General features: G+C 38.5%; 4 protein-coding genes across 4 annotated transcripts; 3 read left to right on the forward strand and 1 right to left on the reverse strand.

Moving 5' to 3' along the window:
• The first annotated feature begins 9,543 nt into the window (after positions 1–9,543).
• LOC104858193 (olfactory receptor 14K1) lies at positions 9,544–10,488 on the forward strand. The gene has a single exon (XM_019206660.1). The coding sequence runs from the start codon at positions 9,544–9,546 to the stop codon at positions 10,486–10,488; it is 945 nt and encodes a 314-aa protein (XP_019062205.1).
• Positions 10,489–29,587: 19,099 nt separating this feature from the next.
• On the forward strand, positions 29,588–30,502 carry LOC104858195 (putative olfactory receptor 14L1). The gene has a single exon (XM_010618286.1). It carries the CDS (start codon positions 29,588–29,590, stop codon positions 30,500–30,502), a length of 915 nt encoding a protein of 304 aa, XP_010616588.1.
• Positions 30,503–38,639: 8,137 nt separating this feature from the next.
• LOC104858196 (olfactory receptor 6B1) lies at positions 38,640–39,596 on the reverse strand. The gene has a single exon (XM_010618287.1). The coding sequence runs from the start codon at positions 39,594–39,596 to the stop codon at positions 38,640–38,642; it is 957 nt and encodes a 318-aa protein (XP_010616589.1).
• A 22,413-nt stretch (positions 39,597–62,009) lies between these two features.
• On the forward strand, positions 62,010–63,014 carry LOC104858198 (olfactory receptor 14C36). The gene has a single exon (XM_010618288.1). The coding sequence runs from the start codon at positions 62,010–62,012 to the stop codon at positions 63,012–63,014; it is 1,005 nt and encodes a 334-aa protein (XP_010616590.1).
• Positions 63,015–72,089: the final 9,075 nt, after the last annotated feature.

The following is a 72,089-nucleotide window of genomic DNA, read 5'->3' on the forward strand; positions in this document are numbered from 1 at the left end:
AGAGCCATGGTTGGACAGGCTTCCTTCCTAGCCCATCAAGTGCTGGACAGAGCTCCATCCATAGGACTCAGCAGCCCTGTCTGTGGTACTTACTACAAAGCCTCAGAGATGTGGAGTAAACACAGCCTTCACTTGGGGGTGTATAGAGGTTTTATTCAGCACTCTGAAAACTTACAGAAACTCCACAACCCCTCATTCGGTAAGGAGGAAGCACAGCTCAAATATATCAGAATATGACAGGGCACAATATTAATCCAGATAATAACACAGATTTTCCAAAGTGAAAAACCCCGCGAGTGATCGCGTATGCTGGATTCATGTGTTTTGGAACAATGGGGAATTATACAGACAGAGCACATATCACAGGCTGCTGGATTAGATTAAGGTAAGTTTGAGTACATGCAGCCCAAGACTCATATTTCCAAATTTTTATATTTATTTTGAATTTACAGAACATTTCAAAAGCTTAGAAAGTTCTGTATAACAAACATCTGATTACTTTAATTATAACATGTTACATTGGGATAATATATCTGTCACAATCTATGTACCATTTCTGATGTATTGTAATTAATTAAAAACTATACTTTTTTCAGATTTTTTTATTATTAACCAATTGTAATCATATGGTCATAACCTTATCTAATGTAAAACAGTACTATACATTACATTACACTAGATTTGTCAGTATTTCCTAATTTTTGATGGCCTTTGGAATAAGTGAATTTGGTCAGATATTTGTAATTCCTTTGGCTTGAACTTGTGAGATTCTTCCTCATGAATGTTAGTGGTATCCTGGGAAAGATGATCACAGGACAAGGTGCCAGTCCCCACCCCTTGCAAAACTGTAGGGGAGCAACAGTTTTCATCTGTGGATGATTGTGAGGTTCACCTGCCTAATCTCACACCTGTGCAGTCACATACCCCTCAAGAAAATCCACAAAATACTCCACAGAGCAAGGCCATTGTGCGTCCCTGGATGAGGCAGGGAGATAGTTTGTGTAACCCGACATAAGAAAGCGTTCAGTGCCCTGCATGAGAATCGCATCTCTTTCCCCTTGGCTCACTCATACGTGTACAAACACAGACCTTGGGTATATAGGTTACTCTTTGGCATACGATCCCACGTACTGTGTCTGTTTCCCTCCATTTTGTCTCTGTCCTTTGGGAATCCTTTCAGTTGCTTCTGTTAAAGTCAGTTCTATCACTGGGGCTTTGCCTTTCGGGATCTTGATCCTTGGATTGTGTTCTGACTCCGTTAGGGACTTAAAGTTAGGTCTGAGCCTGCAAGACCAACTGGTAGCTGCCCTGCCCTGGTTGGTGAATGAGGCAGTTTCCAGGGCCTCTGTCCTCCAGTGAAGAGGTAACAGGAGCCAGGAGCCAGGTGGTAGGCTGAGCTCAGCTGTGCTGTGTTGCTGATTTTAGGTCTTCTCAGCCAAAATAGCAAGAAATATTAAGAAATGGACAGATAAGGCCACTGCACCTGTGCGTGCGTTCACTGCATCTGAGTCAAGGTGCCTGCAGTTTACATCGAAGCCACCAGGGCTCCTTCGTCCCCACGCAGCTAAGCAGAGCCTGATCCGTGCTTACCCGTGACTCCGCTCTAAGAGCACCCGGGCTGGGCAACAGCGAGCACCTGCTCATTTCCCCATTCCAGTGCCCCTGGATGGGCCTCGCACTCCTCGCCCCAGGGTGGGGCGGGGCCACGTCATCCAGGGCACCTGGAGCTTCAGTGCTGTGTCTTCTCTCCTGATTCCAGAATCTGCTCCTTTCCAAACTGAGCTCCCGCAGCACCGTTTCCTCTTCCATTACTGAAACTCGTGCAGAGGTTTGCAGCGTGGAGGCTTTTGTGGTGTTCTGTGTTCTACCTCGAGCAAGAAGAATTCGTCCCAGATTGTGAAGAAGTTTTGAACTGTAGCATGGACGCTTTGGTGATGTTTTACTGATTCTGGCAAATTCCTGGTGTCCTGCAGTCGCCTTGACGGAATCACAGAGAAGGTTCCCGCCCTCACGCTCCCTGTGCCCCATATCCTTACCCGCCCTCCTGCTCCTGAATCTCTGAGCTCTTTATCTTCCCTGTTCTTCATCTTACATAGCATTGGGATTGGCAGAGGGTTCCGTGTATTTGTTTGAAATCTCAAACTTTCCACCCTCTAACTTTGCTTATCTGCTGGTGCTTGCTGTGTCGTATTACACATTCACCAGCTATTTTATTAACTGTAGCTCTTCGAATTACCTCTTTGGCTTCTCCAATGTCTGTGCCACACCTGAGCCTGCTATAGCATGCTTGCACTGCCTCTGCAGATTGGGTTTGTTTGTTTGTTGATCCACCAGTACATTTTTATTCATTCCTTCACATGTTACATTGGATCACAGAGCATGAGATCAGCACGCCCTTGGTGTGAAGACTGACGCTAACCTGCACAGCCATGTATCTGTGTTTGTTATTTGCAGTAACTACAAGTATTGGAGGCTTCTGATCCTGGGAATATTATTGTTTGTGTTTTCCCTCCTGGTGTCATGTCTCCTAGTGACTGACAGCTATGTCTATAGCTTGGGGACCAGAGCTCACTGTCTTTTCTTGCTGCCCTGCAGGGAAAGGAGTGTGGGAGATGATTCTCTTTCCACCCACTGCACTCTGTTGGCTGACCTGCCTGTCAGGAGTTCTCCAGGGAGTGGCCTCTTTCCCCTAGGTGGGCGAGCAATGCAACCAGAGCCTGGAGTGGGAGTGGACCTTTCCAGGTCTGATACCTCTTTGGTGGCCTTTTCCGAGAAGAGAAGTCTTGTGCTTGGGAGAAAATTCTGGGAAGAATTCATCATTCTTACCTTTCCAGTCTTCTCGTAAACCCAGGAGCATTCGTCCCTTGATCCTGGCACTGAGGATTTTAGCTGCTCTTTCCCGCAGTTCTGCCCATGACTGCTCTAGGGGCTACTCCTTCTCCAGCTCTCAGAGCGTCTCCTAATCCCTGCCCGGACTGCATGCAGAAATTCCTTAGATTTCACACCCTAGCAGTTAATTCTTTCAGTTATTTCTGCTCCTAGCCATCAGATTTTAGCTGTGACTTTCAATATTTAGTCATCAGTCCTCTTATTAAGAAGCTGAACAATAAAAGTCAATCCATCCATTTCCCCTGACTTAGAAATCATATTTGTAAGTAAAAGGAACATTTATGACAAATGTCTTCAGTAATGTACTCATTAGAACAACTTATTTAACTGAGAAAAGACATCTATAAAAACAAGCAAAATGAAATAAACTAACAAAACTAAAAGGAAAAAACCTGAAAAAAGTTAGATTGTAAAGCATGTCCTGCTTTTCATGCCCTGCAAATCCAAAAGCCGCTTCCTGTCCTGGCTACCTCCCCAGGATACTCTCTCCCTGTAGGTCCTTTCTAGCCTTCCTTGCTCCTCATTGTGAAAAGTGGTTCTTTCTCCTTACCATATATGATTGCAGATCTTATGGTCAGGGGAAGCTTCCTATTGCAAACTTCATTTTTGCTCTTCTGCAATAGGACCTCCTCTTCTCAAGGCCAGTGTCTTTTTATATAAGAACTCTGCTGACTAAAAGCAAAGATAACTATCAAAAATGTAAGAAGAAAGCCAAACTAGCCACATAATGCACCACAATCCTAGAGCTAGCATTATCCTTAATGTTGAAGACCAAAATGCTGTATGTTATAGATCTAAAGAAAAAGAAAATCTTGTCTTATCATCTCCTTTTAGCCATCATGTCTTAATTAAGGCAAGAAAGAAATAGTCATAAGGGACAAAGAAGTAAATTTTGAAGAAAACATATACATAAAATCTATTCATTTGTTTAAGCTGGTGGATATCAAACCTGGGGCCCTTGCATGTGAGACAAGCATTTTCCATTGATCTCTGCCCACTGGGGCCTTAAAAATTCTTAGAGATTTACAAAGTCTGAGAAACACCTATCAGAGCCATTATGTTAGTGTAAAATGCTACATGATAAAATATGTTCTTTATAGAATTGTCAAAGATAAAAGCAAATGAAAAGCAGAACTATATCATCCATACTATGTTCTGGGTTCAATCCATTCATGTCCTGAGGTTCAGAGCCCTGGTATGTTACGTGACTACACTGTGTTTGCAGCCAGTCCTGGTAAGAAGGTGAGTCCAGCGAGATGGTGTGGCTGTCAGGCAGGCTTACTGGTGCCCCATAAGACCAGGTGGTCCGGACAGGATGGAGAAGACTAGGGGATCACACACACACACACACACACACACACACACACACACAGAGGCCCACACGCAGATGACCTAGGTGGCAGCACGGGGTCAGCACAACCAAGCACTGAAGGCACAGGAGCCCTAACCCCACCAACACCCTGATGCTGATCATCTTGTTCCAGAATTGTGAGAAATGGCATTACTGTTGTGCAACCTGCCCAGTCTGTGATGTTTCATTCTGGGGTCTGGACAGATAAACAGTGCCTGCCTGGGCTCCAGGCTTTGGGATCCAAACAAGCTGAGTACACAGCTGCTGTGTAACCTCCTGGGAGAAACAGATTTGAATAAAAACTATGAAATATAAGGGCTGAGATTTGGCTCAGTGGTTCCATCATCTGCTTCACAAGCACAAGGGCCCAAGTTCAATCACCACTACCAAAAAAAAAAAAAAATAAAAAGACAAATAAAAACCCCTGTGAAATATTTAGCAATGAGTCTATAAAAAATAGGGAAACTATAAAACATTGCAGGAACAATTTCTTGAAGACTGAAAGCTGGGCAAATGTGCCATTTTCATTGCTGAACCGGTGCAAAATTGCTGCGGAAATGTCCTCCAACTTAACCTGGGTCCATCGCACTCAGATCCCTGCTGGTTTCTAGAAAACACATAAACTGGTGATGAGGTTCCTGTGATGACGGTGTGGGGCTATAACAAGGCCTGCAAGAAACACCAGGAGGACGCTAGGCAGAGAAGAGGAGGAAGGTGTAACTGAGCATCAGCTCCATGACAAATGTGGGGTTTCCACAGAAACAGGCACGGGGAGAGTGTGTGATCCATGGCATCTGGAGAGCAACAGCTTGAAGCAAAATCACGAGTGATGAGAGGGGTTTTGTGGGTCCCTTACTAGAACAGAAGAACGTTATAGGTGCAGGTTCAGGAAATAATCCCCACCTTATCCCACAGCTGAAGAAGCCCATGCTCAATGTCCTCTTGGTGTAGCCCCCACCCAAGTGAAGCTAGTATTGTTAGTGGGCTTTGTCCACACCCAAAAAGGAGCCATGGCAGCTGGGTCTGTGTTACACAGGGGAAGCCATGCACAGGCATCCGGGGCACCATTCAAACTTGAAGGGAAGCTGAGCCCACTGAGGCTGACTGAAAGCCAGGGGAGAATCAGTGTCCTAGGCGGGTGGGACGGCTCTAGAACTTCAACTAAACCCATTTGGAGACCACAAAGTCACAGCACTGTGTCTCTTAGGGTTTCTCGTAACTTAAACTGAGCTCAGATTGCTACACACAAGGTCATGCAGATGCAGCCTTTCAGGTCCTTCCTCTTTAGGAGCACATGGACTCCAGTCCCAGGCATGGGGTACAGGAGCGAGGGCTGCTAGAGCTTGATGCTAATGAGCCCCAGAGCTCTCCTGTGGGCCTCACTGGAGAAAAGGGCACAGGAGCAGAGCACAGCTCTGAGCGCCCGGCTGCTCTCCGGGCTCTGGGATCCAAGGAAGCTGAGTGCACAGCTTCTGTGCGGCCTCCTGGGAGAATCCTGAGCAAGGCCAGCTTGTGAATGCTTAAAGGACCGGCCCTTCCTGGACGAAGAGCAGCGTGAGATGCAGGACAGGAGCCGCTCTCCCCTTCACTGTCCCCCAAAGTCATTAATGTGCTCCCCAGAAAATCACGGGCATTGACAGGTCTGGTTTCTGTGAGGTCAGTGAAGAGTCTCCCTCCTGGACATGCTCTGTCCATTCTCACTCACTCTCCTGGGTGTCTCTACAGTGTCAGTTAAGTTAAAGTGTTCTGCTTATATTCTCTTCCGAATGAAAAAGTGTCTCTTTTCCTACCAAGTTTTTTCCCTTCTACAGTATTTTGCTTCCTCACAACGTCATTCTGTCAAACGAATGTGCGTCTCTCTCTCTATCTCCCTCTCTTCCCCCTTCTTTTCCCATCCTGTCTATTTCTCCCCACTCCCTCACCCTTCTCACACCTGCCATTCCCTTGGATTTATTAAAAGGTCAGCTCACCGCTGCAGGAACATTCTGGGCTGCTGTCAGCCCTACGTAACACTAGCGCTGTTTCTCCAGCTTTAGGGCAGCACAGGGAAAGAGCATCCTTAACGCTCAGTGCTCTTTGCTCTCATCTGACACAGCCGCTGACCCTGCCCTGTATTCAGTTTGTCCCCTGACAACTCACCATGTAGTGCAATAAAAGATAAGATTGCTTCAAGCCAAGAGCTGTAGCACACGATGCTGTGTCCCACTTCTTCTTATGTGAAACTCTCTATTTAAAAACCTCTATAATACAGGTGTCATATAATTTGTGATCTCATAATTCCTTCCATACCTCTCAACTTTTTAACCCTCCTTATTTCCTCTTCATATTACTAATATTTTCCTAAAGGCTTTGGTGGAACTTCTTCAGGAAAGCTGTGTATCATAAACATGTACTGCTTTGTGGGGAGTTTGAAGTGGAACTCATCCTCAGAAAACCAGACATTATGAAATTTTCTGCTCAAGTCCACTGTTGTTGGAATAACGAAGACTGTTTTTCCCCATGGTGACTAAAAAATAATAAGCCAGCCTCCAAGTACAAGTCTGGGAGCAGTATGGGGTGTTTTGTGTGTGTGCACTTGTGCCTGTGTGCACTTTTGTGTGTGTACACTTGTAGACTAACTGACTAAAGTCCCATATCTTCCAGGAACTTGTTCTCTTTCATCCACCAAAAGCCACTTCTAAAATTCATTTTCACTTCCCTGCAGTCTTCTCTGTTTTATGTTATTCTCCTCTACTTTCATTAAAAATAAATAAATATAAATGAAATGGTTTTTATTTTCATTTACATCCGTTCAATTTTGATTTTCTGTTATTAGTTTTTTACTTTTGAAAGCAAAAGTGAAATTAGAATATAAACATGAGTTTTAAAGTTTGAGTCATCTTGATAGAAGTTTTGTCTAAAGCACATGAGATTTTTAGTGATACTTTTTAAAATATTAAGTTATTTGAAACACACGCTTAATATAAAAATATGGGTATATTTCCATTAAGACAATATTGTGTAGTAGATGACATTAAATGGCTTTTTCTATATGATAAAAATAGAAAGCATTTTTTTTGAAATTTTATAAATGTTACCTCCTCCAAAACAAATCACAATGTCAAACTGTGAGGATTTGTGTAAAAAATACATTTTTATTTGTGAATGTAGTAGTAGTTGAGTTAGATGTTTACATAAATGTTTTTTTTATTACACAAATTACATGTTAGGGGTGAGACAGAAACTGCTCTGGTCAGATCTCATCTCCACAAACCAGCCCCACTCCTGGGAGCACAGTTCTGTGAGAGAGAACAGAGCTTGTCAGAAGTTGAGAAATCTGCACAGCGAGGGACAGACACATTCTCTGCAGGACACAAGGAAAGGCTGAGCCTGCTCACCAAGTAGGAGCAGAGGACCCTTCCGACCCCAGTGCTGTAGGCTGAACCATCAGGCTGGGCAGATTCTGCCTCCTATGAGGGCACAAAGCAATTAGACCTGGAAAACCAGGGAGTGAAGGTCCTCATCTCAAAGGGGCCCCAAACTCCTCAGGCAGATGCGGGTACCTAGGGAGGAGCATGAAGGCCCCAGTCTTTGGTCTTCATAGACTCTGCAGGGCAGTGGGACAAGGACCCGCAAGTCTTACAGTTCCTACTACACACTCAGCCCAGGGCATCACAGGATTCTGCAAGGCCTGGGCTGGACACACCTTTGGATGTTCACAGAAACTCCTCTTCCCTTGAGGAGGAGAAAGGCTGCTTAGAAAAGTAAAGCAAGGTCACTGCTGAGGGAAAGGACAGAGAGGCTGTAAGGACTGAGGACCTGAGGGAGAGACAAGGAATAGCTCCTCCTATGGGGGATCCCAGTTGAGCTCAGGCTCAGAGTCCTCCCAGAACATTGCCCAATTGTCTGCATTAGTATCATGTTTTTCTTGTTAATGCATAATGTATATCTAAAATTCAAATTGTGAAAATGGCTTAAGTAGGTTTCAGTGCTCTGTGCTAGGTTAAATAACTGCACTTGAGGTAATAAATGCTATGATAATATCTACACCAAGGAATTAAATATTCTAAGAAAATATTTGGAATGATCTTACTTTCTTGAGAAAGGGAAATTAGTAAATAATTGTGATATCACTTTGTAATGCGTTTCTGTTTTTATTGTGATTTTTGTTTTCTGCTTTTATATTTCATTCTGATGAATGGACTACAAAGTTTCCAAAGTCATGTCATTTCCTGTCACAGAGAGACATTTTTTAGGTTCCCCTTCAAACAGCTCAGCCAACCGATGGCCCAGTTAATGTCCAGGTTATGTATCCCACAGGGACCAGCAGACGATTCTGCCAGGACTTGTAATCCTCACACAAATTACACCACGCAGGAAAATACTGATACTTGGAAAGGTGCATCCTATACCCCATTTCAGTTATTATTGCACAACCAGTCCTGGCCATCTTAAAGTGCAAAAATACTCTAAAGCAATTTTACATTATTTTGGAGATATGTCGAATTTCTTTCATCTTTTAAAATTAATTGAAACTGAATCAAATTTGTGTTACATCTGCCAATGTTTTATACCTTATTTGAGTATGAAGATGAATACTGTGGTGTTCTTTAACTGTCATTCTAACCATGATGCTAACGCATGAACACATCAAGGATGGAGAGACACAGAACAGGTGACGTGCTCGGTGCACTCTAACATTCATGTGTCAGTACGTAATGACTGCGTTCACAGTGAGGAGTCGGTGTATGCACATAGCGCATCGCAGTTCTTTCTGTTATTTATTTGTTTTGGTACCTGGGATTGAACTCGGGACCCTGAGCTTGCAAGGCAGGCGGCCGAACGATTGAGTTAAGCCGAACGATTGAGTTAAATCCGTAGCCCAGGTCTCAGTTCTTTCTAGACCCCTCTCCTCCCCTCTCCCTCTGTCACTTGTCCCCTTCCCTTCTGCACAAAATCCCTGTTTCCCACTGTCTTTTTGATTGGATCTTAATTTATACTTTCAATTGCTCATGGCAGAGAAACTAAGTGATTTTTAAGCTTGTGCATCTGATTTACTTCAGTTAACATCATGGTCTCCAGCTGCACCCACTTTCCTGCCAAAGGCCTCGAGCTTGTCCTTCCTTGAGCATAGTGAAGCAGTGCTCCGTTGTGTCTAAGGGCCTCATTTTCTTTGTCCATTCATCTGTGGATGTCCACTCCCAAGACTGATCTGTCAAGAACTGTGGTGCCGCACACATGGGAGTGTTTGGATCCCTGTAATGCCATGTTTTTAACTCTCCCATTTTCTTTCAGGCTCAACAGACACCTCATGACACAACAATATGAAGAACCAGACCTTTCTGAGCGGGTTCTTGCTCCTGAGACTGACGGACAGCACGGTGCTGCTGGGGCTGCAGGCTGTGCTCTTCTCCCTGGTCTACCTGGTGTCCACACTGGAGAATCTGACCATCGTCCTCCTCACAGTTCTTGACCGACACCTCCACACCCCCATGTACTTCTTCCTCAGGCATTTGTCCTTCCTGGACCTCTGCCTCATTTCCACCACATTGCCCAAATCCATTCTCAACTCCATCACCCTCAGCAATGCCATCTCTTTCTTGGGCTGTGTGTGTCAGCTCTTCTTGATGGTCCTTTTGCTAACATCAGAGGTGGGAACCCTCACCGCCATGTCCTACGATCGCTATGTCGCCATCTGTCACCCTCTGCACTATGAGGGTGTCATGAGCAAAGGGTTCTGTTTCCGGTTAATGGCTGTGTCCTGGCTCAGTGGAGTGGTCTTTGGAATCTTGTACTCAGCTGGGACGTTCTCCCTGGAGTTCTGTGGGTCCAACAGGTTTCACCAGTTTTTCTGTGATGTCCCTGCCCTTCTTCAGCTCACTTGCTCTGAGCAGCATGCTGCTGTCAGTGTCAGTGTGGGCTGCGGTGCCCTGTATGGGTTTTCATGTTTGGTTTGCATCGTGATCTCCTATGTGTTTATTTTCTCTACTGTGCTGAAGATGCCATCCAGGGAGAGCCGGTCCAAATCCTTCTCCACCTGTGTGCCCCACCTGGTGGTTTTGGGCACCTTTCTCCTGATAGGTACTGCTGCTTATTTAAAGCCAACCTCCAAAGAAACTACTCTTCTAGACTTGGTGTGTTCTGTGTTCTATTCTGTGACATCCCCTGTCTTTAACCCCATTATCTACTCTCTGAGGAACAGGGACATTCAATCAGCTCTGAGTAGAGTTGTGAGTAAGGTGAGAAGGGGCCTCATAAAGAGATACTAAAGTTAAAGGAGACAGCAACATTCCTTCCAAGGTTCTTCCCCTAAGTAGCTGTTTGGGGTGATTTCTTATAGAGATCAGCGGATCCTGGGTCCTCCTTCGGTATCTCAGGTTGCCAGTTTTAGTAGCAAGCAAGTCATTTCCTAGACTTCTTCACTTTATAGCTTTTCTGTTACAGAAATTATGAAGGTTTTTATCTTGTGCCTTTATGAGTTTTGTTTTGTCCTGAGTTCCATTCTTGGAGAATCATACGAGGTTCTTATTCCACCTAAACATTCATCTTTCCTGGTTTTCTCTGTATTTTCCCAATGTTCTATTTTCTAAATTTTCGTTGTTCTCCCTAGGTTTGTTAATTAGAATGTATTATAACTTTCAATCATCACGCCTCAGTGAAAATTATTTTAATTTTAAATTATGATTTAAACATAATTCTGAATTTTTGCAAATATTCTTAATTTTATCACAGGTTTTACTTGTTGAATACTTGTTTGACTTATTCCATATAAGAAAACGTTTAATCTTTCACACCTTTTTTTTGAAATAAACTATGTTTCTGGATGCAGAAGTCTTCCTCCTTATTGAAAGCTGTTTGTCTCTCATGTGCGTTCCTGACATTTTCTAGTTATCCATTGAAATCTATGAACGCGGCATCACAAACAACTCTTTCAGCCTCTCGCTGTCTCCTGGCATTTCCTGTATCCCCAGTGTGCAAACTCCCGCCCGGCTGTGGCTGCAGAACCCACGTCTATCTCCCTGACCAGCCGCTCTCTGCCTCCTGAAGGAGACGGAATTCGTGTTTGTTGACCGCCATCTTGACAGCGCATATTCGCACTCCCACCAGTCCTCCCGCAGGCAGGGGGAGCTTCACGTGGACCAGGTGGGGTCCATGAGCCCAGGTGGGCGCTGTGTCGCCTTAGGTACTGAGCCAAAAAGAAGAAATGTAGAAAATGCTGTGGCCTCTGGCAAGGCCTTGAGACCCCCTGTACGCTCACGGACCACCTTTGCAGTTCCCTCCTGTTACCTGTCCATGGACTCTCCATGCCTGCAAATTCTGCTGCTTTGAAACTTCTAAGTGTAATTCCATTAGAATGTGACTCTGAAGAAGTATAAAGCATTTGGTTTCATCTTTTCCATCTCCAAACACTCACATGTGAAAGTCAGGGAGTGCAACATGAATGCGTCCACTAAAGTAATGTAAATGTCTATTTTACTAAGCAAGTCGATATCACACAAGAACTGAAATATGGAGGCCTGCGTGGAAAGGTGAAGTTGAGATCATGGATTTATTCCACAATGAAGTTCATAATTCCTTTTATTTGGTACTGGGGATCGAACTTAGGTCTTTGGCATTTACAAGGCAGGCCACTGAACCACTGAGCTAAATCCCTGGCCTTTGAAATTCATAATTCTGAGCATAAGTCACTGTATATATATACATATATACATATATATACATATATATATATGTATATATATGTATATATATATTTGTGTGTGTGTGTGTGTCTGTGTGTGTATGTACTGCACATATATTACATATATAGTACATATGTCTGGGTGAGTACACATAATTTTAAGGAGTAAAAATGTCAGTTATTATATTTGAAAGGAAATTTTCCATAAAATAGATTTAAAATACAAATAGATCTGGGAGTGGTGGCGTATGCCTGTAATTCAAGTACTCTGGAGGCTGAGGCAGGAGGATTGCTGTGAGTTTGAGACTAGTCTGGGCTACATAGTGAGTTCCAGGTAAGCCTCAACTATATAGTGAGACCCTGTTTCAAAAAATATATAAATAGATTAAAAATAAGGAAGAATCAGTGGTTACATCAATCCTGAAATAAAAATGAATTTGAAAATTAAATCATCAAAAATAAATCCTGAGAAAAAATTCTCCATAGATTTTATTCTCATTATTGAAACAGCTTTTTAGATGGCATTTATTAAAAGAAAACACTCAAAAATATTAACACAAATTTTAAAATGTATCAGACGTACAGCACATGTTGTAACTAGAACCATTCTGATGGCAGATTGCAGCCATCAGAACTGTAGCACTTGGTCCTTTGGACTCCTCTAAGGTCCCAACCTTAGCAATAGGAAACAGGGCCACACAGAAGAAGAAACATGGATAAGTCCAGCAAACCTAACACCAGCACTGGGCTTCTTCCTGCACTCGCTAGCTACAGATTCAATTTCCTTCATCATGTTGAAAGGTTGGTGCTTCAGCAGGGCTTCTGTTGTTTCCTCCAGTACTTGGGGAGAATAAGAGCACTAGCCATGTTCTAGGAAACCTAGTCGCCTCGTCATCCTCCACTCCAGAGTGAACTATCTTCCCTGGCCCAGGACAGTAGCAAAGGAAGTTTTGAGGACATGACAAGAGTCTCAGTGTTCCACTCTTGGGATAGCCACAGTTCAATTCCCTCCCAGCACTTATCACTGCATGACTTTGCCCAGCCTTGCAATGAGTAAGTACCAAGAGAGCAGTGTAACCAGTAGTGCTCTCTATCCTAAACTACTCAACATTCTCTTCCAGTTCAGTAGCACCTAGAATCCTGATGCTCTCTCAGTTGTACAGGCAAATCAAAAGATACTGAGATACAAGGCACAGCTTTCTTATGATGCCCTTCTTTGTGTTTAACTTGCAGCATTCAAACATTTTCCAAAACATTTTAGGAGTAAGGGCCAGTCTTGCATTTTCAAGAAGCAGGCATGAATTACACCACTATAGTTTTAAAGAAGTAAAGACAGATCTGCATCTCACACTCACATAAGTAGCCAATAAAAATATAGACCCCAAACACCAAGTAACCTCCAGGGGTCCATTCAAATTTAAAACTCATGCCCACCCAATATAACTTACAATTCTAGCAAATCATCTTATCATCAGGCATTTTTTATCAAGAGATTCCCTGCTCACAATTGAAAACAACGTTTGAACATATCTCCTATAGCAAAATTAATCTCTGTGTTCCGCAGACTGTAAATGATGGGGTTTATGAATGGGGGGACCATCGTATAGAACATGGCAGTTAGAAGATTTTTTAGAGAACCTTTATTTGCAATGGGATCTAGGGAAGCAACCAACCCAGAAATCAAAAATAGAAGAAGAATTGCCAACTGTGGGACACAGGTGGACATGGCTTTGTGACGGGCTTCTAACAAATGAATCTTAAGCACTGTAGAAAATATATTAACATATGTCATAAGCAAAAAGGCAAAACATACAATGATGACACAAACACTTAATACAAGGACCACAGATTCAGAAAATTGGACATCTGAAGATGAAATCCTCAGAATTTGAGACACTTCACAGAAATATTGATGGATCTCATTGGACTTGGTAAAGGGGAGCCTGAACATGGTCACTGTGTGGACAGCAGAGTAGGCCAGGCCACTGGCCCAGGAGCCCCCCACTGCCTGTATGCACAGACTCGGGGTGATGACGAGCCCATAGTGCAGAGGGTGGCAAATGGCCACGTAGCGGTCATATGACATGACCACCAGGAGGGCAAGTTCTGTAAATGCAAAAAAAACATACAGGAAAACTTGAGCAGTACATTCTTTGAGTGAAATGGAATTGCTATCCATAAAAGAGTTAATAATGGATTTGGGAACAATAACTGAGATGCTGCAGAGGTCTATGAGGGATAAATTACTTATAAAAAAGTACATTGGAGAGTGCAGACAATGGCTTGTCATTATGACTGCAATGGTCACAAGATTTCCAATGAGAGACCCCAGATAAATCACTAAGAAAAACACACCTTGCATTACTTGGAACTCTCTAGATCCTGAGATGCCCATCAGATGGAATTCTCTGATCATGGTGCAGTTGTCCATTTTGTTATATTTTCCAGTCTCTTTGAGATCACAAACTAAGTGCCACATCATGCTGTGGACCAAAATAAAATAAATCTAATGATATAAAAATACAGCTTCTAACTTGGAACTCGGGAAAAAAGAAATAGCCAAACAAGCATTTCAATAAATGAGGGTGAAACAGATCATGATAATTAAATGAGTATAAACCAGAGATCTCTGTCTCTCAACACTGAAGGGCAAAAGCAAGAATGTAGGAGAATGTTTATATGATTAATTAATGAGCACAGAAAAGCTCTTGGATGCCCAGAGGGGAAAGAAGTCCAGCCATGCTTTGGGTTGCTTCATGGAGGAAGACTTCAAGAAGAGAATTGGTTATCTATCAAATCTGCAGGTCCGGAGACAGCAAGGACTGTGACAGTGCATCCTGGATAAGAGTCCTCTTCCTAAAGATATGAGTTCTTATCTCTGTGTTCTCATAACCCTGTTCAATATTTGTTCTTCAATGGACCTTTGCATCTCTAAGTTGGCTTAGTTGCTTGAAGTAGTTCTTAACCTGGGTGGGCTATTATTATTATTATTATTATTATTATTATTATTATTATTATTGTTGTTGTTGTTGTTGTTGTTATTGTTATTTTTTTACATTTCTAAGCTTAAAGGATGCCTGACTACTAGCTTAATTCTTCCATGGGAACTTGGCACAGGCTTCTCTGACTGCTTACTTATAATAACTAAACTAGCCTATTGCAAAGGCACACGTGTTTTGCATTTGTTTACTTCAGAACTCTGTTGAAACATATTAGCATCAATAGGCATAGTATCAATGTTCTACTGATTTAAAGATTTTAAGTGAATAACAAGATTGTAGAATCATTTATTGAGTGACATTTAAATCATTTCTTAAAAATGTCTCTGCAAACTCTGGCTGGAAACCTCCAGTGGCATTTTCTATTTATTTCAATATGAGGTTGTCTTATCTTCTGTGAGTTTCAGAGAGGATGTGGAAGTGGCTGACAGGGTCAAGTATTTCATGGCTGCTACTCCTTCTCCTCATTCTCCAGGTGATTCTGATGATTTCTCACTACTCTGATTAATGTGTGAGTTGATTCAGAATGTCCAGAGTTTCCAGATTTTACTGCACCAGCCTGCCATTGCTTATAAGGATATAACTGTATAGAATGCTTTAGTTCCATAATTTCCCAAGAGTATTTTCAATTATGCCACTTCATTTTCATGAAATTTAATGGTAAATCTCTTCCTAAATGCAGACTTCTGTGTTACCTTTTACAATACACCTGAAGAGTGTTTCAGCCATGTTGTCTGAAACGGTTCACCTTCTAAGATATGTTTGTATCAGTATGAAGAATGCAGATAAAAAGCTAGTTTGAAAGTAAGGCAGTCAATTAGAAAAGATGAGGTGGACATGGGTGGTCAGCTGCACTGATGAAGATTTAGATGTGCGCAGCGAACTGGACTTTGGAAGAAGAATGACCCGCCCTTCCCTATGCTTCCGTTCTCTTCCCTTTTCCTTCCTCCCCACCCCTTCCCTGCCCTTCCTTTCCTTAGGCAACGTGCAGTGCAGCCACTGCCTCCTGCAGAGAGGTGGACAAACCCCTACTAAGTTCTTGAGTTCAGATGAAACTGCAATTCAAAATATCCAGTTTCTTTCTAAGATCCCCTTTTCCTATAAACATTATGTAAAGGAACTGAATCAGGGAGGCTGAGTTCCAATTGGTCCTTGTTTTTTTTTATTTCTCCAAGTTACCTGTGATAGGAGCCCATTAAACTATTAAGCACTTTCTATGCCCTGCTTACCCATTGATAACTCTAGATTGAAGGTCCTCAGTAGCAGCCCATTCAGGACCCTTCCTGGAAGTCTGGGAGCTGTTCTCCTGCTTCTTGTTTTCAGGGAAAACTCTCCTAGCTTCCTTTGATTCACAACTTCACTATTCAACATTTGCAAAACTATGACCCTGGTTTGCACAGTAACAATGATAGTTTTGTTTTCCCCAATTTGTGTACACACATCTTTAGACAGGATTTTCAAAACTAATAGTCATCAATTCAAAAAAGTAAAGATTCAGAATATTCAGTTTACTCTGACAATATATTTGGCATATGGTGTATAAGTAACTACACTAATAATCGTGTAGTAAGACAAGACTTTTTATTCAATAATATATTAATAACATTTAGTTTGATTTTTTAAATAACATAAATTAAAGCATCAAAAATACCTGAGAGCACAAGTAATTAATGCATTTCCTGAACATGAACGTTGCTTTAATGAAGTTTAAGGAGTTTTGAAAATGTTCAAGATCCTGTCCTTTTCTTTAGCCAGTCAAACCAAGGTGTCACTTTTAAAGGAGAATAACTGTTATCAGGAACCATATAGGCAGTTCTACATTATTTATAAGTGTAGCTATTTGTGAGAAAGCCCATGTCACTGCAGCCTCCAGAGATGTCAGTTTTGCTAGGCTCCTAATTGGTAAGGACTCTTTGATCAGATGATTAGAGATTAATAAGATTGGTAATATTGTTTATTAGAAATGAAATGAAACAAAAATTGATGTGTGGGACTGGGGATTTAGCTCAGTGGTGCTGCTGTCTGCCTTGTAAGCCCAAAGTCCCAAATTTGTTCCCTGGTACCAAATAAATAAATGAAATAAAAATTGATGTGTGAACAAAATCCCTGAAAAATAGTTCCAGTTATTAAAGATCAATGTATTTATTTATTTATTTATTTATTTATTTATTTATTTATTTATTTTTGGTATCAGGGATCAAACTCAGGACCTTGCTCTATCAAGACAGGCAGCAGAACCACTGAGCTAAATCCCTGGCCCTTAGAGATCAATTCATTTTTTAAATTCCTGTCTGGTTATTACACCCAATGATGTATATTATAGCAAACTCACAGACTTTTGTAACTTTTGCCACTTTTCTTTCCTAACTCTTAGGTTTTAATTTCCAGTTTGGAGACAAACTGGATGAAAGACAGGAAGTAGAATAAAACACCTCGGGAAGTTAAAGGAGCTGTTTAAAATCAAATGAGAGCTGTTAATATGTTAGAGTCTATTTAGTGGCAGCAGCAACTCATGTATAAAGCAGCTCCTGACCACAAGCTGCTGAGTTTCTGCTGAGGGGAAGGTGGGAGCCTTTCACAGACACATGCAGACACCCGGTGGAATTAAGGGGACGCAGAGGCTTTCCTAGCAGCCCTTCAGTTTCAATTTCCTAGTAGTATTAGTTCAGGTAGCATTTCTTTGACGTTGGGTCTGGAAGACTCCTCCCCTCAAGATCCTTGAGTCTGGTAAGCAACCCAGGGTCACTTCTCCTTCCACTGCTCTGAGAAGAGCATGAAATAACGAAGACCAGGAAACCTATGAATTTCTGGGCCAGAGCATAGGTGACTTATATCTTGGGTTTGACTAAAGGAATCTGACCCCTGCCATCCTGGTCTGAGCAGACAGCACTTCAAAGCCCTTCACTTACTGTGCTTCTAGATATGCTGCAGATGGATCCTCATGGGCTGGTAAAGCCCAGTGAGAGCAGCTGCACCCTGTGATTACCAGTCATTGTTCTCCCTGCTCTTGACAGACAACAAGCAACTCCTTGTATGTCCTCAAGTGGACAGCCACAGCTCCTTTGTAGTGAACTTTCCCCCATGGACATCTCATCGTGACTTTTCTCTTCCACAGTGCCCAATTTTTATCGTTATTAAGTTTAATGATACATTTAGCGACATTCGTCATTGGGATCTTGTACCTTTACATGATGTATTCTGGTTCTTATTTTACCCTATTCCCCTGTGCTCTCTTCACCCCCTCCACCCATCCCTGTTTACAAAGACTTTGTTTCCATCTTTTTTTTCCTTTTCACGTATTTCCTGTTTTACCTTTCCCCTACCCTCCCATTTCCTTTACGTTTTTAGACCTTTTCTTCCTATTTTACAACAAAAATTATACATTACGAACCTTATTTGCACTTTTAGTTTTTCACACCAGAGAAACTATTTGATATTCACACATGTGGGATTTCTTAATTTCACTTAAGAGTATGGCCTCAGTGTGTATCCACTTAGCTATAATGCTCTCAAATTTCTCATTCTTTAAGTCTGAGTAGTACTCCATTTTATAAAACAAACCCATCTTCTTTATCCAGTCTCCAGTTGATGGGCAATTGTGCTGCTATAAACATGGATGAGCATATATCACTGTGGTTGACCCTATTGAGACCTTATATGAGAGTTGTTGGTCGGGTCTTAGTGCCAGAACAGTGCATCTCAGGCTTGTAATAAAATAATCCCTTGCTTTTGAGCTTGTACTCTGATTTTTTTAAACTAAAATTTGGTGCCTAACGTGAGGCAGAGGTCAAGAGGATGGCCCATACCTCCCTTACCTCTTCCTTTTGTGATCTACATGCTACCCTTCTTTCCCTCTACCCCACTTCCCTATGAGCTCAGAAGGCCATATGCCATTTCTCACTTACCCTCCACTAAGCAATGGACACTTCGTTATGCAACTTAGGACATCTAAGACTGTCCTCTACTTGACCCTAGGTGTTCCTGGAAAGTGTAGGTTCTCAAATTATGGCAGATACTCCTTTAGATTCCTTTCTAAAAATTGTTTCATCCTTTGTTGGGTTCAAGAGGAAATATTTGGCCTAGGCATCTAGAATTTTATTCAACCAATGGCCTGAATTTGGCACATATGATTTCCAAATTGCTTGTAATTTTGATCACTACCTTCAAGGAAATGGGAAGTGACATGAGTTCCCTTACGCTCAATATTTCTTTGCTCTGTGATCTCTCTGCTTCTTTCTGCTTCCACTCTCTCTCGCTCTCTCTCTCTCTCTCTCTAAGACCTTGAAGCTGATAAAGTAGTAAAAATCAAAGCTTCCCAAATAAATAGGGATGCAACACCAGAAATAAGACATAAGGCCTTAGAAAGGGGCTGTACATTACAATACTATGTGTTAATTGAGCCTGTTTTGCTAAAACAAAGGGCTAAGAGCAGCAAAAGTCAAACCAATATATTATGTCATACTGAGACAAATCATGAAAAAAGAATCCTCCATCAGTATTTTTAGAAAAGGCACAAGGAACTGTTTTATTTAAGCCCAGCTTTTATTTTCTTGGCTCTTTTTTGAGATTCCATGAAAAACTGTTTATATAAGTTTGACTAACCAAACCTATTAAAATCTTTCTTTCACAGCATATAGAATCCCATTTGAGGCTAAACCAGCAAACTCATTTCTAATACTTAAACACTCTCAGTCACAGGGACAAGCTGAAAATGGGAATACAAGTTTTAGGCCCAGAGAAACAAAAATGACAAATTTATTTTGTCCTTTAATTTGAGTGGATATTTTTTAATTGATATACTTAAGACATTTCTTGCATATTGTAAATTCTCAGACTACAGTTACAACGTTAACTTGCCATCCTTCCTGCTCTCTACTGACACTAACATAGTTTTTCCTTTCAAGACTACTGGGAGAGTCATTTGGCAGCCAGTCAAATTTAAATGTGTGAGAACTCAAAAACAGCCTCACCGGGACACATCTCTCCTCTCTGCTGTAATTACTGCTTTAAGGCAAAGGCTTTAACAGTCATTTCTAAAACTGACAATGGACATGAGTGTTCTGCACACGTAACTGGGACACCTAGGCTGCTCAGTGACAAGAAGCAGGGCAGAGCTGCCTCCTTTGATAGTTCTGACCTGGTTTGTGACACTTATTATTGCTGATTTCATGGTGAATTAAATGTACTTGTTGTCCAAGTATATAGGTCTTCCAAGATGCAAAATTATAAAACTACTGACTTCTTGGCTAAAGTTATTTGTGCTGCTAATTTAATTGTCAGGCTCAAGCATCAGGCTTCCACTTACTTATCTTCAGATACTTGTGATGAGATTTGTGCATCAATATAGGCTTAGAAAAAGCATTTTCACACGCATGTTATGTTTGTGTTCCAACACTTAATGATGCTCAAATACTGCGCATTCCAAGCAATGTCATATAAGATGCATTCTTCTCAAATGGCACTGTACTGAAAAAGCCAAACTTTAAGTAAAAGTTCTTCATCTCATCTTATGATGTCATCCTGATTATTATGCTGAAATTCCACCTAATGTTTTCCTAGTGAATAATTATATTGTCAACTGTTGACATTAGGTAGGGATTTAATTCAACCATGATCAGTAAGGAAATACCAGTCAATGGATGATGGACTATAACACAACAAGTGACAACTATTAATAGGTTGTGTTAATGTATTTCAGGTGGTTGATATGAAGATCATGAGATTAAATCTATTGTTCCCACTGCAATACTAGTTTAACTAATGCCCAGGATAGTCAACAACTAAAGTTTGGAGATTAAGCAGTAAAGCAACTGGAATAAGAGGACAACCAATATTTTGGCCCTGACCTTCCAAGGTCAAAAATGAGTTTAAATCTTTTCAATAACTTTAGTCAGCCTTGCAACTTCTTGAGTAGGGAGATTATTGGACCCCAGAGAATAGAGTCAACTAATGTATAGTTTGCTAAAGGGAGGGTCACCATCCATGCTAACACAGCTATACGGTCCAGCAAGACCGTGACCCATCCTGGCAGGTGGCAGAGGATCTGGTTAGATCTGCACATGGTTACAAAAGCAGTGCCTGAGGAACATTGACTGACCGTGACAGATAGTGAGAGGTTCATTTTGATTAACACAGTGCTCATTTTAACTTGGGCTTGATCACGCACAAAAGTATAACCAAAACCATATTAAAATAAGAGTAATACAGGCTCAACATTACAGGGAACTCCAGTCCCTGAACCCTGCTGAGTTTCCAGCTACAGACAGGTCTAGAGGCCAGATGGCCACCATTGCTGTTCCCATCCCCAAGAACAGTGTGTGGCCGTGACTCCTCCCCAGTCTTCCCTTTCATTCTGATGCTCATGCTTTGGTCATGTGTGCTTTAATCTCCTGCTAAAGTTTGTTTATTCTCTCCCAGATACTGCTAAACTCCCGGGAATAATGCAGTGAAAGCAATGATGAAGGTGCCTGGATCCATCGCCCCGATGCAACCTGCTCAAGGGAACACTTGCACCATGCTTCATACTCCATGCCTTACCTTTACTGCAGGTCATCATACGAATGGAACCCAGGTCTGCAGAGGGTAGACAAGGGGTTCCAGCAGTACAGGAACTGTCCTAGGTCACCCTCCAGTGTTCACCAGACTCATAGAAGTCCACGTCCTACGCTGAATTCTTCGCTTTGTAGTTTCTCATCTCCTCTTTCTTTCTATTTATTATTACCATTTATAATTAACTTATTTCAAAGGTTTCTCATCAATAGATGGCAGCCGTTTAATGGACATTTACTAAAGACCACATCAGCATGGTCCTCTTTCTTCAATCCAAACAAAACCGTCATGATCATCATCACCCATAATCAGCAGGATTCTCAAGAAATCCGTAAGAAATAAATGCACCACCCTTTTCCCTATCTAACCATAGAGGCTGAAATGAAGGAATCCAAGCACTGCCATGCTGGTCTGAGCAGAGCACTTTAAATCCCTTCCCTTGCTGTGCTTGCACACCTGCTGCAGATGAATCCTCATGGGCAGAAAAGGTGCAGTAAGAGCAGCTACACCCTATGATTCCCAGTCCTTGCTCACCTTACTCGTGACAGACAACATTCCACTCCTTGTATGTAGTCAAGTGCAAAGCCACAGTGGCTTTGTATTGAACCATCTCCCCTGAAAGTCACATTCTGATGTTTCCCTTTCAAGGAACCCACGATTTTGCCCTTGACCCTACAGACCTACTGGCCTGGATGAGAGTTGCTCATCTAGCCTCTATTGCCAGACTGGTCTCTCTCAGGTCTTTAATGAAATAAGCCTGTCCTGTTGAGCTTGTACCCCTGCTTCTTTGCATTTTTCTTCTGACACTGGCCTTCAGTACCATTTCCTCCACACAAATCTTATTAAAATTTCTTAGACACGGACTTCATCTCATACACGTACTTCAACCAGAGTGAATTCTGGGACATACATGCTGATTGATAGCACCTGAGATGACTCAACAACCTGGCAATCTTTCCTGTCAGCCTGACATGGAAACCAAATGAGCAGCACCCCGACTAGGCTGTGTGTCCTTTAAAAATTCAAAAGCCTGATTCATCTGTGTGCAGTGCTGTGCATTTCATTCCCCTGTTGCCCCGACACTGCATTTCTGTTCATGCCTGCCCAGAGCGCATCTTCCCATTATCTGCAATACTGTAGCTGCTTTTTCTTTTACCTTCAGCTGTACAGTTGCAATCGTTTAGGCTGGAATCTGCATATTAGATACAACACACAGCAATCTTTTGAGAGCCCAGCTTGGATACCTTGGAAGACATAAGCAGACATCAGCCTGACCCAAAAGGAAGGCCCTCTCTCATTTTTATAACAACCAAGGGCGCTTGCTGTGGATACGGGGGTAGAAGATGACCAGGCTGTGTAGATAAAAGGATCAAAGTTTACAGGGAGAAGGTGGGTTCCTATAGATCAGTTTGGGTTGCATTTTGCTGATTTTTTTCAATATGGAAAGCCACTCTAGTAGCCATGGTTTCCTAAATCCTTGGGGAAGGAAACTGAGTCGAACAGAAAGGAGGGCAGCCAACTTTGGCAAAGTTGTTGATAATGAGCAGCTGTGCTGGCCCACTCTGGAAGTGGAACCCTTTTTTCTGGGCAGAGTTCTCTAGGCAGGTTCTTTGTTGATTTGCATGGGCCTGGTCCTCCTCAAGCTGGTGATTTTCCCTGGATGATGCAGTGGGCAGCATGGGTTGGACTGTGAAGATTTGGTCACTTGGAAAATGGCCAGAGACCTTTTGGGGAGCCAGAGCAGCGCATAGGCTCACATTGAGAGGGAGCCCTCCTAAGGCTCCATTCCTCCATTGCCCTCAAATGACTGAGATCTGCACCCTCTCTCAGTCTTTTGGAGACCACAAGCTCTTTGGCTTTAGTGCTGATCAATTGAAGTAGAGAGTTAAATAGTAGAATATTTGTCCAGAGCTTTTGTGTAAGGGAAAAAGAAAGAAAACCTTGTCTTAAAAGGTACAACATGGGTGTGTTGTTATAATCTCTGCACTTGGGATGCTGAGGAAGAAGGACCAGTGTGAGTTTGAGGCCATCCTGGGCTACATAGTGAGTTCAAGGCCACCCTGAACTAGATATCCTGTCTAAAACAAACATGCAAACAAACAAACATTATATAGTTTAGAGGTGGCAAAATAAAAAAAAATATGTAATTGAATGTGCTATTTTTAAATTATTTCATGATAATTATTCTACTTAATATTCATTTATTCTCATTAATTTGTAGGTATATGGTTGTTTATATGTTCATACTGTATGCTTTACTTATTCTTCAATGATACAAATAAACACAAGGGTATGTATTATATGAATAGTTAATATTAACAGTGTTACAAATAGTTTCTCGAGAACTAATATTGTATGCTGGTTTTTATACAATACAAATATCTCACACAACAGAATACTTAATTGATAATTTTCTCTAACACCATTGCCATTATTATTTAATACGATGTTAGAGGATTTAATCAGTGAAATGAATTACAAAAAGAAGATTAAGTAATTGGATTAGAGACCAGAAAATTCAGGCCTCATTCTTTAAAACAATGATACATTTGATGAAAAATGAAGCTCTACATCACTCATGTCTCCTTTCTAGATTAGACTCATTGAACTGGGTTTCTGTACTGAGCACTAAGGCTTCAGGAGGAGAGTACTTTGCTCTGCTTATCCAGATAGGGAAAGTGCAGCAGGGCTCCGGCTCCTTCCACTCCCCAACCCAAGTGTCCTCTGGGCACCATACGACTGCCCAGAAAGTAGCATGTATCCGTGAAATCACAAGTGTTAAAACATGCATGCTATGCAACTGCAGATTGAATGCAGTACTTTAAACATTCTAATGTTCACATTCACAGAAACACACAGTACAGTGCAGAAATGCACTGGTCTACAAAAGATCCCAAATAGCCAAAGCAATTTGGAGCAAAAGAATGAGATTTAACACAAAGATCATCTGACTTCAAATTATACTCCAAGTCCATCTTAATTATACAGCATAGTATTGGCATGAAAACACACACACAGAAAAGTGGCACAGGCCAGACAGCTCAGAAATAAATCAGCATGTTATGGCTAATTCACGCTGAGGGCACTGGGATTAAGGGTGCAGGTGCTACCCACCCTAAGTAGTCTCAATAATATAAAAATAGCAGAAAGACACTGGTAAGGTTCCTTGTTACTTTTGCTGCCTTGTGTGAACCACGTTGTTTCTCCTCTGTGATACCTGTTAGCCATCACTGTCTTGGAGCCATCCTGCTATGGCCTGAAACCCTAAAAACTGTGAGCAAATTAACCCTTTCCCCTTTAACTTTGGTTGTCAAGTGTTTGGTCTCAATAATGCTCTCAACCAACACACCACAAATGCTAACTGATTATAACAAAAATGCCAAGAACCATAGAGAGAAATTTTTTTCTTGGAAAAGAAGTGAGGAACTTGAGTGTCCACATACGAAAGAGTGAAAGTAGGGCTTTGCTGCTTACCATACACAAAAATTAACTCAAATGGAATAAATATTTATGTTCAAGACTCAAAATTATGTAACCACCAGAAGAAAAAAGAGCAAAGGATTTGTGCTCTTGGTCTGCACCATGAGTTTTTAGATATAACATCAAAATAAAAAATAATGAAAATTGACATATTCTAGAGACAGTTTACAGTTTGAGAGAAATTATTTGTGAACTATAATTTTGAAGAGAGAGTAATATCTTGAATTTTGAAAGGACTCAAACAACTCAATAGCAAAATAACAAATAATCATAACACAGCCTAAACATGTGAATATACATTTCTCAAACTAAATAGTTAAAAATATTTGAAAACATTTTCAAAATAATTATCAAAGAAATGGCAGTAAAAATCACAGTGAACTATCACCTCACTTCAGATATGACAGCTATTATAGAAAAGGCAAAACTCTGTGTTGAAGGGGCTGTGGAGACAGCAGAACTTTTGGACAAAGCAGGTGGAAATGTAAATCACTATAGGAACTATGGAGAAGAGCATACAAGTTTCTTAAAAGATAAAAGTAGACCAATCCTTTGATCCAGCAATTGAATTACTAAGTATTAATGTTGATAAAATTAACATGTCAAAATATGTCCACATTCCCATTTTTAATACTGTACTACTCATAATACAAAGATTAAGAATTAACTGGCCAGGGATTCAGCTCAGTGGTTCGGGCCCTTGCTTCGAAAGCTCAAGGACCTGAGTTTGATCCTTGGTACCAAAAACAAAAACAAAAACAAAAGATATAGAATTAACCTAGATGCTCATCGATTTAGAAATACAAATAATGAAAGTGAAGCAATGCATGAGAATTGACAACAAAACACATTAGGTATTTAAATTAAAAAATATTACAGGAGAGGCTGAGGATTTAGCTCAGTGTTTCTGCCACCTGCCTTGAAAGCACAAGATCTGGAGTTCGATCCCTGGTTTCAAAAAAAAAAAAAAAAAATCCCAGGAGAGATATGTCGCTATGGATCCCCTCCGAAACGCTCCCCCTTACTTTGGACACATCCCAGCACTCTTGCCTCTTTCGGTAGCTCTTCCGGCAGTGCTCTTTCCTTGTGTCATTAGTTTTGCTGTCATGGTTTCCTCGTTATCCCAAGTCAGTTACAATGTTTACCTTCCATTATCATTTAGGCTTTGGGAGACAATGAAGGTCTCATCATTCCAGAGTTAGCGATAGGGTGGTTTAGAATAAAGTTTTTATTGGACAGAAATTTCCATTAGCCTTGGTCAATGAGAGAGTGATCATAAAATATGGGAAACATTTAAATTTTAAAATTTTATCACAGTAAAATACAAATGGTCATGAATCACCCCTCAAAAATGATATATTGCTTAACAAGGGTTCAATTGCATTGAAACTGAGCTCTTCTGAAAGGGATACCCAACCATACCTATATCATGCAGCAAGGAGAGGGGCTCTCCCTAACAAGAAGGACAGATTGAGCCTTTTGCTCGGTGTGAGTACAAGGATGATGTAGAGGTTAAGACATTATTAATGTCCCACACCAGACCCCTCATCATTTAGGACCAGAATGTGAACAAGGTCAGGCTGTCTGTCTTGTGGAGGCTCATTGGGGAAGCTTGAGTCGGAGGCAATCGTTCATGGAATGGCTGCATGGGGTGTTCACACCCACCATTAAGAGCTACCTTTCTGCCAATAAACTGCCTGAAAGTGCCTTCTTCTGGTGGACAACGCCCTAGCACACCCTCCAGATCTGGACCTCAATGGTGCAGACATGGAGGAGCTAGTTGCAGACCGCAAGGCAAAGCTGATGATGAAAAATCTTGTGACCTCCAGCACGAGCAGCAGAAGGCACTTGTGGAGGAGAATTCTGCTGAGGAAGATGAAGACAGGCAGGAGGAGGCAGCTCTTTGCTTCAATCCATTAGGGAAAAGTGGAATGAGTCCAAAGGTATCTTTGAGAAGCACCACACCAACATAACTATAATAAACAGTATTGAATTGAATCTGATAAATGATAATGTAGTATCTTACTTCAAAAAGATTATGCAGCACAGAAAAAAAGTGGCACTAGAAAGATTTTTCTCCAAAATTGACCCTGCAGCTAAGAGGCAAAGAAGAAAAGATACCCTGAAGGATACCTCCCTAATGCCCTTATGGAAGGGAATTCTGCCTCCGAACAGTAACTTTCCCAACCTCCTTCTGGTCCTCCACGCCAGAAGTTGCCACAAGCGAGGATAGTGCTCCCTGTCTTCATACTGTGTTGTAAGTTTTTCATATTTTTATGGTTAAAAAATGCATATGGATCAGAATAAACTTCATTTACATTCTAAGTTTGTTTCAGTTCATGACAAATCCAGTGTGGAGTCAGAATTGTAGAGCAGATTAAGTTCATGAACTGAGGTGCCACTGTATTTGATAGCTCACCGGTCCCTGGAGTGGCTTATTCTTCAGAGGTGGGTGCTCTGTGCTTTCTAAAGAACGTTTCTTGGGCCACTCAGAAGCCTGCAGCACATGTGCTCTCTTTTCTTTCTCAGCTGTGGTCAATTGTCAAAAGAAGGCGCTCTGGCTTTTAGAGAACCAGCTTCCTAATTATCCCTCTGGCGTTTGGCATCGGTCCTTCAAAAATTCCTCCGCTGTACTTCCTGCCTGCCCAGTCCTGAGCATGTGCACAAAGGAACAGAATGAAAGGACACGATGAGACATTTGCGTTGATTTTTCAAAAGCAGCACTGTTCACAATAAGTAAAATGTGGAATCCTTCTAAATCTCCATTAATGTGAAGGAATAAAAAATATTTTAAAGAATAACAAAATGTACAGTACTTCTGAGAAGAAATATTTGAGTAAGTTTCTCGAGGTAAGATTCACTTAAATTTAAGAGTCCTGTACAGTTTGGTATTTTCCTTGAATAACACTTCTATAGATACTAGTGACAAAAACTTAAAAATCAGCAGAAGTAATGGAATATAAAAAGATATGATGTGTGGTTTAATGCATGTCACTGAATTCTAGTTGAATGCAAATATTTTACTATTTAGAAAGCTAATGTAAGGGGAAAAAATGAGAATCAAGACTTGTCATGTAGAGGTACAAGATCCCAACAATGAAGGTAACTGTACTGTATCCCTAAAAGGTACCAATAAACTCAATTAAAGCTGAAAAAAATTTAAAAAAAAATAAAAAGCTAATGTAAAAACACAGCACTGAATATTTTACATATTTCAAGTGTTCCTAAATTTGTGCAATGTGTATCTCCCTTCTGAGCCATCCTGCATCTAGAGGTTTCCAGCTGCCTGCTGGACTCTCAAAGGACATGGTTTCAACAGCACCCTTGACCATTCCTCCCACTTAATTTCCACCACAGTTATACCCTTGTAAATATACCTTAGCTTTGGACCAGTGCCAAAACTACTCAGGGAGTCTGCAATCAAATCACACAGGAGTTGGAGAAGAAACAAAGTAGCATTGGCTGTGGAATACAAAGCTACTGTGGGATGAACTTGAGCTCTGAGGACAGATTTGGAAGAGCTTTTTCTTATCCGTTTCCATGCACAGTCAGTCGAGGGACGTAAGAGGAAAATGTGTCTGGCCCTGCACTTTTAGTGGGATATGCCAGTCTCATTTTGTCCTGACTACTGTGTTTAATAAATTGCAAGGAAAAATTCCCTGAAAATGTGGGTGACTTGCATGGGTAAATTATGTAAAGATGGTTGTCCCGATACCTCAGGAAGAAGGAATTCTCATGATGTGCTGTGCATCAGCTGAGAGAACTGGTGACATGTGCTGCAAATAGTTTGTTTCAAGAGGTAAGAGGACTGGGGGCTGCTCCGGTGCTCCTGGGTGTTTCTGTGTCTCTAGGCCGCCTGTGCTTATTTTAAAATTAGAGGTGGAGAAGAGGGATCAAAGGACTCAAATTGTTTTGAACATTGGCAAATATGAGATTGAGGCTGGAGCTTCTGTCATTATTGGGTGATAGTTTTATTTGTAGACATAGAACAGGCGAGCTGTCCTGCTGCTAAAAAAGCAGGTGTGCACCAGACCTCCAGTGAACTAGCCAGGAAAGCACAGTCTGGACTCCCTACTATTTCCTGCCCAAACATTTCCATGTAGTACCAGGCAGGACATTCAGAACCCCTGAGACCCTTGTTCTTGCGTCTCCTTAGACTTTCCACCCGCAGCTCGGCACCCGCAATTTCACTTGACAAAACCGCACTACCCGTTGTTATTTATCAAAATATGTTTTCAGTTCTAGAAAGAGCAGACAAAATGGGGATAGGTTTGCTATTTGTACCTGCTACTCCTATGAAATATGATAGCTAAACTACAAGTCCCATCCCCAAGCCTTACAGCTGCCAGGTAGATAATCTAAGGCAAAACAGATGTCAGAACACTTTCTGCTCCTGAGAAAACAACACACTTCATTTCATTACATGTCTGTTCGTTTTAAATCATCTTTCACAGATAGCATGGTTCCATTTTATCTATGTGAGAATCATAAGATGGAAAGCTATGTCATTATTATCAATAGTGTTTCAATGACCTCCAACTTGAACAGAATCTAGCTGAGTAAAGTATGACTAGAAAATCTAAATGGGAGCTTGCTGTGACTGAGTAACCAGTGCTATCTATTCCTACAGAGAAGTGGCAGGGTAAGAAGTTAGACGACATGGGGAACTTCACAGAGTTCTTGCTGACAGGATTCTCTGATAACCCTGTGCTCCAGAAGGTGTACGCCACGGTCTTCTCCCTGGTTTACCTGGCAGCACTGACAGGGAACCTCCTCATCATGGCCGTCACCACCACCGACCAGCATCTCCAGTCTCCCTTGTACTTCTTCCTGAAGAACTTGTCCTTCATTGATAACTGCTACATCTCAGTCACCATCCCTAAGTCCATCATGAACTTTCTGACCAACATCTATTCCATCTCCTTCCTGGGCTGTGCCTTGCAGGTTTTCTTTCTGTTTGTTCTTTGTGGCACAGAATATGCACTCCTTCTAGTGATGTCCTATGACCGCTATGCTGCCATCTGCCACCCACTGCACTACGAGGTTCTCATGAACAGGGGCTCCTGTGGGCAGATGGTGGTGGCCTCCTGGCTCTGGGGATGCATCTATGGAGCCCTGCACGCAGCAGGCACATTCTCTGTCAGTTTCTGTGAGACCAACAAGGTGAGTCAGTTCTTCTGTGAGGTCCCATCACTTCTCAAACTTGCCTGTTCTGGAGAGACTGTTCTTGAGCATGGGTTGATCATTGCTAGCTGTGCGGTTTTTTTCATGTGTTTTATTGCAATGCTTGTTGTATCTTATGTTCACATTTTTTCTACTGTACTGAAAATCCCATCTTCAAAGGGCAGAGTGAAAACTCTTTCCACCTGCCTGCCTCACATTGCTGTGGTGATCTTGTTCCTCTTTTCTGGGTCTCTCACATATGTAGCTGAAAATTTTGTAACTTCGTCTTTGCTGAAATCATTGACCTCGCTGCTCTATACGGTGCTGCCCCCAACGGTGAACCCTGTTCTCTACAGCCTGAGAAACCGGGAGCTGCAGGCCGCCTTGAGGAATATGATAGCTGGGAAATAGTCCAGGATTTTCATTTTAAATTAAAGATGTAAAGTTTAATTAAATTAGTCATGTCATTGCTGATAATTGTTCTATTCCCTTTTGATACTCCGCAAAATTCTGTCCTTTGTTGTATAACAAAATACTAGGTCAATATTTAATATTCCTGTGTAGTCAGCTAGTATGTTAGACATTTTCAATTCAGTGGCTCTCTTTTCACTACTGATTTTGTATCATGGGAATTTACATCAAATTCTGGATGATTTGTGTTCTCCAACAGTTTGAAAATATGCAGAGGACTCACAGTACTTTGAGGGCAGTCACAGCAGCAACGTATTTTCTTCTCATTCTGGCATTTACACTTCCTATTTAAATTCTCTGTGGTTTCAGTGAGGTTGCATAGCTCTCATTGCTTGGGTTCAAAGGCTCCTGTTGTCCATGCTGATGATTTACTTTTGGTGGGGCTCAGAACAGGCCTCAGTCCAGGGAGCTTGGATGTCCAGAGGCGGCCACGACGGTGCTCAGGCCGAAGTCCAGATTTGGAGAGGTCTCAGCCACAAGCTTGTCTTTCTATGTGACAAACTCAAAACCCACAATTCTAAAAGAGTTCTTAACCTGTCTTTTATATTTCATTTCTGTTTATCTTCTCTCCATTGTCATTTTATCCTTCTTTAAATTTTTTTCTTATCAAATATAGCCATATTTTTCTCTTTTTCCCACTTTGAGGCCAATTAGATTTTATTTTAATTCTTTTTATTTTAATTCAATATAAGTACATATTAAGAAAAATTACAAAAGCTATTCTATGAAAAAAGTAATTTTTCATAACAAAAATTATTAGAGAACAACAATGGTAAATATACAGTGTATCATGATCTTAAGGGAATATATATTTTAATTGCCAATCTATCTCTCAGCTTATTTTCTTATAGTACTATACCTTTTTTGCATAACACATTTTAATTATTAACAAGGTATCACACAGTTGGTACAGTTTCTTCTTATTTCCCAACATCTCTTATTTTTTTTGGTTCTAATTTACATTTTCAGTTTCTCGCAGTGGAGAGACAATGGGATATGTGTGTGTGTGTTCTGTTTATTCAGCGAAGAGTGTACATCCATTTACCTAGAAATGCCTCAAGGTTATCATGCATATATATATATATATATATATATGTACATATATATATACACACACATACACACACACACGTACATATGTATGTACATAAAACCACCTTTTTATTCATTCATTTGTTGATGGGCACTTGTAATTTTTTTTTTCAAGATTTAGCTATTACAAACTGTGCCACTATAAACTTGGGTGAGCATATATGGCTGTGCTATGATTCTTTTCGTTCCTTTGGGCATATTCCTGGAAGGGAAATAGGTGCGTATAATGGAACCTCTAATCTTAGCTGATTTAGGGATCTCCACACCGATTTCCATAGTGGTTTCACCAGTCCACACTCCCACCAACAATTCAGAAGGGCTCCTTTCTCTCCACAACCCTGCCAGTATTTTTTATTGGTTGATTTCTTGATAGCAGCCAGTCTTTCTGGAGAGAGGTGAAATCTCAGTTTTGTTGTAATTTGCATCTCTTGAATGACCAATGATGTTGAGAATTTTGCCATGCATTTATTTGCTGATTCTTCTTCATCTGAAAAGTGTATATTATCTCAGATGCCCATTTCTGGATTGGTTCTTTAAATTTGGGTGGGCTGATTTTTAACAATTTTATGTGCTCTCAATATTAGTCTTTTTTTCTAAGGAATTGCTGGGTAAAATATTTTTCCTGACTGAAATTATACTACACATCTTCTGTGATAAAAACAGATTGGTACTGGAATAAAACAAAACAAAACAAAAAAGATCCAAAAATCAAGATGCAGATGCACTCAGCCACCTCATCTTTGAAAAAAGGACCTATCACCCTCACTGGAAGTAAAATAGCTTCTAATAAATGCTGCTGGGAAAACTGGTTTTCTACATGGCAAAGACTAAACCCAGACCTATGTCTCTGATCATATACTAAAATAAAATAAAAATGGATCAAAAATCTAAATATTAAAACAGAAACACTAAATCTGCTGAGAGAACACCTAGAATGCTTGAGAAAGTAGCTAAATACTTTGTAACAAAACCCAGACTGCACAGGAAATACTACAAAGAATCAACAACTGGGATCTCATCTTATTAAAAAAATCTCTTGAATAGCAAAAGAAACCACCAATAGCGTGAAAAGACAACCTAAGAGTGGGAAAATTTCTAGCCAGTAGGGGTTTTTTTTGTTGTTGTTGTCTTTTTTTGGCCTTTTCTGCATCATTAAAAAGCTGCACTGTTTTTCTTTTTCTTGTATCTGTTCATAGCCCTTTTCTTTGCTAGTTGTTACTCTAAAGTGTTTCTCAAGAAGGACACCCTGCTGCCCACCAAGAAAACACATCAGTCCTCCCTTTTGTGGGGACCTGGTGTAGACTGGACCCGTGCTGCATGTGTGGCTCTGAGTGCTGCGTTTGGCTGTGACTTCACTGCAGTGTGCACTTGAGCTGCTCGTGTGTTTACTTATGTACCAATCTCTCCCTTCACCTTTCCTGGGCTCCACCCGTGACCGTGATTAACAACTTTGAAATTCAGTGTTTCTGGTGAAGGACACCTCAGGACAAACACTGAAATTTCCTGTTTCTTGTCTCACCATTACAGATGGGTCATTATACTGTTAAAAAAAAAAAACTCTATCAAAGTGCAAATATAATTATTGAACTAAATTATTTCATATTTTGATTGTTAAATATATGGATATATATATATTTAAAGTAAAATTTATTGATATATTTTACAATAATTGGATAATATTGAAGTATAATAGTATATTACAGTTCTATAACTTTTGATCTTATAAAATGATATCTTTCCTAAGTTATTGCTGTTTTAAATAACTGCAACTAATTTTAATTCATTAAATTTTATTCATATTTCTATGCTTATGATTGATACATTGTTTCATTGCCTCATAACTGGATTTAAGAATCATACATTTGAAATATCTTTCATTTCTAAAATTTAGTAACAAATTATAATACCATTACTGAATTTAAATATTTTCTAGTTTTATAATTCACTTGTTTCTGTAATTTCATTCAGAAATTATTTACCAAAGTTCTTTACTCATCTTTTCTTTGTGTATTAAGGCTTTTTCTTATAAATTTGTGAGAGGGGCCAGGGATTTAGCTCAGTGGTTCGGTGGCAAGCGCAAGGATGGAGTTCAATCCCCGGTACAAAAAAAAATAATAATTATAAATTTGTGAGAATTATTTGTCTATTAAAGATAAGCATTTTATTCATTGTATTTGGAAAATATTCACTCTATGGTTTGACAGTTATTTTTGTATATCAGGCACATAGACAAAAAACATTAACTTTAAGAATGCAAAAATATCTTGCTAAGGCTTTCTTTTTGTATATTTAAATATCTACCACAAATCAATTTTTACTGTTCACGACTTTGTCCCTCCAAATTCTATAATGACATTTCTAATTTATAGTACACCTAGATTAGCAGAAATTTAGAAAAGTTTAAAATTTTGTGAACTGAATTGCACCCTTTAGGTGATACCCCATGACTCACTGCTGACTCTTCACACAGACTCCTTTCTTCACCTGTGCAGGGACTGCACTGAACTCTTGTCATAGAACACAGGACCTGCACACCAGTACTCATAGCTCCTGACACCAGAAGACGGCATGAACAATAACCCTGTCCAGGGGAACTTTAAGTTGAGTTGCCTTTTTGAAGTTGTGGAACAGAACTCCAGACTCCTTGAATGCATGTCTCCAGTCTTGAGATCCCAATTATCTCCAGCTAAATGTGACTTTATTTGTTCTTCATCAGTCTGATTTTATTGTTGTTTGATTGTTATGTACCTAATATTCAGATGAGTGCTGATTTTAAAATTATTTAATATACATAACATACTGTAGACTCATTATTTATAAAAGATAAACTAGGTGTTGAACAAATAAATATAAAAGTTATTTTTTAAAGCTAAATCCTTTCATCCAATTGTAAAATGAAGAGATTTTTAAAAATATATTGTATGTAGAAGGCATGATATTAAAGGTACAAGTACAAAATTAGATATAAAATATTTGAATGGTTAAAAATAAGCACTGAAAATCTGCCGACTTCAGAAAATATTTGCAAATTAGATCATAGATCAAAGGTTAATATTTCTTATAAATAAAACCTGTAACATTGAGTGAAGCATGGAAACATGAGGGAAAAATAAAGAAAATAAATGGGAAAAGAATTCATAATTATAAAGTGCAAGAAACTGGTGGTATGAAATACCAAACTTACAATAAAAGCGCCAATTGAATAAATAAAATCATTACTTACATATCAGTTCAGTAAAACCCATAATTTTAAAAAGATTTTCTAATAGGCTGTGGATATAAATTACTATTAGATGTGCAGAATTTTGTAATTATATTGAAGGAAAAATTTCAGTTACCTATTAAAGGTTTCAGTGCTCATTTCTTGGACCAGCAATTATACTTCTGAGACATAGTCACACAGAAGTATACACATACACCTACATACATAAAAAACTCGTATTCAAAGTATCTGTAAAGTTTATTTGCTACCACATCTTTGTGAAGCAGGAGATATTAAAACAAGCTGTCCAATACTAAAAAAAAAAAAAATGCTGTAAAATATATACCATTCTATGAAAAGTAAAATGAGAAATTAAAATTAAAATCCCTTTTATTGTGGTATTGAATAATCTTTACTACATAGAATTAGGGTATCTAGAAAGAGGAGGATTGAGATTTTGAAAGATTTCCTAAAAAGTTTTTGTTTGAAACATGCATATTTTTGAAGTAAATTAGAGCAATATGAACTAGCTGCCATGACCGCACAATCACACTAGTGTGAGACACTACCCCGGCAGGCAGAGTGAGAGGCTCTAGGTCCTCCTCGCACCTGGTTAGGGTTAGGTGCAGTGGTTTGTGGGGAGGGGTGGGCCAGGTCCTCCATGGCGGGACAGCCAAGCTCACAGGCACGCTGAAAGAGAAAGGACATGGAGACACGACAGGGCTAAGCCCCGCATGATTTCTAGGTCGAGAGAGATTCGCCTCAATTCACCTCAACATATTCAAGCAAGAGAAAGACATGAGTCCCTGTGAGGCAGGACAGATGTTGGTTCTGACTCACACTGCGAAACCTCTCCTCTGGCTGTAGCATGGGGACAGCAGGGAGGACATCTTGAGAGGAAGGGGCAGTCCCTGGATGCGGAGACTATGGTCTCTGGAACACAGACGTGAGGGTTTCAGGTGTTGGGGCTGTCGTGGAGATGAAGTGCACTGATGCATTAAAAACTAGATCCGTGGCACAAGTGACACCTGGTGAAGGACTGCCGATGAGCTGCTACATCCGGAACGGGGAAGGGGACGTGCCAGAACCTCTGCTGTGCATCCTGGACTCCTGTGAGCCACGGTAGCACAAGGTGAAAGAGTAAAGTCAGGAAACTAGACTTAGAGTGAGGCTGAATCTGGGGCATGACCACGGCTGCTGATGGCAGCAAACCAGAGGTCCCCGAGAACATCCAGTATTTACTGAATACGATCATGGGGATAATAGGGAGCTGGGTGTGCTTTGAAGACATCTAGTTAAATACTGCGGAACCCCTGGCAAGATGGCATGAGACAAGGTTGTGAGAGAAACACTGCTTGTCTTGCTTGGACAGAACAAACCTGTAGTGGGACTGGTTGCAATTAGCAGGCAAAGTATACGGTCAGTGAGAAGCTATAATTCGGGGGAAAAGGCTTTAATTGGGGTCACGCTGAACTCAGCTGCAGAGCCCTGCCCTTCACAGAACAGGGCCTAGGTTTCCATGGAAGCCATTGAGGGAGGGGCTGTGATTACCCAGTCCACCATCTGAGTCTTGTAGAGCTGCAGTTTGACTCCTGATGTAAAACAATATAGCCAAATTATGGAAGGGGAGAAGCACATGCTACTCAAAGCCACTAGTACTGGGCAGGGACGCCGGCCACATTGTGATGGAGGATGAGAAAGCAAACAGGCAGGAATTTCTGATTTGAACAGTGATCACAATTTGGTGTTTTTCCCTTAAGGTCGATGGAATAACACTCAGTCCAGTCTTCTATGCAGTATGTTAAATAATTCAAGCCTCGTTGTAACAGCCACTCTTATGGAAAGGTGTTTTTTATGAAATTTCAGTTCAGAAATATTTCCAAGAAATATATCAATGATATTTATTATCCAAAATGTAAATGTAATAAATATTGGTAAATTTCTACCACATGATAATATACAAGCAGAGAAAATGTTCAGAAATAATTTATTAAATTGGGAAAGTGCTGACAAATTTATGTTTCATTTATACACTGACAAGGCAGTTGATATAAATACGTCTATCAATCTATTGCTAAGATCTAGAAGGGTGCTTGTAAGCAAATGTCTTCTCCATAAAGTATGTATCTTCTGCTTTACATGTTGTAAATTGTATTCAAATATTTTACCAGTTTTATAAATGAAAGTGTAATTGGAAACATTTTCCTTTGGATTTACATACATCAACTCATACATGCATTGTGATTCATCCTGTTACTCTTTCTTGGAAGATTTCATCCATGTAGTTTCTGAAACATCACGATGATCTGCTCCAACACATCCCACTTACAAATGTGATTATTATTACCAACTCTGGCCTTTTCCAGAGAAATCACATTTATTGTAAGCTGTTGGGATAAAGATGAGTCAATGAGAAAGTCCTTTTCTGAACGTGTGTAAACAGCAATTGTAACATAACACACACGAACCCTTGTAAATTGCCTAAGATCACCTACAGCAGTAGATTTGACTGAATGAAAAATAAAAAAAAAATATTTAGAACTTTTGAATGAGAAAAGTCCCAGAGGCAGGCAGGCTTAGATATATTCTAATTAGTATAACCTAAGATGTAATCCAAGGGGTTGGGTTTTTTTTTTTTTAAATAACACCATTTTCGAGAAAAGGATATTTTCTGTCAGTTGGGATTTCATAAAGAAATAACCAACCACTGATACAGATGTTTTAATTATTTTGGGGATAGTTTGCACATAACTTTTTTTTTTTTTTTTTTGGTACTGGGTATCCAACTCAGGGCCTGCACTTGCAAGGCAGGTGTGGTGCCATCGAGCTAAATTCCTGGATACTGCACATGACTTTTGATATTCTAATAGAAGGTCAATGGTTGGAAAAGGTGTTGATGTTGCATGGGCTGACTTTTACATTTACAAATAAGTTATTTTTATTATACAGTAGATGCTATGGAAAATATTTGCCATCTCTAGATCTATCAGAGGACTAATATTCAAAATATATAAAAAACAAAACCTGACACTTGTCGAAATGAAGTACATGTGGTCAATAATTACATGAAAAATGTAATCTTTAGACTGGAGGAAAAGGAAATTAAAGTTGGATTGAGAGTCTATCTCACACAGTCTAAACAACTATCTTCAAGAATAAAAATAATATACATAGGTGAGAAAGTATAGATAAAGAAAATCTACATAATGAGAATTAAATTTGTACAGCCATTATTGAAATCAGAGAGATTCCTGTAGAATTAAAAATAGTTTTACTATTCATTCAGGGGATACAAATGCTCAGAATATTTTTAAAAATAATTAAAAATAGTTATGTTTATATTAAAACTAAGTCACAATGATGCAAGAAAATCTCTGCCTCTGGGTGTCATACATGGGTGTGATTTTTTTATTATATTTTGAAGTAGGAGTGATAAGGTCCACCTGAAACTTCTCCGTGTAACAGATATTTGGGACAGGCTTTCTATTACTTTATCAGTTAGGTAAACATTTCACTCGGGTATGTAAGACTTCTAACCAGGCTCTTCCATTTGTAAATACTTTTTAGGCAGGAATTTTATGACATTAAACTTTTTATCGTTCTGATATTGTATTGACATCCATACATAAAATATAGATTAGCCTTTCAGAAATCAAAACAACATTTAAAGTGTGAAAATTTTGCTATATTAAATAGTATAAATTATATAATATAATCTCCAATACTTACCACTTGTCAGTGAGATTTAAGAACCACTCTACATTGTTCAATTCCAGTGATAGCTCAAAACTTCCCAGTTTTTCTAGTGAAGAAAAATGCTTTTTGTGCTAGAACTTTCCTGACAGCTTTCTTCACCTCCTGGTTTCTCAGGGTGTAGATCAGAGGGTTTGCCAGTGGGGTGAGCACACAGTAGAACACGGACACCACTTTGCCAATGGTGAAGTTGTACTTGGCCGGAGGACGGACGTAGGCAAAGATGATGGTGCCATAGTAGATGGTAACCACAGTGAGGTGGGAGGCACAGGTGGAGAAAGTTTTCTTCCGAGCCTCTCTGGAAGCCAGCCTGACTACTGTGGTCACAATATTGGCATAAGAGGAGAAAGTGAGAAACAGAGAACATAGAATCACAATGGAGCTAAATGTATAACTCAGGGCTTCCACAAAAAATGTGTCTGAGCAGGAGAGTTTGAAAACAGGATCTGAGTCACAGAAGAAATGGTTGATCTGGGAGCCACAAAAATTGAGACACGAGATGAGTATGGTAGTTGGGAGAGTAGCAGAGAAACCCCCAATCCAGGATCCAGCGGAAAACTGAAAGCAAATCTGCGGATTCATGAGAAGTGCATAGCGCAGAGGGCTGCATATGGCCACGTACCGGTCATAGGCCATCACGGAGAGCAGGATGCACTCTGTGGCTCCCAAGGAGAAGAAGAAATACAGCTGGGCAATGCATCCCGGAACAGAGATGGTGACCGCTTCGGAGAGGCAGGTGGCCAGCAGCTTAGGCACTGTGGCTGTCGTGTACCAGATCTCCAGGAAGGACAGGTTCCCCAAGAAGGTGTACATGGGTGTCTGGAGGGTGGGGTCCGTGAGAACGATGAGGATGATGAGGGTGTTCCCCAGGAGGGAGAGCAGGTACACCGTGAGGAACGTCACGAAGAGTGTGAGCCGCAGGGAGGCAGAGCCCGAGAACCCCAGGAAGATGAACTCTGTCACTGTGGTTCTGTTTTCTCTGTCCATCCCTCCCGCATCTGCTCTGGTCGGGAGGATCCACGACTTCAGAGCATGGTAGATGAGCAGGGAGCAGGGAGTAAATAGTAGAATATTCTTGTTCTTTTAATGAATGTTATCACTGACCCTTAATCACATAAGTTAATATCCTTGCACCAGATAGTTGTTTTTTTTTTCAAAACACTTTATGTGGATCACATATTTTTGATTTTCAAAATATTTCTTCAACATAAAATTTCTAATAATGTACACTTTACAAATGGCGGAATGAGTAGTTTTCCTATCCTTGCATCAGTGTTAGGTGGTGTTGGGTTTTTCAACCCAGGAATGCTCCTTTCCAGACCAAGCTAACACACAATGAGTCTTCATTGATACCTTGGTATTGTGCTGTCCCACATGAAGTCACATCCTAGAATCCAGTGATGAGGAAATCAGAAGTGAGTCAGGCAAGGTGCATGGATCCGAGGCTTCCTGCTCTCTCCCAATCACTCTGCTGAAAACAAAGTGATTGCCACAGTTTTCCCTTCGTGGTCCTTCAGGGATTCCATCTGTGAACTGGTGTGGATCGGCACAAGTTAACCTACATCAGAATACAAACTAAAAGTTGAATTCATAATATATGTGGAAGATATTGTTAGATTTCTTCTTTTCATTTCCAAATCTTCTGCTTACTTTTAGTATCATTTCATCCACTGTTTACCCACACTGGTTAGAAACTGTTAGGCAAGTCATATTTTAATTAAATCAGAAATCTTGTTTGGAGCAATGTGTATTCCAAGTCAGTGTATTCATAAGCTTTCATGCCAAAATGTCCAAGTAGGTATTAAATTAAAAAATTCATGGTAGACATAATGAAAACATTCTTGTGTATGTAAAATATACTTTTAAATTATATAAAGTATCTTTAATAAAGATCTAGGCTTTATTATTTTTGTATCACAATGAAAATAGGATGAATGAAATTCGAATTCAGTTCTGTTTCTGAATATTGAATTCTTTTAAAGCTTCAGGAAGATCTAGAGTCGACAAAATCTACTGCAAATACATGTACAGGTTTATGCTGCAGTGTAGAGCTCCCTGTGGCATACAATGGACAAGGCAGAGAAGTACAGATCCACATACGGATTTTGGAAGTTACCAGGTACACATTTCAAAGCATCAAGTTAGAATGGGTAAAATGGGTAAGAGCATAATGTTAGTATGGGTAAGAGTCTTTGGCACCCATCAGTATATATTAATATATCTATAAAGCATTAAGTATTACATATATCAATAAATATTAGTTGATAGAAACATATAGATATTAATATACAATCCTAATAATGTAAATATATATATAAATATACATAAAATACAGGTATCAATTCCCAGATAATTTTAATCCTACCTTTATGTATAATAAAATAAAAAGATATTTCACAGTCTATTTCACCATTCATAACATTTTGAAAGATATAGGAAAAATTATCATTTCTACAGTTCCTATTAATTATCTATAACTGAACTAATTTTACAAATATTTTTCCTATTTTTGTTTGTCTTGTTTCTCTAGAGAAATATTGACATTTATGTTATTCATATAAGACCAAAGATGTAGCACGGCCTTGCGAGTTCAGTACTTGAAAATCATTCTCGAGTGTGGAAAGAGAAGAGCGTTGATGTCACCACCTTCTTAAACAGATAATGTTTGTGAATTCTACTTTCAGCAACAAGATGATTCTGCATTCCTCTGCTATATGTAACCTTAAAAAGAGACTGAAAGATAGAGGAAATAAATTATAAAATAATTAAACTAACTCTCACTGTTAAATGGAACTTACATCTATTTTTTATGTTTTTCTAGATTTAATTTGCAACCAGTTGTCCATGCTGCACAGTATGAGTTCCTGGTGGATACTGTCTGAGATTAATAGTATTATTCCATCATAACAACACATCTTTGCAGTTGTTGGCCCATCTATCCTTATCCAGAGCATTATGGATAGTATTACCCGGATATACTCACATTCTGTGTTCTAGTTCTTTGATTTTCAGAAATATATTCTTGTTGGTTAAGTATCCACCCAACTCTTCTTTTCAGCAAAGCTATGGTTTGCAATGTACTGGATTCACCCGGGTCATAAAGAAGAGAAGACCTCTCACTGCTTCGTTTCCGGCTCTCACACAGCATCCACCCTATGAAGAAACACCACATTCTTTAGCTTTTTTCAGTCTTTCTGTTTTCCTCTGTGACCATGGCACAGGGAACAGTAATGGCTAAGAGCTCCATGGTGAAAAGCATTGAGATTTCATCAGCCCGGAGCCTTAGACAGCCACTGTCCACCTGGGGGCACCCACATGTGCCCCTCAAGGACTTCCCCTTGGTGAGGGTCAGAGTGCTGTACCCTCGGGGTGAAGAAAGGAACGTGGGGAGTCATGGGACTGTCACTACAGGAACTGAAGTAATCGTGTGCTGCGTGGCTCCGTTAGCTGCCACTGTCTATGATATTGACTGTGAAACAGGTTCCCAGATGTGATCTATCCTTCGATATTTCTGCCACCACAAGCATTGTCACAAAATCATACACTCTAACATAGAACATAAGAACCAGATGAGTGTATGTAGATCTTATTATAAAATATAAAGGCTAAAAAATAAGGAAAGAAGGAAAGAAGGAAAGGAAGAAAGAAAGAGCAAGGAAGGGAGGGAGGGAGGGAGGGAGGCAGGAAGAAAAGAAAGAAGGGAAGTAAGAAAGAAAGAACACACCAGATTGTGAACGTTTTATAGAAAAGAGGAAATCTTGAATGAGTGTTCGAGGGAACAGTGACGCCCAGGGCAGCGTAGACAAAGGCTGAGACATTTCACCAGGAACTACAGAGAGGAGCACCCAGAACACGTGCCAGCGCCCTAAAGGCAGATGCCCATCCACAGCGTCCCCTCCCTCGATGCTTCCAAGGGGAGAGCAGGTGGGTCCACCCTAGATTCATGCTGCCCCTTCCTCCGCCCACAGTGCCCCTCCCAGTCCCAGGAAGCAGACAGGCCTCAGGGCACCCCTGTCCCATCCCGCCATGGGGCAAGACCACCCACACCTTCCAAGTAAGCGCTGCACTGTGCTTCTCCTTGGCTCGGTGCAGCAGAGTTAAGGAGAATCTAAACAACCTGGTCCTGGACAAGCACAGTGACCAGGGACAGACAGAACAGAGCACACCTGTGACTGTAGACGTTAAGTCCAGCACTAGTACCCAGACACCCACAGACGACACACAATCGAGACCAGAGGACTGAGCTTGTTTCCCATCTGTGAACAGGAGGGACACATCTGGGCTGTGACAGTGACACAGTCTAGGGCGAATTAGCAGAGGGGCCTGTGATGCAGGGTATCTCAAACATCTGTAGGCTCTAAAGCTAGGAGGAAGAAATCGTGGCTGGCTGGATACTAAGATGGAAGTTTCTGTTAAAAAAAATAAAGAAAGAAAGGAACTTTCCTTGTTTCTATTTTTATTAGTTTTTCTCTTTCTATCATTTTTAAAATTTATTTTCTTCCCTTTCCCTTCATTTATTTATTTATTTTTGTTTTGCTCTCTTTCTTTCAACTTATTTTTCTCTTTCTTATCTTTCATTTACTGTATTTTGCTTTACATTTATCCTCTTTCTTCATTTTTTTTCTGCAAATATTCTTGAACAATATTAATTTCTGTTTCCTCCTTAATAGAATTGCAGTCTTACTTTCTTTCCTGCTCATATGCCATTGATTGATTTCCCAAATTCTGCTTTTTCTGTTCTCTGGTGCCCATTCCTTCTACCTGTATTTTTATAACTACTAAGCTTTGTGAATCTTTAGATATCTAAATAACTTCACCCTATTGCTGTTGAATATGCTCCTATTATTAGTCAAAATAAAGTTACTCTATTTTTGGTGTTTTCCTGAAAATAAGAGCTAAGTAGGAAATAAGTATCTGTCTTTACCATATTGATGGTCAGGGTCATTCAGAAAATTACCCCTCCCTCTTCTCTTGGTTGGTGACCACTCAATAATAGTAGGTAAGGCGTGGTTGCTGGGGCCAGCATTTTCAGTCTCCACTTTTCAAGGCTGATTATGTTCCAGTTAGTTTTTAGTTTTATGAAGACACAGTAAAAGATATTTACTGTGGGTCAACATTGGATCACTAATTAGTTTCTTTTGGTGTTCATACTATAATTACGGATCTTTCATTGTTTAAAGGTAGTACATTATTGGTCCTTACATTTTGTCAATACTTGGTTTGTATTTGACACAATGGATGCTGATTTCATTACAGTAGCCAGAGTGATGTAACTGTTGACATTGGTTGGTCCTCTTGGGATGCCAACATCTGGCTGGCTTGGGGTCATAAGCAATGCTGTGGCCCATTCCTATACTGGGCCAAATGTGCTGCAGCCTTCCATTGCAAGTAGATGAAGTTTGTTGGACCCTACAATAGAGAAAAAGGCCAATAGTTAGCCATGCTCAGAGGACATAAATTAAAAATTAAACATCAGGGCTGGGGATTTAGCTCAGTGGTGCTACCACCTGCCTTGCAAGTGTAAGGTCCTGGGTTCGATCCCCAGTAAAAAAAGAAATTAAACATCAACTAAAGAGGTCTCAATAGCAGAAACAAAGATTTCCATTACAGTCAACTTGCAGGCCTCAATAAAAAAAACAAAGAAACCCGCAGGCCACAACACAGAGACACAAACAATAGAAACATGACAAAACAAGCCAACAAAATGCCTCCTAAAACTCTGACTCCTTTAAGCTGATCCACATAGTATTGAATGGGAGGAAATAAAAGCCAAACATCTGAATTATTCAAATTGATATCATGGGATGTAATGAAACAGGCCAGTAAGGCATTTGGGAGCTACAGAAGATACAGCTAATGAGATATTGGGACAAATGAACAAAACAATTGGCATGTCTAAAGAAGGCAGAAATAAAAGCTAGACAAGTTAAATAAATGATGCTACTCAAGCACAACTAGCAGAAAAAGAAAATTAGAGTCCATAAAAAGCTCCAAATAGAAATTCAATAGATTAAAATTCTATGAAATGTATGTGCAGCAGAAGGGACCAAGTTGAAGGCAGATTGTCAGAAATAGTGGACAGGGTTTTCCTTGGTGAACAATTAATGAGGTATTCTCAAAACAAAAAGTGAACACGAGAATCAGATGTAAAATGTCCTAGATGATACAGAGAAGACTGATATTTAATGGAATTAGTGAAAAAAATCAAAGAAAAAAATCGCATAAAAAGCATGTTCACTGAAAATGTCAGAAAAAATTCAAATATGTGAAAATAATTTAATATGTAGATAAAAGCAGTATAGGAAAATCCAAATAGCCACAGTCATAAAAGAACCTTTCCATGACATGTCAAAATCCAAATCCTAGGAGTGCAACAAAAGCATGGAATCTTAAAAGCAGTCAGAGAAAAGCAATAAATCACAAAATGTAAATCCATAAGAATTACAACAAAATTTTCAGCACAAAACTTAAAAGCTAGGGGAGCTAGAAGTGAAGGGCTTTGAGTCCTAAAAGAAAATAATGTCTATCCCAGGTTGATACGTCCCCCAAAACAATCATTCTAATTTGAGGAAGAACTAAGTCTTCATGATAAAAAGCACCTCAAGAAATTCATGACCACCAGACTAGCACTCCAAAGAATTCTGAAGAAAATTCTAGAAAGAGACAAGAAAGTTAACAATAAGAAAAGTTCTAATAAAATAAATATACCACGTAGGTTGATCAATTAAGTAGAATGGAAAGGCATAGAATTGGCAGCAGGAAAATAAGGAAATTGCATGATCAAGTAAATAGCAGCAATAACTCCCAAATGTGAATGGTCTCAATTCCTCAATCAAAAGATGCAGGCTGGAAGAATAGAACAATAAACAAAATCCAATAGTATGCTGAATATAAGAAACACATTTAAACCAAACATTAACACGTAGACTAAATATCAAAGGATGGAAAATAACATCCCATGCAATGGGAAAATGAAAAATAGCAGATGTAACAATCTTATATTCAGAAAAAGTGTACTGCAAGCCAAAACTGATCGAAAGTGGCAAAGAGAGTCACTACATACTTGGTAAGGGAAAAAATTCAGAAGAAGAGATAACAATTATTAACATTAATGCATCTAACTTCATATGACAATTACTCCTGCATGTAGAAGAAGAGGTAAACATATCCATAATTATGTTGGGGGTTTAAATATCTCACTAATGAAATAGGTCAACCTAGGGTCAGGGATTTGGCTCAGTGGTTCTGCCGCCTGCCTCACAAATGCCAGGGCCTGAGTTCGATCCCCGTACCAGGAAAAATAAAAAAGAAGAAGAAGAACAAATAAGTCAACCTGTCAAAATATCAACAAAAAATATGAGCTGAATAAAACTTTGATGCAAATGGACTTAATAGATATCTATAAGTGTTCCACCCAAGAGAAATAGAATACACATTCTTCTCAGCAGAACAAGGAACCGTTTTCCACATAGACCATATACTAGCAAGTTAAACAAGCCTAAGTAAATATAAAAGTGTTGTTATCATACCATGCATATTATCAGATAGTCACTAAGTACAGATAGAAATCAATGACAAAAAATCCCACAGAATTATGCAAATTAATGAACATTAGACACTGCCCTACAAATAAACAATTAGTTAGAAAAAAACAAATGAGACATAAAATTTGTGTAATTAAATGATATTGCCAATACAACATAGCAGAACTTATGGTACACAATGAGAGCGGTCCTAATGGGAAGTTTATAGCTGAAAATGCCCACATCGAAACAACAAAGTCTGCCCAAATAAGTAAAAATGTACCAAAATGTGCTGATAAAATAACAATCTAAATACAAGTATAGTACAAAAAAGGAAATTATAAAAATCTGAGTAAAAATCTATGAAATAGGGACCCCCCCAAATACAAAGTTCAATGAACAGAAAATTTGATTCTTTGGAAGAATAAACAGAATTTATACTTAGTCAATCTAACCAAACAAGGAGAGAATAAACCCAAATTAATACCATTAGGGATGAAAGAGGTAAAATCCAAATGGAAATTTCTAGAATAAAAATGACTATGAGCATCAGCTGTGCCAACGTCTTCTGTTCCAAGGCTATCACTCCGGGATGCACGTACAGCACACCTAGATCCATCTGTCCTCTGATAGACATTTGGGTGCAATTCCATGTCTGATTCCATAAATTATGCTGTAAAATTTAGAAGTGCAGACAGGTTTTCAAATGCTAATTTCAAAATGTTGAGGACACTATTCAGACATAAGATTACTGGGTAATTTCATGATTCTGTGTTGTTTTGAAGCCTTTCTGGGCTGTTTTCCACAAGTGCTGTGATAATTCACATTTCCAGTAAGTGTACAAGGGTTTCCTTTCCTCCCATCCTCACCATGCTCACTGATCAGCTCTTTGGTAACAGCCACACTGGGAGGTGAGAACTGAGATCTCTCTGTGGATTTAATTTGTGTGCCCTTCATGAGGAGCGATGCTGGGCATGGTGTAGTCATTCTGACGTTGGTGTTGGGGATGCTGTATAATGTCCCTGACAACGCATTTTAATCCCATATGTAGTCTGTCACAAACTGTTTTTATAAGTATGTTTCAGGGCCAGGGATTTAGCTCAGTGGTTTTGCCACTTGCCTCACAATCATAGGGACCCGAGTTCAATCCCCAGTACACCCCAAAAAAATTATAAGTATGTTTCAATTAATGTTAGCATAGCACAGTGTATCTTTCTCCACATCTGCACTTTTATTCTATTCGTGTCTTTATAGTTAAAGTATGTTCTTATAGATCACATTTTCAAAACTCTGGCAGTCGGTGACATTTAGTTTTTGTGTTTACACCACAGTCTCTTGAAAGATTATTGATAAGCTTGTATGAATACTATTATTTTTGTTTTCTATTCTGTACCATTGTTCTTCTGTACATTTCTATTTTTCCCTTTTTCTTCCACTGATTCTGAACACATTATTCCATTTATCTTCTTGTGGAAAAACACACACATACACATACTAACAAAACTCTCAATTACTTCTATCACTTTTGACCCTCTTTTAATTTTAGTTATTCACAATTTGCTTTAGTAACTGTAACTATTATTTTAGTTTGAAATATTGTCATGTTTAGCTCAATTACAATAAGAAGAGTAAGATTTTATTTTCATTTATTCATTCTCTTATGATCTTTCATTTAGTTATGAATTTCATGTTGAAGGTTCCTGGGAAGCCTCACCCTGACCTAAACTGGCACTTAGCACTTTATTTCAGACTCTCACTCATTTGTCCACATCTCTTATTTTGAAACAAAGAAGCAGATAGTTTACTCCACAAAGTAATTTATTAAATTAGGATATAACAGTTATGTTTCTGTTATTTTACTCATTTCCTTCATCAGAGTGTGAGCTGGACAGGAACCTTATGTATTTCTTCCTTTCTAACCTTGACAGCAATGGTGTTTATTCAATTTATGCTATTCTAGGGAGTATAATTACTAATGTTTAGTTGAAAACTAAAAAGGTTTTCAAGTTACAGAAAGATTTGTATGAAAACAGGTAGATTTACAGACAGATCCTGAAGAATATAAATCACCCTCCATATATTAAATTTCCTCTAATTAAATAGTTTGAAACTAGATTATTAACATCATGTGTATTGATGGAAAAAGAAAAGGTGCGTACAGCAATACTTCAAACAAGGTGGAAAAAATTATGTTAAAATCATCTTTGTAGAGAACTAACAACTGAAGATGAAGTATAATTGTCATAAAATATGAAACAGAGAATGTTTTTAAAATAAAACTAAACAATTGTCCTAATTTTAACATTTGATGTATGAAATGTCCTGTTAAATCAAAATTAACCAAAATTAATGAAAAGTGAAAAGAAAATTACACAGCTAATTTAAAAAGAAATTCCTATAAGAAACTGAGGATAAAAAGTTAATTTGGAAATCATTTTAAGAATTTTTACTGTATTAAGAAAACTGATTTTTACTCTATATGACAAAGCAGTGTTTACCTAAATCACCATCAAATGTGACAAAATGTCAACTAAATAAAAGGTAAAATCTATAATGATTTCTAAATCAAAAAGAAAACCTTTGTTTTGGAGGAATAATAAAAATAATGGGACATCACCTACTACTGCAGGACAATAAATTCCTTGGAGGATACATTTTCCAAAGATAGAAATGTAGTAGGATGAAGAAAATAATCAGGATGTGGTTTACCCTCTGTCATGTGATGGAGGGCAGCTCAGAGTGTTGTCTTGGAGCTGCGGAATCTCTGAGACCTGAGGCCTTAGTGGCTCATTTTGAGGACTTGGGGAGCTGCTCCCAATTGTGAGCCCCAGGTAGGCCCCACCAGAGGGCGTTGTTCTGAGAGAGCCTGACCTCCACTCTGTCTACTTCCAGCGTCTCCCTGAGCTTCCTCCCAACTCCCTCTCACTATGAAGTGACTGCCATTGCCTCCCCCACAGCAGCTGAGCTCAGGGGACTTGTGCTCTTGGAATTACAGCCTTTTTACTGTGACCTAAAGGAACCTGCTATCATTTAATAGCACCCAAACTCACTGACTTATTTAATAATGGAAAACAGGTTAATACAAATGTCAAGTCATGGAGCTGAATTGGCACAACTATTCATAGGGCTGTGGCCAGATAAAAGAGTAAATTTAGTTTTCCCCTTCCACGGGAGAATTGGATATTTACAACAGTGACAGGCTGGTATTGCACACAAAGTAAACTGTAACATGGAGACAAAAATGGATCTTTAATGATTAAAAAAATTTAAAAAACAACAACAACAACAACAACAACCTTCTCCATTCTGAGTGGACCTTCTATTCCCAGCATCCCTGGAAGTCAGAAAGGTTTAACTTTCTCTGTGTCATCTGGAAAGCGATACCAAACCCATCTGAGATGGCCAGTTTCTTCCTTTTTCTCTCCCCTTTCTACATATCAGGGTTCTGTATTCTCCAAGGTGCTCGAATAGCTGCCATCACCTTTTGATCAAATTGTGACTAAACTTGAAAGGAAATTTTGCTCCCATAGTTCAAGCTGGACTTACTATGGGAAATGCCCTACTTGAAATTTTTCCTCATTCAACTTGTCTGGACCTGCGCTGCCTCACATGCCTGGACATGTCTGAGCCAACTTCCACTTCTCAGGAATGTCTTTGTCTTCAGAAGATTCTTGTCATTTCAGCAGAATGCAAATGAGATAGACCTCACATCTTATATCAGCCAATGAATATGTTACCTGTATTATGTATGAGCCAATACCAGGACTGAGCCCACTTGTTAATGCATATTCCATTTCTCTAACCAATGAATGTATACCAAAGTTACCTTACTTGAAACGCCCCTTCTCAGAATGTATATCTTCTTTGTTCAAGCATGGGATGGGCCCAGTCTCCCGCCTGTGAATGCAGACTGGCTCACTGGCATTAATTAAAGCTTATTTTCACTTTTTTTCTAGACTCCTGATAAGTGCTTTTCATCCTCTGGGACTAGTGGTAAGGAACTAATTCAACTGAATGGAGAGTTTTGTGATTTCAAATTCATGTTTCCATTTTCTCATATTTTCAGTGGTAAATGGGCAAATAATCCAGTAATTAGACACTAGAATCAGGTCTTTGAATGAGCTCCTGGGGGGGAAAAAGAGGTAACACAAAATAATTATTGATAGTTTAAGAAGGCTATAGGCGTTGGGCCTAAAACCGTGCTATAGGTAAATAAATCAGGAACATACTACTATCTGTCTCATTTTATTTTATTTATTTATTTATTTTTTTATTTTATTTTTTTTTGGTACCGGGGATCAAACTCGGGTCCTTGCACTTGTGAGGTAGGCCACCGAACCGCTGAGCTAAATCCGCAGCCCTCTGTCTCATTTTATATCCTTTTCTTTCATCACATTAAAGTTTGCAGGGCTGCCCATTCAGTTCTGCATATACTCGTGGTCCTCACTTAGGGAGTTTCTGTGTAGCAGCTGTCAGTACAAGGCCATCAGCCTTATTTATACAGATGATGTCCTCTCCAAAGACTGAGCTCACCCAGGCTCTTCCAAGACCTGCTGGGACAAGCAAGCACCAGCTATTGCCACATTTTGGTCTGCAGTTTCAGTCATGGACCTAACCCTGAAGTCACCTTGGCTTCCAGGATCAGGAGTACCCCAAAGGGAGGTCACCCCAGAGAGAGCAGTGAGTCCTGCTGTGGAACCAAGGCTGCTCCCCAAGGAGGAGCAATGTTCCCTGGGTGAAAGACTGCAAACTCAGGCCTGGAGGGCTCCTCTCAGCCCCTCACAGATCCAGCCCCAGATGAAGCCCTGCCAGAGCCAGCCAGGACCTACCCTGCCGGTGTAGCAGACAGAGTCTGTCAGCCCATTCCAGCTGACCTTGAGCTTGGGTCTGTCCTTCCTGTCACAATCACCTGACCGAAGCTCTTTCTCTCCCCTCAATGCTGCTCATCTCCTCAGTGGACAGTGTTGGCTGTAGCCCAAGCCTGGCTGTGGCGATGCTCAGCTGGGGCTCTCACCTGGTCACAAATTTAAAAGTCTCTAACTGTTAAAACATGCATTAAAACAGGTCTCATTCTAATCTGAGGAAAATATTGGAATGAAACACATTTCTGGAAAATGACACTGAATTTTTTAAAAAATGTTAAATTATATTTAAGGAATAACGTGACACATACCTTGCGTCAATGAAGTTTTTATATTTAAATCATTCAAATAATTTAAATTTTAAATAGTTACATTGAGACAGACAAAGTATTGGGAAGACATTTCTTAACTAGTGATAATATTAAGAATGATATTAACTAAAAATGAGAAATTAGATTCATTCATAGGAAAATTGATATATATTGAGGATATACTCCTAAGTGAAATAAATAAGTCACACATGTGTAAATTCCAAATAGTTTCTATGGTGTGAAAATGTAATAGTACAGAAGATCCTAATGATATAATTGACAGTGTCAAACAGGAAAAAAAGGGCTAAAGGTGTAGGGAAAGTGGGAAGGGTAGGGAAAAGGTAATAAGGGAAAAGAAAAAAGAACATGAGAAAATGAAAAAATGGAAATAAAGTGTTTGTAAATGGGGAGGGGAGGAAGAGGCGAAGGGAGGGCAGGGATAAGGGGAAAAATGAGAACCAAGACCTGTCAGGTAAAGGTACAAGATCCCAATAACGAATGTAATTGTACTGTATACCTACAATGTACCAATAAACTCAATGAGAGGAAAGAAAATGATATTAACATTTGATTTATGGTAATTTTCAAACATATATAGAAACTAAAAAAACAGAGGGACATATAGAAAGATAATAACCCAACTCAGATGTAAAATAGATATAGGAGGACCTTACTGAATCTCATAAAATCCACTTATGACAAACGAAAAGGAAATATCACAAGGGAATAAAACCTGTAAATCTGTAAATCTGGAACAAAATGGAAGCCTACTATCACCAATTCTGTTCAGCACTGTACTCTAAAGATTAACGAGAAAAATCAGGCAAGATAAATATACAAAAGGAATTACTGTAGCAAAGGAAGTATTCAAATTAATATGATTTGCAGAAGGCAGGATTCTTTACATAGATGACCCAGTGAAGTGCACCAAAAACCTCTTAGGATTTATAACAAAATTCCAAAAGACAGCAAGATACAAAATCAACACACAAAGGCCAGGGATTTAGCTCAGCGGTCCAGTGGCCTGCCTTGCAAGCGCAAGGACCCGAGTTCAATCTCCAATACAAAAAAAAAAAAATCAACACACAAAAATCAATAGAATTTTGTGCACAACTATGGTCAACTCAAGAAAGAAATTACAAAAATAAAACCATTCACAGTAAAATCAAGAAAATCACGTGTCTTACAACTGACCCAGCCAAGGTAAAAACTTCTGCTGTGAAAATTATAAAACTCCAAAATAGGACATTGAAAAGCACATCAGAAAATGGAAAGATATCCCCAGTTTTTCAATAGGCAGAATAAATGTTGACAAAGTTGCCATACTTTCAAAATTGATAGATTTAAAGTATTCCTGATCAAAATACCAATAGCATTGCTTATAGAACTAGAGAAAGGAATTATAAAATTATTATGGAGTCATAAGAGACTCAGAAGCAATACTGGGCCATAAGAAGAAAGCAGGAGAGATCACAATACTTCATGTTATACCCCAAGGTTAGAATGATTAATACAACACCGTACTGACTCCAAAACACTCAAACATGCCAAACAACTCTAAGAGACAATTCAGAAACTTCCCTAGACACATTTAGCTGTTGACTTCTGAAAAAGTGGCCAAAGTATAACTTGTAGAAAAGACAGCCTCTTTCTTTAGAAAATGATCTGGGAAAACCTGCAATATCTGTGGAGAAGATGAAAGCTGGACCAGTATCACTCACCATATACTGAATGAAAAATCGGATCAAAGATCTAAGGATTAGAATGCAAATAATTAGCCCACGGAAAGATAAAGTTGGCAAACTTCTTGAAGTTTTTCAACAAAAGCATATAAAAAGTAACAGCAAAATCAACAAATGGGATCATATAAAATTAAAAAGATTTTGAATATCAAAGGAAAAAATCAACCAAGCAAAGACACAACCTACAGGATTGGAAAAATGCTGCAAGCTGTTCCTCAGACAAAGCTGTAATATCTAAAATATGTGTACATCACAAAAAATATTCAACCAAAAATAAAAGACCCAATCAAAAATTGGGCCAATGAAAGGAATAGACACTTCTCAGAAGTACAAATGGCCAGTAAGTATGAAAAATTGTTCAACATCTGTGGCCAATAGACAAAAATAAAGTAAAAGCACCCTATGGTTTCCTCTTGCATAAGAAATAAAGGCAATAATCAAGAAAAGGAATAAGAGCAAATGCTTGTATGACAGTACAGAAAAAGGAACCCTTCTGTATTGTTATGGGAATATAAATTAATACATCCATTGAGAAAATTCACCATGGAAATTTCTCAAAGGACTAAACATAGAAATTCCATTTGACCCAGCTATCCAAATTCTTGATATCTTCTGCAAAGAGTTAAAGACATTATGTTACAATGATCATTCATGTCTATTTCTACAGGAGCAAAATTCATAACTAAACATTGGAAGCAGATTATGAGTCCAATTAAAGAAAACTGGAAAGAGAAAATGTGGTACTTACAAACTCTGAAGTACTACTCTGCCATAAAGAAAGATAAACTTGAGTCTTTTGTAGGAAAATGGTTACACCTTATCATGGATTTTATATTGTGTTCCTCTCAAACCCTCAAGCCCTCATAGATGGGGCTTTCCAGAGGTACCTTGATCTAGGATATATGACAGTGGTTTACAGGTGGCATAACTGGATTAGTTCACTAACTGGATTAGCATGACTCTGGATGGGGCTAAATGGAGATACTGAAAAGAGAAGACCCACTCTGGGTATGAGTGGCAACATCCCATTGTCTTGTAGCCTAGATGACATAAAAGGGAAAGGGAGGCTGGATGTTGCTGCTTCCTCCTGCCTGCTACGTCATAAACTGTTTCTTCTCTGCACTGTCCCTCTGCTATGCAGCCTTGCTTTGAAGCCTGCTGAATATGGACTGAAACTTCTATGAATTTGAGACAAAATAAGCCTTTCCTCCCTTGACTTGGGAGCATTGGGTATATGTCTTAGCAATGAGAAAATGAAAAGACACATTTTAAAAGCATAATTTTAAGTTCAATAAATCAGAAACACAAAGTGAAATATCTAATGGTTTTTCTTCAATGAGAAACTGAAATTAAAGAGCAAAATAAAAGTTGGATAAAAGGAAGCAGAATGATAGATCTTTACAAAGAGGAAAGGGTTCAAAGAGACCATAGATGGAGGCTGAAGGAGAGGGGATGTAAAAATATTCAAGATGTGTCACTTACATGTGCCAAATACTCAAATATAAACATTATGTGTTGCAAGCATGAACTAAAAGTAATAATAATATACATAATAATGAAAATAGAAAATGGATTTCTAGAGGTGCGTGAAGCAGAAGGGGAAGGGGAATAAAAATGGATCAAATGTATTAAATACATATCCCTCCTCCCTAAGGCAAACTTAATTTACTATGACCAAGTAAATACTAATGAAACATAATTTAAAAAGAAAAAATGTGCAGGGAAGCTTCCGGAGTTCATAACATAAGGTCAATAATAATTATTGTATTTTAATGGCTTTCTTCTACCTAATATTTTCCTCTATGCCTTCTTCCTTTTTAATGTATATTTAGATAGTATATTTTAAGAGATTTTTATATACATAACTCTTATACTATTAATATGTGAAATTTTACTTAAATGGTTTGAAATTTTTAATCATTTCATTGTTTAAATATGATATGAAGTATATTTTTGAAATTATAATAGAAAAATATTGCCTGTGTTTCAAGTTAAGGATATGTCATCAATCTGGGTACATGTGACTATGTATGTTTAAATTTAAAGAACTGAAATAAAATCTAATTAACAAATTATTTTCTCATTCATGCTGGGCTTATTCACGGGGCTTATAGACCTTGAGAGCTGTTTAGGTTGGAGTGGACAGGATAAATCCATCCATGTTTTCTATCTTTTTGTTTTTTTTGAGGCTTTCAATGATGATGAACTACTTTCTTACCATTTGTTGAAGTGATTAGTGACATGCCTTAATTTTTGTAACATTATTCATTTGTGGATATAGCTACATGAAAAGTGTTTTTATTCATTAATGTTTAATGTGCTTATTTTAGGCCATCATGAAGTTTTTAGTTTTACTTCTGTCTCTGTCAGTGCCCAACTTATCTGGTAGAGATTCCTTGCTGTCTATCTGGTAAAAACGCCATGCTCTTGGAGATCTGGTATACCTCTAGCCCCAGTCTAGTTCCAGATACTTCTGCAAATTACAGTGAAGTCTCAAATGGTACTGTTGATAAAATCATATGAGCTTGTTTCCTTAGGCACATTCCTGAACTTTATCAATAAAATGGCACAAAATTGAACACATATAAAAAAAGACAGTTATGAGTATATATCAAACCTAAGCAACTCTAACCAGAAAATCTCTCTCATTTGTCAGAAAATATCATTTCTCTTGTGTACATATTAAAACTCACACAAGGGACACATAGAGCATGCAAAAATCATGTCAAAGCACATTTCTAGAAGCACAGCAGTTTTTCCTGTTTTAAAAATCATTCACTGATTTGATAAACCCCAACTAGATTTTCAAAGGCATGCTTACTAAGGCAAGCATATATCTTTGTCCATCTTTTCTGTATAACTAGGAATTCTAGAAAAAAACATTGACAGAATCACTTAAATACCTACTTTGTAGCTAAAGTGATTTTGTTAAGTGTTTATATAGAGGTCACTGCAGTTTGAACAGTTTCAACACCAGCTAGATTTTGCAAGTGCCTGCCGGTGAGGTTTTCTATCCTTTCTTACCATGGGTACTGAGTCATTAATCAACCAGATACTGAAAGAAGGAAGTGAACATCAATATTTCCAGATGTGCAAAGAATACTGAAGTCCAAACATGATCAATGCTTAAGCCAAATCCCTTTGCCATGAAGGAGCACTGTCCTCTGGATTTCCTGTTGAGTCTCTAAGGGCTTTGCCTGCATTTGAAATTATTTCCCTGAAGTAGATTCTTGGTATGATGCAACACTAGTCACATATTCACATGGCCTGTCCCTGGTGACTCTTGCTGGACCATAACATTCTCATTGAAGTCTTTAAATGAGGCAGGGATGGTGAGGTTTCGTCACTGAAAAGTTGGTTCATGTACATCTGGAAATCTAACCTGGGGAAAACAGCTACTGGAAGAATGGGCTATTCACAGTCTGGCTCTGGTGAGTGTAAGGTATTTTTATGAGTATCTTGATAACTGGCTCCTTCCTTTTATGCTTAAAGCTCATTTCTTTGGAATGCACTAATTTATTTGAAAAGACAGAATGAGTTGAATCAAACAGAGAACTATTTGCATGGACTGATAACACTATGCTTACTCCAATTATGACTATTCTGACAAGAAAACTTGTATTTTTTACAAGTTTGTATTTTTAGTCACAACTAGAATTTTAGTGTTAACTTATGATCAATCACCTGACATACTTCCAGACAGCTTGCTGCATTGATTTCAGATGATCTTAAATGCTGATTTAACACTTAAAGTTTTCGTAAAAAAAAAACTACCAAATGTTTTCCTGTGAGGGGTTAACTGAGAAATCTTGGGCCAATGCCTCTCTAAGGACATGAAGATCTGCCTGGAAAAAGTCTGGCCTCAAATTATACAGGAGACAAACTTTGAAGGCTGTGGAGAGGAGACTGAGTAGCCAGTTGACCAACTTGAGCTGCAATCTGTGCATAAACAAATTGAGTTCATAAATCAAGGGTCCACTATAATTTCAACTATTGAATATTTCAATAAAATATCACTCACACAAATTAATTCATAGAACTAAATTCATTAGATGTAAGGAAACATATGATCTTGCTATGATTAAAATGTAAAAAAATGAGTGGATCAATAGCTTCCATCAGAAATGCATTTCAAATCGCTTCTTGGCCTTTTGGCTAAGATCAAGTGTAGAAATGCATTTCAAAGACTGGTAGCACAAGTGAGCGAAGGAATTCAAACCTGAACAGCTCTTCGTAGTCTTTGTCAAATGGGAAATTTGAAATCCACCACACTCTTACTCATTCTGTACAAATGTCAGAGAAGTTTAATCAGGAGGCTGTACCTATTCATTTCCGTGAGAATTTAAGCTACTGTTTAAGAGAAATATTAAAGTAATATGAATATAATGAAAAGCATATAAAACAAAATATTTTATAATTTAAATCTTCCAAGAATCTTTTTTTAAAGAGGCAGTGTTTTGATTAGATCATCAAGATGCAATTTCTTCCTCAGTAGTCCACCCCTTTTAGCTGGGTCTGAGCTGAGGAGTGTTAGTTACTCATTGGAATTTCCTGAATAACTAAGAATGAAATGTTAGGTAAAATGGTGATACCACTAGTGATTTAACTTGTATTTTTATTTAATGCATTTTCTTTTTCAAACTCAACAAAGTAAAATAAGAAGAACATTTCATTTTTTTGCAAAAGATCTGCATTTTATATCTATTTTTCTATTAAAGAAGATATAGTCCCATTTGAGACCATGGCACAATATTAATTTAATGATTTACATGAGAGAAATAGTTATTAGTTCATTTCAACAAAAGAACAAGGTTAAACTATTATCTAGAGGGACTAATTTAATTACCTACATTATTTATGTAGCAATTAACACAGGTAAGGATTAGATATTTTCAATGTAGCTTCACCCTTTGTAAGACAACGTCCATAGTATTACCCATAATATCACCACATTAGCAGTTAATTAAAATATCATGCATGGTGTTTATCATTTTAATTGTCTAACAGTGTTGGAAATGTTGCACAAAATAAATATCTGACACATATCTTAGTATCATTGGGTCCATCTGCACAATGGAACATAAGATTGCACAGTAGTAAGCAGGTTTGACAAAAGGAAAAGGAAACATTTAAAATCCGGAAACACGTGCTCCTGGAAGTAGGTCATTGTATAACGTACAACGTCGTGCTTTCCCAAGAGTAAATTACAAATATTAAAAGAAGAAAGGAACAAATGTCTCAAGTATTCAGCAATTTGATGAAATCTGAAGTTTTTTACAAATTGAATATATGTACAAAGATGTGAGATCACACTCTTGCACAAAGCAACAGTTTGAAATCTTTGGGAAGATTTCAAATATCTAAATGTAACAGAGGAGAAATGAAGTTCTCACTTTCCTTTAAAGCTGTAAGATGTGAGCTGGGGATTTAGCTCAGTGATTCGGTGACCTGCCTTGCAAGCGCAAGGACCCAAGTTCAATCCCCAGTACAAAAAAAAAAAAAAAAAAAGCTGGAGAGATGCATTTTGATGAAACTAACCATTTGATTAAAAATAGTGTAGATTATTTATTGATACTGAGTGACTGTTTAATTCAGAAATATTCAAATACTTGAATGTGCTTTGCTTGTGGAAATGTAAACTTTCAACACATATATTTGACAAATTACCAAGGTATTTTACTTTCCTAGAGAAACACAGCTGCCCTGATTTAATCAGGTTTATTGGAATTATTTATATGCCATAAAATTATTATTCATTCACAATAGAATACTAAATATTTATGTGTTTATAAATTATATTCAAATATTAACAACACCTGTTCTAACTCTGGCTATCCAGGCTTCTGTTCCTCATTAGGTTTTGTATATACTGCAAGTGGTTACTGCATATTATTTTCACAACTGGAGTTAAGTCATGGTAACTTCACAGAAAATTTGGAAATTTCATTTCTAAACCAAAGAGAATAAGCACATAAACTTTACATGAAGAGAGGCCTGAGCACAGTGCTCATGGAAATATGTTTAACTGAAAAAGAATTAAAAATGTATTGGAAAGTGTTAAAATTAATGTTTAAGAAAAGGTTCCCAGGATGTATAATCTTTAAGATATACTTATTGGTACACCAAATGTATATTTAGTAATAATCTTACTGATTAAAACTGTTTACCAGATAAATACTGATGTTGTCCACAAAGTACTAAAACTAATTACTAGTTTTGGAGGAGAAAGTCAAAAGGAACTCTGGACTTAGGAACTCAATACATTTGCAAAGGCTGGTTGTAACTCAGGCTGGTCAATTGCCTTCAGAGTCTCTCTCCTGTTTAATTTTAGGCCACACTTTCTTCCAGGAAGATCTGTGTCCTTATAGATGTTGTCCCAGAATTTCTCACAACCTCACACAGGAAAGAATGCTGTGAGGTTCCTTCCAGAACTCTAAATGGTTAAATCTGTATCTGATACCATCTGGAAGCACAAGAGCCCAGCATTTGGTTCATAACCCAAGACATTGGTCATAAGTTAAAATTAAAATTCTGGTCTTAACCTAAGTTCTTCATATGTCAGACTGACTGTAACTTGTGTGTCCACTCTAAACTGTGTGGACTGATTTCCATGGTCAGTTTCTGACTTTCAAAATCCTCAGTCAACCAAGTTCTGTTTCGTTGTCCTGTCTATATAACATTTTTTAGTTATAATAGAACCATTTAAGTTTATTAACATCTTTTTAATTTATTTCTTTGTACCAGGAATTGAACTCAGGTCTTTGTGTTTGCCAGGCAGGTGTGGAAACCACTGAGCTAAAACCCCAGCACTTATTACTGTCTTTTTAATCAGACATTTAACTCTACAGTGTTATTATTTTTTTGTAGAATTAAAATTTCATGATATTCATGATATTTCATGATTTTCTTTACCAATCTCAAAACTGCTGTAATAGCATGAGGTAAATACTTATTGTCATAAAAATTCATAGAACAAGTTCAAGAACACAAAGACCACAACAATGAAATTTTTTTTTTCCTTTTTGAGACAAGGGCATTTGTTTTGGGTAAAGAAACCCACAAGTTTAAAGTGTTAAGTGGGAATAGTAGGTCCTGTGACTCCTGCCTCCACTAACTTTTTCTTCAGAGGAGGCCTTGGGGCATCTCTCATTGGTAAATTTCTCTTGCTTAAAATATTATGGACACATACTGTATGTTCCTGGCATATTAACAAATGTAATTGTATATAGTAAAACTAAAATTAGATCAAAAGCATAAAAATATAAGGGAAGGAAATTCTAACTCACTCATCGAAGGCAAAATATGAGGACTTTCTGTGGATAACAGAGCCATTGACTTGCACAGAGGGCAGCAGAAACATGAAAACCACAGGATGGGTGGCAGTTAGGACAGAGGTCCAAGAGGAGACTCTTCTGAGAACATGGAGGCAGTTCTGACTCTTAGGACAATTAGAGACTTAGGGTTAATACAGGAATTTTACCTAAATAGTGTGTGACAGTTGTGTTTGCTCTGAAAATGGAGGAAAAAAGCAAGCATGGTACCAATGTTCCTGACAATGATAACCAGGGACATTGCAGGACAGTTTTGATATTCTAAGTAATTCTTCTAGTTCTAACAGCATCCCACCTATCACTATCTTGATTTTGAGAGTCAAGGAGTACTTAACTCAAAAAGGTAGGAGGCACAGAACAATCTCTGTCACATTTATGATGGGAATTCTATCGCAGTGGCATAGCGGGTCACTAGCTTAGAAAGTTTTCTGGGTCCTGGATTAGACCCAAAAGATAGAAAGCAAGCAAGCAAGCAAGCAAGCGAGCGAGCGAGCGAGTGAGAGAGAGAGAGAGTAGAGAAAAGGAAAGAAAAGAGAGAGAAAGAAAAGAGAGAGAGAAGGAAAGAAGGAAGGAACGAAGTAAGAAAGGAAGGAAGGAAGGGCAATATAGAGGAAGATAGATAAAAATAGAAAACAAGCTTATTTTAATCTAAAAGGCAAACTAAATTTTCAAATAAGATAAGCTGTGGTCTTAACATTGCAAATTATTGTATTTTTACTTCTATTACAATTAGAACATAGGATTTTTCTTTTCTTAATCATACAGTCATCATTTTTATCACTTATGAACATTTTGGAAACTTTGTACATTAGACATTTTCATTAAATTAAAATAATGCTTTACAGATATTACAAATTACTTAGTAACCGTGATAGCCAGTCCAAATTCATCTTGTGCCTCAATGCCAGCTTGTTCCTGTGCTTGAACAAGGTACTTGCACTTGAGCAGAGAACCAACAATCCCCACATCCTGCTTAGCAGTAAATTCACTAAAGTTTCAGGATGTTTTAGAGCTTACCTCGTGCATGTGTGTGTGTATGTGTGTGTGTGTGTGTGTGTGTGTGTGTGTGTGTGTGTGTGTGTGAAACTTCCTTGTAAACCCCGCTAACCTGGCATGGTTTTGCTCCTGTAAGATTCCACTTTATCTCTCATGAGTCCTCCTCAACTGACAACATGCTTTAAAAGGACAAATCAAACTGCATCTCACTGCCAAGGAAACTTTTGGGCACTAGTCCTCCTCGGCCACCCACTGTAATAAAGTGCTCCTATCTGGCACAGAGTGTGGTATATCTCTATTTTTTAAACTCACTTGTCCATACCAGTATTAAGATATGTATATATCACACATATGTCAAGAACTTTATTAAACTTTTAAGACAACAGGATGTCTAAATTGCAATATAGGTGGAAATAATAACCAGAGCAAAAATGACAATGAACATCTACTCAGGTTGAAGCAGAATATCATTCAGACTAACAAAGGATCATCCTGAAATATCAGGAGAGCCAGGCACTGAACATCCCTGTGATCTCGGGGTTGGGAGTTTAATAGTTATGAAGGAATTTTCCTCACTGTGATTCTCCTGGGATCAGCACTTCTGTGTCCTCAGGTGCAAACCACATCCCCCACAGATGTCCAACTCCTCCAGGACAACGGACTTCCTCCTCATGGAGATCTCTGACATGCGGGATCTACAGCTTTTCTATGCCATGATCTTCTCTCTGATTTATCTGCTGACCGTAATGGGAAACCTGGTCATTGCAGCTGTCACCACTCTTGACAAGAGCCTTCACACACCCATGTACTTCTTCCTGAGGAACCTGTCCATCCTGGACTCCTGCTACATTTCTGTCACCGTCCCTAACTCCTGCATGAACTCCCTGCTGGGCACAAGGTCCATTTCAAAGGCAGGATGTGGAGCTCAGGTCTTCCTTGTGTTATTCTTTGGATTTGTAGAGTTACTGTTTCTCACCATCATGGCTCACGATCGCTTTGCAGCCATCTGCAGGCCCCTCCATTACCCTGTGATTATGAGCCCTCGCCTGTGTGTCCACAGCACCCTGGCCGCTCTGCTCAGTGGCCTCATCTATGCAGCCCTGCACACCCTCAACACCTTCCAACTCCCCCTCTGCCACTACCACGCTGTCCAGCAGCTCTTCTGTGACATCCCCTCTCTGCTGAGGCTGTCTTGCTCTGACACCTTCAGCAACCAGGTCTCAAATCTTGTCTCTGCTCTGGTGATTGGTGGTGGCTGTTTCATTTATATCATCAAGTCTTATATTCACATCTTCTCTACTGTGCTCAGGTTTCCAGTGGGAGCAGATAGGAAGAAGGCCTTTTCCACCTGTGTCCCCCACATTCTTGTGGTGTCCATCTTCCTCATATCATCATTTTATATCTATCTGAGACCCTCTTCAATGTCTGGTGCAATCAAGGACATGGTCCTGTCTGTGTTCTACTCTGTGATTCCCCCCTTCTTCAACCCTATTATCTACAGTCTCAGAAATGAACAGATAAAGTGTGCCATCGTGAAACTCATGACCAGAATGTTCTATTACAGAGATGTACTGAGAATTCAAGAGGCTTTTCCAATCCAGCTTCATAACACTCATGCTTTTGGCACTAAATGCAAATAAGTGATTCAAATTATTCCATACCAGTTATGTGAATTTAATACTTAGGTCTTATATACATATAACACAATGATATCAGTGCTTCCTAAATTCTTCAGATAAGTTTAATATACACAAGCAATAGACAATAGGACTTCTTCTGGAATAGTACAAGCAATATTGCTTTTTCTTTTTACTACAGAAGAAGTCATAATATATTGATATCTGAAAAAGTGTTCTAAAATGCTGCTTTGTGAAAGTAAGAAGACCAGGGTAAACTGCACTCACCAGCATTTTAGTACGTATAGAAAATGTGGAATATGAAACACGCTGCTAAATTCCTTACTAAATATGTGGATAAAGCCATCTCTTACTTAAATAGAGACTGAATGAGAAAATAAAATAAGAAGAATGGAATGCAACAAACAAAAAAATCTAAGATGCACATTATGAAATACCAAGAGAAAATATAATGGAATTGGCAGGGAAAATTTCAGCCTTTTACTCTTGTTTATTTGCTCATTTTAATTGACAAAATTGTATACATTCATTGGTACTATATAATGCACTAAAATATGCAGGTATTTTATGACAGATGTTGTGAACATTTAATAATGGAGCTAATAAACTGAAATGTAGAAACAGGCATATTAGTTCTCCATAGGTTACCTTGGAGCAATGGCTGCTCTCCCCAAAGCCTCCTCTCTCTGTGCACTGGGTGTCCTCACAGCCTTGGTGAGCCCAGCCCACCGGTATGCAGTGTCCTGCAACTCTGCTCTTTTTTGAGAGTTATGTGTTCCTGGGAAGCCTCACACTGATCCAAACTGGCTCTTGTCATTTTGTCTCATTCTCTCTCATTTGTATGGTTATTCTACTAAAAAATGGAACAATTTACAATAAAAAATTTAATTTTTATTATAGTGTAAGTATTATATTTATTTCATTCATTTCCTTCATTGAAGTTGATAGGTGAGTGGGATAGGGATTATATCTATCTCTTCCTTTATAACCTTGATAGTAATGGTGCTTATTCCATTTATACTGATTCGTGGAGCTCAGATACTAATGTTGGCTATTACTGCCAGTTGAAAATTAAAAAGTGTTTCTGCTGTGGAAAGATTTATAGAAAACATGGAAATTATATGCCAGATCCTGAAGAATATAGATCACCCTCCAAAATGTTAAAATTCCTCTAATTAAATAGTTTTAAACTATATTATCAACATTATAATCAATCAAAATTTGAGTCAATGTAATGCAGGAGAGAGCACAAATTATATAAAAACTGTTTACAAAGCTAGTGGGAAAACCAACATAATACTGCAGGAATGCATAAAATAGTTAATAATTCAGAGATTCAGCAGAAGCTGTCAGAGAAAATAAACAATCACAAACAAAGGAAAGCTCTTCAGAATTACAACCGACATCTCCACACAAATCCTCAAGTCAGAGAGATCTTACAGTGAAGTATTCCAAGCCCAAAAAGAAAATAATCTTCAGCCCAGGTTGATGTACACTGGAAAACTATAATTCAAATCTGACAGAGAAATAAGATTCTTCCCCAACAAAGAGCAACTGAAGAAATTCAGGACAACCAAACCACCACTTCAAAGTTTTCTGACAGATTAAGAGGATATAAGAAAACCGAAAGACATCCCCTGCTCCTGGATATGAAAAATCAACATAGTGTAAAAAGCCATATTACCAAAACTTCTATGCAGATTCAATTCAATGCCAATTGAAATTCCAACACTATATTTCACATAACTACAAAAAATAATCAAAAAATTCATTTCAAACAAGAAGAGACCTAGAATAGCAAAAGCCATTCTAGGCAACAGAAACATGGCAGTGGGTAAAACAATTCCCAATTTGAAACTATACTACAAAGCCACTGTCATGAGAACAGCATGGTACTGGCAAAGAAACAGGCCTGTGGAACAGTGGAAAAGATTGGATGATACAAAACAACTCCAGATGTACTGAGATACAGCATCTTTGAGAAAGGAGCTAACCATCCTCACTGGAGGAAAGATAGCCTCAGACAAAGGACTATTATTTAGAATATATAAATAACTCAAAAAATCAGCCCCCAAATATAAAGACCTGATACAAAAATAGCCATCTGAAATCAAAAGACATTTCTCAGACAAAGAAGTAAAAGTAGAAAGTAAATATATGAAAAAACGTTCCACATTATTGGTCATTTGAGAGATGCAGATGAAAACAACACGGAGATGCGACCTCACCCCACAAGGAATGGCTGCTATCAAGAAATCACACAATAACAAATGTTGGAGGGGTTCTGGGAAGAAAGGAACCCTTCTCCATTGCTGGTGGGAGTGCAGACTGGTGCAAACTCTATCAAAATCAATATGGAGATACCTCAAAGAACTAGGATTAGAGGTTCCATTTGACCTAGCTATCCCTCTGCTGGGTATCTTTCCAAAAGAATTAAAAGAACCATATCACAGTGATATATGCTCACCCATGTTTATAGTGGCACAGCTTGTAATAGCTAAAACTTGGGAACAGCCCATTTGCCCATCAGTTGGAGAATGGATAAAGAAGGTGTTGTTTTTCTATAGAATAGAATACTACTCAGCCATAAAGATTGAGAAATTAGAGTCATTCACAGGAAAAAAGATGTATATTGAAGATATAAAGTGAAATAAATAAGTCACACATACATAAATACCAAATAGTTTATTTGATGTGAAAAACTATAATGGTATATAAGATACTAATGTTATAATTGACAATGTGAAAGAGGAAGAGAGGGCTAAAGGAGTAGGGGAAATGAGAAGGGTAAGGGAAAGGTAATAAGGGAAAAGAAAAAAATGAGAAAATGAAAAAGTGGAAATAAAGTTATTGTGAATAGGGAAGGGATGAGGGGGTGAAGGGAGGGCAGGGGTAAGGGAAAAAAGGAGAACCAAGACCTGTCATGTAAAGGTACAAGATCGCAATGATGAATGTAACTGTACTGTATACCTAAAATGTACCAATAAACTCAATGAGAAAAAAAATATTCTGATTTTTTTTTCTAGAAAGACACAATGAGGATTACAACTCCATAAGCCCCCAACAAAATGAATCCTCCAGGATGGGCAAGTTATTGAACAGAGCAGATAAAGGGAACCAATAATAGAAAAACAGCTTGAAAAGGATAAGTTCATACATACCAATCATAAACACCAATTTAATTGGGCTCCATTCAACAATCATAAGAAATAGATTGGAAGAATGGATTAAAAAGCAAGATACAAGTATATGCTATTTAAAAGAAGCACATTTAATTTAAGAAGAAATATCGGAACAGAATCAAACATTTTAATAAATGGACTTAGTAGATGTCCGCAACATGCTCCACCTCACAATATCAGGATACACACTCTCCTCAGTTGGACATGGAATGTGCTCCGAAACAGACCACCTAGGAGCTCATAGAACGTAGTGAACACAAAGGGACTGAAATCCTCCCCTTCACTTTATCAGACCAATGTGCCACGAAACTGGAAATCAATGGCAAGAGAAACCACAAATCTTCATAAACTCGTGGAAATTAAATAAGACCTTTCTGCACAACCAATGGATCACGGATGGAATTAAAGTAGAAATTAGACAGTTTCTACAATTAAATGAATTCTCATAACAAAAAAAAAAAAAAACAGAGAGAGAGCTCTATTAAACAACCTGCTGTTGAACCTCAAGCTTCTGAAAAGGAAGAGCCAGTGGAGCCAACAGATCATATGAAGGAGGAAAGTACAAAGATCACAGCAGAAATTAATTTAATTGAAAATGGAAGACAGAACAAAGAATTAATGCATCAAAGAGTCAGTTCTTTTAATCAGTAAATGGATTTGACAACCCTTAGCTAACCTTATAAAAAAGGAAAAGACTCAAATACATGCAATTAGGAATGAAAAGGGTGAAATCAAAACAGACCAGCTGAAATCTACAGGATCTCCCAAAGCTACTTCAAGAATTGGTACTCTAATAAAAAGGAAAATACAGAAGAAATGGACAGATTCCTAGATACATATGAATTACAAGCTAATTGAAGAAGATATAAAAATTCTACATAAATCAACATTGGTCAATGAAAATGAAAATGTATTTAAAAACCTACCAACCAAGAAAAGCCTAAGTCCTGATGGATTCACTGCTGAATTCTAAGAAAAATGTAGACCACACCTAAAGTTGCTACTTCTCAAATTCTTTAGAGAATTGAATGGAAAGCAATACTTCCAAATACATTCCTTAAAACAAGCATCAATGTGATATCAAAAGCAGAAAGGATACAACCAAAAAAAAAAAAGAAAACTGTAGATTATAACTTCCAGGGACAGCCACTCACTTGAATCAGGAAGAATGCTTATCCCCCTTTAAGATGGTTCAAAACTTATACCTGGAAATCCAGTGCAGTGTCAAAATATACTTTTGATATCATCAAATGAGGGCTTGTTTCCTTAGGAGCATTCTAGAACTTGATCAACAAAATGGCCCAGGATTGTACATATATAATGAAAGACACTTATGAGCGTGTATTTATGCTTTTTAATTACCTTTGGGTCATTTTTTGAAAAAAATAAATCCTAAGCAACTCTAACTAGAAAATCTCTAACTTTTGGCAGAAAATATCTCTCCTTTTATGTATACATTAAAACACATAAAAGTGACAACATACAATGTGTAAAAATGATTTCCATGTGCATTTGTAGAAGCACAGCAGTTTTATCTATTTTCCCAAATCATTCAGTGATTTGATAAACCCCAACTCGTTTTATGAATGCATGGTTACTCAGGAAAGCTTATATCTTCATGCATCATTTCTGTATAACTGGGAATTCTAGAAAAAATGTTGAGAGATTACTTAGTTACACAGTTTGTAGCAAAAATAGTTTTGCTGAGTGCAAATGCAGAGGCTAGTGCAGTTGGAACAGTTCCAGCAGCAACTAGATTTTACAATGCTTGCCTTTGGGGATTTATATCATTTCTTACAGTGAGTGACTAAAGTTATTCATCTAACAAATATTATAAGAATGAAGGAAAATCACCATTTCTAGATGTATAAAGCATACACAGGTCCGAACATGTGCACTGATTAGACCAAGTCCTTTCCTCATTGAGCAAAATTGTTCTCTTGATTTCCTGATGAGTCTTTAAGGGCCCTGGCAAAGTTTGAAATTGTTTCCCTGAAGTACGTACCTGGAATGATGTAACAACTGCCACGTAATCACATGAACCTGTCCTTGGAGACTGTGGGTTGACCATAAATTTCTTATTGAACTCTTTAAAGGAAAAACAGTGATGTGGTTTCATCACTGAATAATTGGTTTTCACATTTGGACATCTTACACAGGGAACAGTGCTACCAGAGGAACTGACTATTCACAGTGTGCAGCTGGTGAGTTTGATCATTATTATGAGTATGGTGATAACTCTTTCTATCCTTCCTTCTACAGTTAAAGCTCATTCCTAAGGAATGCAATAATAGCTTTAAAAGACAGAATGAATTTAATCAAGCACAGAAAGTAATGTATGGGACGATACACTGTGCCTACTCCAGTTATGACTCAAGACAAAAACATCTTGAGTTATGAGAAGAATTTTGCTTCAAACTTATGAACAAACTCTTTAGCTACTATCTGGATGTTCCTGTTTTTCCTCCAGATGATCTCAGATACAGATTTAATTATTAAAGTGTGCGGTAAAGAACATCACCACATGCTTTTCTTTACGGACTTAACTGAGAAATCTTGCACCAAGATCTCATAAAGGACATTGAGATCTTCCTAGACAGAAGTGTGGCCTGAAATTATACAGAAAACAAACTTTGGTGGCTTTGTAGAAGAGCTGGAGCCTTCAGTTGACCAACCTGAGTTACATTATGCACACAAACAAACTGAGGTCAGAAATGAAGGGTGCATTGCAATTTCGTATATTGCACATTTCAATAAAACAATACTCAGACAAATTAATTCATGAAACCAAATGCTTCATTAGAGGCAAGTAAACACATCAACTTCTCACTTTGAATTAAAATGTAAAACAAGGAATGGATAAAGAGCTTTCAAAAATCCCTCATTTCAAAGACTGATAGCACAACTTGGCAAAGGATTCAAACCTGAACATCTCTTTGTAGGGAGTGGGAACTGAGAAATTGGAAATCCACAACGCTCTTGCTCATTCCATATAAATGTCAGAGAAGGAAAATCAGGAGGCTGCATCTGCGAGTTTCCCTGATAAGTTTAGCTACTTAGAAAATTGAAGGATTATAATGATAATGAAAAACACATAAATTGGAATATTTTACAATTCAAATCTTCCAAGAATCTTTTTTCAAAGGAGCTGTGTTTTAATTAGATCATCTGGTTGTAGTTTCTTCCTCCTTAGTCCAAATCCTTTTAGCTGGGCCTGAGCTGAGGAGTGTTAGATACGCAGTCATAATTTCCCGACTAACAAAGAATTAAATTATTAAGTAAACCAGTGATGGTATGAGTGATTTAATTGAAATTTTATTTAATTCATTTCCTTTTTAAAACTCCACAAAGTAAAATAACATTTTATTTTGTTGCAAAGGTCTGTGTTTTATGTTTGTTTTCATTTAAAGAAGAGGTACTCAAAGTTGAGACCATGACATAATACTAATTTAATGATTTTACATGATAAAAATGGTTAATAATTAATCTCCACAAAAGACAGATGAAATTATTGTTTAGAGGGTGTAATTACATTACCTACACTAATTACACTACAATTAGCACATGTAAGGATTTGGTATTTTCTACATAGCCTTGAAATTTCTAAGGCAACAAACATAATATTACCCATAATATCACCACATTATCAATGAATTAAAGTTTCATGCATGGTGTCTATCATTTAATTGTCTAACAGTTTTGGAACTGTTTTCACACAATGCATATCTGAAACATATCTTAGTGTCATTGGGTTAATCCACACACTGGAGCATAAGGTTTCGCAGTAGTAAGCAGTTTTGCAAAAGGAAAAGGTAGCATTTAAAATTGCAAAATATGTGCTGTAGGAAGACGGTTATTTAGTCACATACAAAATCATGCTTTCCAAGAGTAAATTTCAAAAATTAAAAAGGGGAAGAAAAAGTATCTCAAGTATTCAGCAATATGATGAAAAAACCATGCTTTTTAACAAGTCAATATATGTACAATGATTTGATGTGACACTCTTGCACAAAGCAAAAATTTGCTTTGGGAAAAATTTAAGAATCTAAATAAAATAGAAGAGAAATACAGTTCTCACTTTCCTTTACAGCTGGAGTGATACATTTTGACAAAAATATCTCTATAATTTGTTTAAATAAATAGTGTGGAAGCAGATTATTTATTGATACCGAGTGACCATTTAATTCAGCAAATACCTTAATGTGCCTAGCTTGTAGAAATGTAAACTTTTAATACCTTTTTTGACAAACCACCAAGTTTTTTCGCTCTTCTAGAGAAAAGCAACTAGCCTGATTTAATTATGTATATCACAATTATTTATATGACATCAATTATTATTCATTCACAGTAGAATGGATATATTTCTGTATATACACACACATATATATAAATATGAATTTATATATATATAAACATGAATGACTCCTGTTCTAACTCTAGCTATCCAAGCTTCTATTCTTCTTTATGTTTTGCATAAACTGTAGGTGGTTACTGCACACTATTTTCTCACTTGGGGTAAGTCATAGCAACTTTGCACAAAATCTGGAAATTTCAGTCTTAACAAGAGTAAGGTCATAGAGTTTACATGAAGACAGGCATGAGTACAAGAGTGCTAATGGCAATAATGTTTCAGTGAAACACTGCAAATATTTTGGAAAATGTTCTTATTAAAGTTTAAGAAAAAATATCCAGGCATTGTGGCACACGCCTGTAATCCCAGCACTCAGGAGGCTGAGGCAGGAGGATTGCTGTGAGTTCAAGACCAGCCTGGGCTACATAGTGAGTTCCAGGTCAGTCTCTACTACATAGTGAGACCGTCTCAAAAAACAAAACAAAACAAACAAATAAATAAATAAAGTTTAACAAAAGATTCCCAGCATGTATAATCTTTAAAATATACCAGTTGGTACAAAGGATGGACATTTTTAGTATTCATCTTATTCATCAAAGCTGTTAAACGTTAAATACTGGTGTTATCTAAAATCTACTAAAACAAATCATTAGTTTTAGAAGAGGGAGACATAATGGACCCTTGATTTCTGAAATCAATGCATTTGCAAAGGCTCATGGTAACTCAGGCTGGTCAATTGCCTTCAAAGTCTCTCTCCGGTTTAATTTGAGGCCACACTTTCCTCCTGGAAGATCTGTGTCTTAGACACGTTGTCCCAGAATTTCTCACTTAGCCTCACACAGGAAAGGATGCTCTGATTTTCGTTCCAGAACTCTAAATCGTTAAGTCTGTATCTGATACCATCTGGAAGCACCAGAGCCCAGCACTTAGGTCATAACTCAAGACTTAGTTCATAAGTTAAAATTAAAATTCTGGTCTAAACCTAAGTTCTCCATATGTTAGACTGATCATAACTCATCTGTCCAATCTAAAATATGTGTTCTGATTTCCATGGCCTATTTATAATTTCTAAAAATCCTCACTTGGTTGACCAAGTTCTGTTTCCTTTTCCTTTCTATAAACTATTTCTTAGTTCTTACAGATCATTTGTTTACTACACTCTTTTTAATCACTCATTAAACTCTACAGTGTTAGATTCCCTTAGTAGAGTTAAATTTCATGAGATTCAGAGATGATTGCTTCCTTTGCTCTCTCAAAACTTTTGTGAAATCATGAGGTACATATTTGTTGTAATTAAAAAATCATAGAAAATATTAAAGAACACAGCAATGTAAATTTTTATTCTTTTGTAGACAGAGGCATTTACATTGGGTAAATAAATTCACAAGTGTAAAGGGAGGAGTGGAAATAGTAGGTCTTGTAACTCCTTTCTCACCACATTGTTCTTCAGAGGAGGCCTTGGGGAATCTCTCATTGGTAAATCTGTCCTGCTTAAACATATTATGGACACATGCTATGTGTTCCTGACATATTAGTACATGAAAG

This window comes from Fukomys damarensis, unplaced genomic scaffold (assembly GCF_012274545.1).
Source record: "Fukomys damarensis isolate Sample0158 unplaced genomic scaffold, DMR_v1.0_HiC HiC_scaffold_3, whole genome shotgun sequence".
Lineage (NCBI taxonomy): Eukaryota > Metazoa > Chordata > Mammalia > Rodentia > Bathyergidae > Fukomys > Fukomys damarensis.

Coding starts and splice junctions, on each gene's coding strand:
- LOC104858193 (XM_019206660.1), top strand. CDS start 9,544: ATGAAGAACCAGACCTTTCTGAGCGGGTTCTTGCTCCTGAGACTGACG.
- LOC104858198 (XM_010618288.1), top strand. CDS start 62,010: ATGTCCAACTCCTCCAGGACAACGGACTTCCTCCTCATGGAGATCTCT.
- LOC104858195 (XM_010618286.1), top strand. CDS start 29,588: ATGGGGAACTTCACAGAGTTCTTGCTGACAGGATTCTCTGATAACCCT.
- LOC104858196 (XM_010618287.1), bottom strand. CDS start 39,596: ATGGACAGAGAAAACAGAACCACAGTGACAGAGTTCATCTTCCTGGGG.